A 72,089-nucleotide genomic window follows, 5' to 3' on the forward strand; every position below is an offset into this window, starting at 1 on the left:
ATATTGCATCCAATAAAACTATAAAACTGGTTTACTACATGGACAGAGAATACACATCAGGACTAAATAGTCAAAGGCGCGAAAACATACGCACGTCAAGCCAAGCAAAAAGCGACCTACCCAAATAAAGGCCCCAGATGCAGGTGTCCACACACGGAAACAGTAGGTATGGATGGAAGCAGACCCCAGACTCAGAAGAAAACAAAAGCATCCAAGAACAATAGCCAAGATTGAAGGTGTCTCGAAGGTAGATTCCCTAAAGTCAGAAAATAAACAAAAACTAGAATAGCTTGTTTCCTGGTGCTATAATTTATTTGACTGAAAATTGACACAACAATTTAATGAAGAGGACACCAACGTAAGGGTTGGAAGCACTGATGGTACAGTATGTGTCACTCAGATATAGGACATATTTTGAAAGTTACTCGACTCAGTGAGGGCACAATTGATTTATTCATTTAATACATCTCTAAATAGTTCCCCTTGTGTTAATTAACCACTGTTCATAAGAGATGTGTCTTTTAACAGTGGACACACACAAAAAATGTTTACTGGTTTATTAAAATACCAGGTTGTAAAATACCAGGTAATTTGGTTGTGCAACATAAATCACTGCCAGATGCTATTGGTTTGATTTGTAAATCGTTAACTATATTGTAGAGTCTCAATGGATATTATTTGAGTGACGTCTCCCTCGGTCTTTCAGAGCATGGGAACAGACAGTTTTGGGAATTGCAGATCCTTGGTGTGATAACAGGATTATTCAAATCCCAATCTGTCAACAGATTTACTATGATCTTCCTTTCAAAAGCCAAGGTGAAGGAGCGACTTTTTCTCAGAATATAATACTTTAGGGCACTCTCCTTTTATATGGCCAACTATAGTCCAACATGCTGGAAATATGGTCTACACCCTTACTGTGTTTCAATAAAGGAGCAAACCAATAACACAAAACATGGCATTTATTAGTAAAACCGTGGTATAAGCTCACCTATTTCACTATTAATTAAAAAGCGTAAGCCCTAGCAAGTTTCTTCTGAAAAAGCACAGAGCTGGCGTAATACAAAGTTCAATCAGTGCTTTTTTAAAACTATCATTGATTGAATGTCAAGTATTTCACACAGAAACTCACAACTGGACAAACAACTCTAGGTAAGCACTGGACACATATTTTATTAAACCACTTAACACCTTAAGCACCTTCCAGCTACAAACTATGAGAGCTTCAGAAAAATACCTATTAACATTATGCCAGAGTGCTGGTATTATGAGGCACCACTGGCTGCCCAAACTACTTGGGGCGCTCCTTGAGAAAACTGCTTCAATTTGTGTTGACCAAAATAGAACTGCTCCAAAATGGTTAATACAATTCAAGAGGAAGGACCACTGGTGGAATAAAAGGTAACCTAAAACATTGTAGCCAGAAACCCTCACTAGAGAAGAGAGTTCACACTAGGCCAGCAGCCACGACCCTTATCATCAGTGGTCAAGCCAGGGGAGACCTTTCTGCACCATTTTGGAGAACATAATTACCTGTTTATATGATTCATCAAATTCCATCTACTGTTTGAATTAATCCAGTGTCCCAGATGATTTAAGTAATCTAAATAATTTTCTCCAATCATTTCTTTTCATACACTTGTAGTACTTTTCATGTGGTTTTCAGGCCTCATTACAAATAAGATTCAACCTACTCTTGACTAGAAGAAACTTGTGTACTTTCAGAATCATCAAACTCAACTGTCAATCAAGCCTTGGTGCTCAAACACAAGGGAGATATGGTTGTGGTGAAAAATTCCACTAGGTCATTTGGCTGTCCTAACAAGTAATTTCCCAAATGAACCTACAGGGTAATTTGAAGGTGTCAGAAAGCAATTAGGGGCAATTTTAAGTAGAGAAGTATAAGAAACTGTCTGGAATAAATTGGTGAGAGTACAATTTGGTATGGGAGATAGTTGGCCGAAACTGGAGAAATGCATGTAAGTGGGAAAGACCTGGAAAAAAGGTTCTAGCATGTTTCTGTTCCTTCTCGCTATTATTTCACTAATAGAATGGTGTTTAGTAAGTAAGCACATGTGGTAAACAGTGTAAGATCTGTTTTATATGGGACAAAGTCTGTGCATTATTAGGTCATGTGTTGTGTCATCAACAAAGAGCAAGGAAAATCTAAACACAGAATTCTATGTAAAACTGAAAATCAGCACACTAGAATGCTGTTTGGAATTAGACAGCTGAAAATATATTTGCATGATCTTAAAAAATAAAAGCCTACTGTGAAGAAATAAAACAAAGGTAGTATTCCTGTAAAGAGATTAATAAATCAAGTTGAATAATTGAAAGCCTACAGAGGAGAGCAACATTATACTTGGGCCTTGGTCTCATGGTGTGAGAATGACAGAGCAGTTCTTTTATATCAAATAAGCAACTCTGATCGGATGGCTTGCGCGCAGCTGATGGCTAACAGAATACAATTCACTTTGTCACAACAGACAAGGGGAAGCTGGGAAACTCAAGCTTGAATTTAGGTTAGCTGTTATGTGCCAATCAGACATGGAAAATAAAAACCTCCCAAAACAAGATGTCGGCTGCCTGTGAGACTACGGATCTAAGACAACCCAATTTACTACAGTGTGACTCTACCATACTAAAGCCCTGCATGCAATCAGAAGTTTTAATTTCCTGCTTAGCAACATGACAGCACTCTGGATTGCCATGAGAAAGGGATTTATATTTGTATGTGAAAGATTCATCTCTTGTGGCTAAAAAAAAGGCCGCTCCTTTCTTTTAAACACATCACACCTCATAAGATCATAACTAATCTGTGTTTTATTAATACTTTTTAACAACTTTTCAAAGTTTTCTGTACTGTTTGCTCTTCTGTTTTTTACTGCCATCAATGCAGTGGAATGGCTATTTCACGTGTTATATAGAAACAAAAATAGGAATTGATTATAAAAAATAATTCGTTGTTTTAATATTTCAGATTGACACATTGGTTGTTATTGCATATCTTACACAATTCTAACAAACCACTTCCCGAGACATTACAATTAAAATAATAAAGAATTTTATTCCAATATTACATTAGCTGTTACTTAGAGACCACATGCAGACTCCATAAAACAAATATGGTGCCTAAATAGATAAAGCATTTAAAAATACACTGGTCCCAAAAGACGAAAAAAAAAAATATAATAAAAAATTACAAGGCATCACAAGGCTCATATTGATGACATCATTCTATGGCAGACAGTGTCTGACACTTGCATTGCAGTTAAACAGTGTTGGTGCGTGGACCTGATAATAACATTCATGTGACAACATGATGTAATTTACCAAACCATATGTTGCCTAGGCAACAAGATTCCTAGCAATTTAGCAACAGCAGAAATTAGGAAGATTCAAAGCATATAAATTAAGGGCAGACATTATTATGTAGACTGATTTACCTGATTGTTATGTGTCATAACGAGAAATGTACATAAGTGTGCTCTTTCCCTAGGTGACACAAAATATAATTTCATATTTCCATTCATAGTAAATCTAAAAACTAAACAAACTTGATTTTATTTCGTCTTCTGTAATAAAGGTCTATTTGTATTCAATTCCCAAGCTGTAACAATATACAGATACAAAATTTGCAAAATACACATTATGAAGACATTCACGATAGGTACCGTATTTGCTCGATTATAAGACAAGGTTTTTTTCAGAGCAAATGCTCTGAAAAATACCCCTCGTCTTCTAATCGGGGTCGTCTTCTAATCAGACCTGAAATAGAGGTCTGATTATGAGACTAAGATCCAGATCCCCCGCACCGCTGCAGGGGACCTGGATCCTCCTGTCTGCCCCCACACACTTACCGGTGCTTCCTGCTGTATTGCCGGGGCAGCGGGTTGACGTCTACGTGATCCGCGTAGACAACGTCCGCTGCAGTCGGAAGGAGGTGTGGCTAGCAGCGGGGGTTGTCTGCCTCCGTCGCGGATACCTTCCCCGACTGTCAGAGATCAGAGTTCCCCGCACCGGTGGAAGGTATGCGCGACGGACGCAGACAAACCCCCGCTGCCAACTCCACCTCCTTCCGGCTGCAGCGGAAGGAGACGTCAACCCGCTGCCCCGGCAATACAGCAGGAAATTGGAAGCACCAGTAAGTGTGTGTGTGTGTGTGCGTGCGCACGTGTGTGCGTTAAATGGGGGCATAGGGCATTTCTGGAATGCCTTATACCCCTATATGCCACTCTGGCACGTAGGGGGTTAAAAGGCATATTATGGGGCAGAGTGGCATATAGGGAGGTATAAGGCATTTCAGGAGGCAGAGTGGCGTTAAGGGGGCATTTAATAGAGCACTCTGCCTCCTGAAATGCCTTATACCTCCCTATATGCCACTCTGCCCCATAATATGCATTTTAACCCCCTAAATGCCAGAATGGGATATAGGGGTATAAGGCATTTCTGGAGGCACATAGGGGGTTAAAAGGCATATCATGGGCAACAGTGCCATATTGGTGTGGCAAGCCTGGGGGCAGATGTGCGTAACTGGGGGACAGGTTGGAAAATACAAGGAAATAAAAACAAAAAAAATATTTTGCTCAATCATAGCTTTTATTTAAAAAAATAGTTTACATGAATTAACATTTACTGGTAAAACTTTTTTCCTTTAGGGTCGTCTTATATTCAGGCTTTTTCTTTTTTTCCTAAGTTAATATTCAGATTTTGGGGGGTCGTCTTATAATCAGGGTCGTCTTATAATCGAGCAAATACGGTATTTAATCTTATATTCTGCATGGTGGATGAAAAAGATATAAATCCCATTGTTATAATTTTTTTATGTGCCCGTTTTAAATGTTGCCTTAAATATTTTGATGACTGTTTTCTTTGTACATATAAATATCTGTACATTGATACCATAGCATTCATTGGTACTTATATATCCCATTGTACAGACCGGTAGAATTTGATGGTGCTATACAAATCAATAAATAATAATATAAAACTGCAAAAACATAGGTGTTCATGTAAATACAAACTTAAATAACGTTATAATTATAAAGTAGTGTTTTCTTTTCGTTTATGGTTGAGTGGGCATTTTTCAAAGTATATACATAAATATATAGAGCTGTAATAATTGTAATATTATGTAACGTTTGAATAGAGTTATCTTTGTCTTGGCTTCTAATCCTGAATCAAAAAATAAATAAAACAGTAATTGTGTAGGAGTGGAACAAAAGGGGACATTAAATATGTGATTATATATATATACAATTGCATTACATATTTCTTAATAAAAACATGCCACTTAAGGATCTACCCAGAATTAGTTTTATAATCAATTTTTACAGATGCCAATGCAATGGTCACATCTGCATTAGAGCATTTAAAAGAGATGTTCCTCTTAAAATATCCCCAGATTACTTATCTCTACATGATGCAGAACTTAAAGACAGCAGTCTGACATTTTGTTTTCCTCTTTAATAATCATTGTATCTGAAAAATTGTGTTTAAAAGTTTATTGATATATTACAGTTGCCTAGCAACAGAGTCCTGTCATTCCTCCAAAGCCCTCCCCTATGTATTACATCACCGTAGTCTGACCCCCAGCAGCTACTCCCACCTACCATGTCATGTTACAGATCCACATTTACACAGTGATGGCCAATGAGTGTGATTGATTAAGGTGTTCTGTGTGATAGGTGTGATGAGAGTTATCACAAGAACTTAAAGGTAACGCCCCTTCTGTGATGTAAGAGATGGGCAGACAGATAGGATTCAGAGGCCTCGCTGTAATGATTTTAACAGGAAAATACAGCAAAATGGTATGTTATGTTAAAAAAAGGAATATGCTTATTTAAGATGCGTTACATATCAGTACATAATATAAAAAATGACTATAATTCTGATATTATATAAAATCTATATATTTTATGTGTGTACTTGGGTTTTTTATATCATGTATTTGAAATGTCCTCCATTGACCTTTTCTCAACTCGCCTCTTGTATAGCATACTGCTAAAGAGTCAATTGGGTTGTCTAAAAACATTATACAAACAGCCCAATCAACAAAAACTAGTTACAATATATAATAACCTGTCTAGTTTATACAAAACGAACATTTCAAAATCACTTTAGAATGAATGTATGTACTGTCTTCTACTGCATGTTTTCTAAAATTCACCAATAACAAAAAAGTCCTTTCCTAAGCAAAATATTGTTGCTTAGATTGTCGCACAAATATTATATGCACAAATGTATTTGCGTTCCTAACAGATACTGCCATCTTTAGTTCATAATGAGAACAACAAGGATAGTGAATTTACCTGAGTGAGGTCATGAATAAATGTGGAAAATATTTTTAGTATGTGTATAATACACATATACAAAAAAAATAATGTTATTTCTTTTTGGAATCTAATTGGCACATTTGGTTTTTATACTTGAGTATTTAAAAATGCCTTATAATGGACAGTTTCTCCATAGGTCATGCATTGCTTATGTTTATTGAGGTTGCCTTTCTTTTACGGTAATCCTGTATTATTTATTTAGGTGGACTTTCTAAAAACTCTAGGCCAGAACACCTGTGAATTATAATAACTTCTCCTGCAATATATGTTTAGTGAGTTATATAGGTTTGATGTAGATTTCTGCATCATCTCTAGTTTTATTCTAACCTTTGCATTATTAAGGTATTTTGCTGAAATTGTTTGCTGTTTAGGGGAATGATAAAAAAGATTACACACAGAAGCAATACTGTATGTTTTATGCACCAGCATATTATTATTATTTATTGTTTTATATAGCGCCATCAAATTCTGTAGCGTTGTACAATGCGTGGAAAGGACATAACAATGTGCTAGGTCCAGTGACACATTTAACTACAACTTACGCATAAATATATTGCTGGTTATGAAATACCAGATAAAATGCAGTATTAAAGTACCCAAAATAGTCACTTCCATTATTATGACTAAATTATATAGTTTAAATGTTAGGGGAATTGGATGATAACAAAGCCTCACTATAGCTGACAAAAATAGGGACAAATTAAGTGTAAAGATCTTTATTGCCACCTGGTGGCCAAAATAGTTATCAAAGTTCACCAAGTTGACTTGTTTGATGCTTGTATGATGTTGTAAGCCACAGTTTAATACTAAATTTATATTTTCAACGAAAACGTAAGTGAACCCTTTGGAATTACCTGGTTTTCTATATTAATTGTTCATAAAATGTGATCTAAGTCACAAGTACAGACCAACAAAATGTGCTTAAACTAATAACTATACTTGGAAACCTTCTGCCTCTGGCTTCTCAGAGCTACTCCTTGCAGGAGGCGGGTAGGAAGTGCCACTAACAGGACCACCTAGTTTTAATAGGGAAGTGGTCGGGAGTGGGGCGTGCCCAGAGTTTCCTCTTAGTGACCCAGAGGAGCTACACCCAGGGTCTCAAAGTGAAACCTGGAGATGCTAATAACGCACAAACAATAGAAATAGAAAAAGTTCCTTGGCAGCATTAGCCTCAAACACTTTCGGCGGTTGCAGATCAGGACTTTGCACCATTCTTCATTACAGAACTTCTTAAGCCCAGCCATATTTCATGGATGTCTGGTGTCAACGTCTCTCTTGAGGTTATTCCACAGCATCTCTAACGAGGAAATGTCTGGGCTTTAACTGGGTCACTCCAAAAGGAAACCATTCTGTACATAGATTTATTATGTTTTGGTTCATTGTCCAACTGCATTTCACAACTTCTACTGAGCTTTGTCTGGCAGACAGCCACCCTGACATTACCCTGCATAATACCTTGATAAACTTGGGAATTGATTGCCCCCTCGATAAAAGCATGCAGTCCAGACCCTGAGGCAGCAAAGCAATCTAAATCATGATGCTCCCTCCACCGTAAGTCACCATGGGATGAGGTTTTCATTCTGGAACCACAAAAGGACTATCAGCAACTTAACTAGCTGGGTAATTATAGTCACAGCCTGAAGGAAGGGGAGGGGTTAGATTGGATACAGAAGTTATAAGAGGAAGAGGGTGTGGCCTAACAAACAGAAAGCATTGAGGAGGAGGAAACTAGTACAGGTAGTACAGTGCATAAGCAGTGCTGCGTGTTCTTCCCGAACAATTTAACCTTAGTTTCATCAGTCCACAAAACATTTTCCCGCATTGTGGAATGTCATGGTGCTCTTTGGCAAACTTTAGGCGAACAGCAATGTTAAATTGGAGAGCAGCAGCTTCCTCTGTAGTGTTCTGCCTGTTCAATGTTTTGCATATGGTGGACTCAAGGACAGTTCCAATGATTCCTTTAAGTTTTATGTTTTTTTTTAAATCTCATTGAATATTCTGCCTTCTGCCCTTGGAGTCACCTTGGCTCATTACATTACTTCATGATGTCACACCCTGTTCATATTAAGCATTGGCACCACATTATTCCCCACCTAATCTAAGTCCCAGCCACCCCAATGAAGTGCCAATCTGTTGTGACATTGGACAGGACTGTTGGCAAGTGGCACCTAACTCCAAGCTGGGCTGTCTCTTTTATACCAAGACAATTGGCAAACAATATAATATAGGACACGACATAATATTACATATACCACACAAGACTGAAGCCCACGGGGGCCAAAATGGACTAGAGTGGGCCCTGACAGAGTGCTGAGCAGGGCTAGGCTAAGGCAGGAATTGAGGATTTTAGGGGAGGAGTTTTGGTAGGAGGATATTTAAGTTTGGTGATCACAGGGGTAAGGATCCATTTTGTTTAACCTTACCTGGTGTTGTTTGTCCCACACTCCCTCCCCTTATGTGGTTAAGTTTGTGGAGTGGTGTTGCTGCATTAGTCACGTTCGTGGGCGGTAGCTTGCCAGGTATCCAAGGGGTTAATGTGGTGGTATGATCATTGGTGGTCATACCCGGTGGGAGGTTCCTTGCAAGGAGTGGTGCTCGGAACCTCAGGTCCGGGTTGGGGCATCCTGGTATGTCCCCTCCCAAAATTGGTGTATTGTATGTATAACTTGGCAAGCTAGGTTGGTTTTGGTTACGTCATTGTCTATGTTTATTATTTCAGGTTTTACAGGACAATGACTGTTAAATAAAACGGCTGTGGCCTTTTCAAACCCACCTTGTGTGTTGGTTTTTTATTTAATTTTATTTAATTGAGCAACTGAACTGAGCTGAGTCGAAGCTACATCTGTCAAGGGGTGGAGAAAACTAGGCACTTGAGCTCCTTTAAACCACCCTAGTATATCAACAATTGCACTTCAAGACATTTCCTTGTTGGGGCCTACGGTCCTCTCACCAACAGAGTAGAAACTCTGAAAAGGGAGGGCAGTGATAGAAGGGAAAAAGAAGGAGACTGGACAGTTAATCAGAGCCCACTCTGTGCCCACCCTTAATGCTTTGGTGCAGATGGACAGTGGGAGAGAGTAGCCGGCTACTACTTGCTAGTGTCTGCCAGTAACTCACATTAATCCAGTGCTCACAGGCAGCACTGCTTATGACAACAGAGCAACACATGCTATTTCAAATCAAGTAAGTCTACTACAGGATAGGGACTCAAGGTCCCCTAAAACTCGGTTGACCTGGCCCCAACTAAGTTAAATAGTAAATTTGTATATCTTCTGATTAGCGCGCATACACAGTGACTTGTGAGATAATCAAGAGAAAATATTGCGAATACTAATATTTCTTTGCATCTCAGCAGATTTCTTCATCACTTGGAAGACCTGCAAAATAAAAGATGAAATTAACATATCCAAATGTAGGTGCCTAAAGTAAAAACAATCTTAAGTAAAAATAAAAAACTAAAACCGTACAAATAGCCTTACTCCCATATAAGAGGTGTATGCAACATCTTCATAATATTTACCAGTAACTAGCTTATTTACCGGTAACTAGCTCCTTGGTGGCATACTCACAGCCAGTCTAGGAGGGCTTGAAACTTTCCCCGGGGGAGCAAGTAAAGCCAAGTAGATCCTGCTCCTACTTACATACACTGTGCAAGCTACTACTGTAGGGTCAGGATCACGTAACATTGGGTTACCTCTGATCTCCTGCCTACCAGTGTGTGTTGACTCAATTCAGACCTACCCTGTTTTAAGAATTCAGACTGTCCTAGGGCTCAATTTCCTCTCATATTTTTCATTTGTCACAGTCAATTGGTAAAATAATAAACAGCAAATTCATGGAGGAGGAGAAAGTAAGCAGAGGCTGAAAATAGAAAAGGAGACACAGCTACTCCATGAGGACAGAAGAAGGACATGATTACATTCTTTGAGAAAGCCTTCTTCATAGGTGAAATGATTTAAGCACGTCTGTCACATGGACGAGGATTCAAGTAGACTACTGGAACTGGTTTTGCACTCCAAGTACTGCTGGCCATTCAGCCTCATATCCTTCAATATATGTGGCTTTGCCAGTCAAATAGGTTTAGTACTCTCATGGCTTTACATGCAGATTTGTATTCGTCTCTTATATTCAACGTGAAGGAAGCAAGATTAGCCTGGCTGTGTACAGTATGTGCCACACTTTTGCTATGTTACACTATTATATTAACCCTTACAGTTTTGCAGTGTGTAGACTCGTGCATCATGCAGAAGGCGTGAGGCGCTGTCAGGGTTCTTTTTTGTGACCTAGTTGTAACACATTTTTGTGAGATTAGTATTTTTAATTTGTGATTTTTTTTTTTAAGAATATGTTTGTACTTAGGCTCAGTGCTGCATCTGCTAGGACCGCAATTCCCATCAAACACAGCAGCTGGAATAGAGACCCCAGTGTCTTTTTCCAGATTTCCATTCATGCACGGTTAAGGTGTTTGCCAGGATGGGCTATTTAGAATGCAGTTAATCAAGGAATAGTCTGTTGTGTTTATTTACTCAACGATTATTGTCCTGATCAAGGTTCCCTCTTTGAGTTCATTATTCCTCTTGTGTTAATGAGAGGGGGTGAGGGGAAATCACCCACTCCTATAATTGAGTCTTCTGAAGCTGGGAATTGCCTTTCTTTCTCTGTCAGTCACTCCAGAAAACATAAGCTCTTGTCTTAATCATTGGTGGCACTTACCTCTTTAATCCCGCAGTCTTTTTGTCCTTCTTAAATAAAGGGCTGTCTACCACATTTTCTCATCCCTCTTGTCCCTAACCCTGTCCCCACCCCATTTTTACCTTCTGTGACCCAACTAGTCAGTTTTAAATCTCAGGGATCTCAAAGCAGACTCCCAGCTAATATGCTTCTATCTACCTAAGCATAAAAGAGCATTCTCTTACCCATGACTGGTTTGCGACTATGTGAATATATTTTGTAATATCAGTAAAAATGAGAATACAGTATGAGTACTTAGGGAATGCAATTTCCTCAGTATTCAGATTCCACTAGATGACATGTTCCGCAATAAATTGCAGGTCACATGGATAGGTACGAAGCATACCTGGGAACTTCTGGTCTCCAGCTACCTTCCCTTGCAGGACGCTGCCAGAACTGCCCACTGACGTAAGTGGGCAGTCCCATGACCAATTTTGGTGTGTTACATACCTTTAATAAAAGTGTGTGATTTTTTTGTTTAACCCCTTCGTGACAAAGGCTGATTTTACTTTTTGTACCCTTCGTGACAATGGCCGTTTTAACATTTCTGCGCTGCTCGTGTTTAGCTGTAATTTTCTTCTTTCCCGTTTACTGAACCCACACACATTAGATATTGTTTTTTTCAGGACAAGAAGGGCTTTCTTTAGATGACATTGTTTTGATTGTATCATATTATTTACTATTAAAAAAAGTATAAAATATGGTGAAAAATTTAGAAAAAAATGACTGTTTCTAACTTTTAGTTGAAAAATCTTTTACTCATCTATAAAAGGTAATAAAAAAACCTGCTAAATAGATTCTACTATTTGTCCTGAGTTTAGAAATACCCAATGTTTTTATATTTTTTTGCTTTTTTCTGCACGTTATGGAGCAATAAGTACAGGTAGCGTTTTGCTATTTCAAAGCCATTTTTTCCAAATCTGGTAATTCTTCCCCCCATGTGCCATTTCGGGTATCTTTGAAGCCGGCCAATGCAATTTACCCCATCAAGTCATATATTTTTGAAAACTAGACAGCCCAGGGTATTCCAAATGCTGGTATTTTAACCCTTTCCAAGCACTTATTCTACCATCAGCCTTTGTCAAACTTTATGGTAGTAATTTTTTTGCATTTGTTTTTTCACACACATTTTACTTTAGGTATAAATAAACAGGTTCTGGTATATGTCACTATCAAAAAACACCCCAATATGTGTTTAGCAACATCTCCTGAGTACAGAGATACCTCACATGAATGATTTTGCCTGGCTGTTTGGGGGCAAAAGGGCCACATTTGGGGCATGCACATTTTTCAATGTTGAACTTTGGCATTTGGGGATCCACTGCCCATGCCCTATTTGGTACATCTTTGAGCCGGGCCATTTCAGTGTGCCCAATAAAGCTATATATTTTTGAAAACTAGACACCCCAGGGTATTTCAAATGCTAGTATTTTAACTCTTTCCATGCACCATATCTACCACCAGTCTTTGTCAAACTTTGTGATAGTCATTTTTTTCCATTTGTTTTGTCACACACATTTTACTTCAGGTATGAATTAAAAAGTTCTCGTATATGTCACTATCACAAAACACCCCAATATGTGTTTAGCAACATCTCCTGAGTACAGCGATACCTCACATGAATGATTTTGCCTGGCTGTTTTGGGGCAAAAGGGCCACATTTGGGGCATGCACATTTTTCAATGTTGAACTTTGGCATTTGGGGATCCACTGCCCATGCCCTATTTGGTACATCTTTGAGCCGGGCCATTTCAGTGTGCCCAATAAAGCTATATATTTTTGAAAACTAGACACCCCAGGGTATTTCAAATGCTAGTATTTTAACTCTTTCCATGCACCATATCTACCACCAGTCTTTGTCAAACTTTGTGATAGTCATTTTTTTCCATTTGTTTTGTCACACACATTTTACTTCAGGTATGAATTAAAAAGTTCTCGTATATGTCACTATCACAAAACACCCCAATATGTGTTCAGCAACATCTCCTGAGCGCAGTGATACCCCACATGAATGATTTTGCCTGGCTGTTCGGGGGCAAAAGAGCCACATTTGGGGCATGCACATTTTTCAATGTTGAACTTTGGCATTTGGGGATCCACTGCCCGTGCCCTATTTGGTACATCTTTGAGCCGGGCCATTTCAGTGTGCCCAACAAAACCATATATTTTTGAAAACTAGACACCCCAGGGTATTTTAAATGCTGGTATTTTAACTCTTTGCATGCACACATTTTACCACCAGCATTTTTTCAAAGTTTGCAGTAGTATTTTTGTGTGTGTATTTTTCCCACACACACCTACTTTATGTATGAATTTACAGCTCCTGGTATATGCCGCTGTCACACGACACCCCAATATGTGTTCAGCAACATCTCCTGAGTACAGTGATACCCCACATGCATGGGTTTGTCATTTTTGGGGGGAACTAAAAGGCCACATTTGGTACGTGTGCATTTTTCTAATTGGAAATTAGATGTGTGGCCATCCTTCCCCCCCGTGTTAATTGGGACCTTGTTGAACCCAGCCAATTCAATTTACCCATTCAAATCATACCTTTTTTAAAAGTAGACACCCCACGGGCATTTAATATGCCAGTATTTTAACTCTTTCCATGCGAGAATTGTTTTAAGCTAATATGCTAATTTTAGGACTTGATCACAAAAATATATTTTTTATATATATATATATTTTTTTTGCCTTTTTTTTTATTTTTTTTACATTTTTTTTTCAACTTGAAGGTTCCCCTGATAGTGACGTCAGTGGGAAATTATTTTTACATTTTACTGGTTTTTTACTATTTTTTTTCTAATTATTATTCATTTTATTTTATTTTTAATTTATTTTTTCTAATCACACTGTGATTAGAAAGCTGAACTCCATTGACTTGCATGGTTGAATGCAGTACCTATATTCAACCTGCAAGTGGAGCCAGAGTTCTCTAGAGGGTCTGGAGACCGTCTAGCGAACTTTTTAGACTTTATTGTTTTTCTTTATTGAATTTTCCCGGACCGCCGCCATCTTGCAGATGGCGAAGATCACCGGCAGCTGCGGCTGTGACCGCTCTCCGGAGCGGTCACAGTCCATCCCCAGGTAAGTGTTTGGTGTCGCTGGATGCCTCCTGATCGAGGCATTCCAGCGACACCATTTAAGTTTAGGAGGCGATCGTTGATCGCCTCCTAAACGCTTTTAAAACGGGCGTCCGCCGCCATACAAAGTATGGCGTATGTTGACGCCCCGGGGAGGGGCCAGAGATGGCCCCTTTGTGCCGATAATGGCGTTGCTGAATGCCTCGAGGTCGAGGCATTACAGCAACGCCGTTTCGGTGCAGAAAGCGAAAATAGATCGCTTTCTGCACCCGTTTAATGACGTGCCGGTCCTGGCACATCATTTGTCGTTATCGACATGAATTTCCGTGATGTGCCCGGACCGGCAATTGTCATCAAGGGGTTAAAGATGGGGGGGTCATTTTTGGTTTCGGCCAAGTGAATGCTGAATTTTTTGTTTCGGGTTTCAGTGCAGAATTTTTATTTCGGTGCATCCCTACTATATACTAAGCCAGACACTGAAGTGGTAGGCCTTTACCACATCAATGTTTGGCTTAGTATATAGTGATAGGGGTTATGCTACATTTTTGTCAATGTCTGGCTTAATGTATAGTGAGAGGTATTGCACTGTACCACCGTCAATGTTTGCCTCAGTATATAATGATAACAGTTATGCTGTACCCTCCGTCAATGTCTGCCTCAATATATAGTTATAGGTGTTATGCTGTACCACCGCCAATGTCTGCCTAAGTATATAATGATAACAGTTATGCTGTACCACCGTCAATGTTTGCCTCAGTATATAATGATAGCGGTTATGCTGTACCCCCTTCAATGTCTGCCTCAGTATATAATGATAGCAGCTATCCTGTACCACCGCAATGTCTACGCCAGTATATAACGGTAGATGCTATGCAGTTTTTAAAGTGTGTGTGTGAGGGGGTGCCACATACAGGATCCATCCCAGGTGCCAAATACTCTAGGTACGCCCCTGATTATGATACAGATTATATCACCTAATTCCCATCAATACATCCTTGCCCAATAACCCAGATTTCACACGTAGAACTTGCCCAGCACCCAGACTGCATCCACAGGACTTGCCCAGCACATAGATTGCATAAACATGATTTGCCAAACACATGATTGCCAAGCACATGATTGCTTCAGCAGGACTTGACCAGTACCTAAATTGCACACATAGGACTTGCATCAGCAGCCAGGATTGCACACATAATAACTTGCCCCTATGGCAGCACCCAGATTCCCTATATCTCTTTTTTATCTTTATCTTTCCTCTAACTTTATTTTATCTAGCCTTTTTCCATATACCTGTCCTTTCTGGTTATCCCATTTCTATCTCTTTTATGTTTGCCCCTTTCTTTGATCCCCCTTTCTGATTATCTTTCCTATTTTTTTCTTATCCCCATGTCTCCCTTTTCTCTCCTCCTTCTTGTTATCTCTTCCCTTTCTCGCATCTCTCATTTATCCTCATTATCTCTTTCCTTTCCCTTTATCTCATTGCTTTATTTTCTGTTTATCTCTCTTCTTTCTCCATCTCTCTTCCTATTTGTCTCTCTCTTCTTTCTCTATATCCCCATCTCTTTCTGAAGTCCTGTGGTGTGAGCACGAGGACAGACCTCTGTATAAACTATCTTTTAAAATCTAAAGAAGAATCAGTTATATATTTGTAGCCCCTGTATAGGCATTACCTCCACAGGTGTGAGCGGTATGATTAGGTCACAAGAACACAGAAACACACTTTTACTGTATTTGTGAGAACCCTTAGGTGCAGAGGATATCCTGTAGCTGCAGAGTGTCAGTGATCCAGAAATCCTGCAATTAGTTGTGGAGTGTGTTCCGGGTCCCACAGCTCTGAGGTCAGTGCCTGATGACAACTGCTAAGGGAGAGGTCCTGTCAACCAGTCATTGTTAAGCTGTCTGTAAAGGGGTATCTGGGACACAGTAAAAGATGGAGGACTGGTACATAATATATATATATATATATATATATATATATATAAGGCCCCAGAAACAAGGCTTTCTCTCACCTACATTCTTGTTTACTTTCTCTATCATGCTCTCGAAATGTTTCCCTACCTTCTCTGCTGACCACTTCGGCTTCTGCCTACCACTTCTGCTTCCGCATCTTCTACCTTTTCTATTTTATCTTAAATCTGCAATCCTTATCCTGCTATCTTCTTTCGTCAGCCGCATCTTGGGTGGGAACTTCTGCCAAAATGGCAGCTCTGCGGTGATATCCTCCCGATCCTCGATTGTCCTGTACAAAATGACAACGCTTTTGGTGTCGTCCTCTTTGCCAACTGGAGGTTTGGAGAGGACATCACCTTCTGGACTCACCTTTCATAATATAAATAAAAAAAAATGATATACTAGAAAGATAATAAAAAAACTTTACATATCCACAAATTATAACTTTGGCTAGTAGCATAATGGGCAACTATCTTAATTTGCTAAACTGAGATGTCAAAGAAGTTATATTTGAATGTTTAGTGGCTAAATGTTTTAATTTAAAGAACTGCTCTTATTACTTTATTGTTTTATCAGTTAATAAACCTGGGCACTATTTTGCCTTTTTGCCCCCCAGAATCCTATTGTTGTTATTGAGTTATTGAGTTATTGAGTTACAACTTTTTGTATACATTTTTAATGTACTAATAAAACAACAGTTACACTACTGTGTAAAGTGTGTTTAGAATCTTTAATCGACATTTCCTTTTTTCCTTTGTGGATTTGTTCAGTACAAGTCACCATCATATATAATTAGTTGTTTATCCATGCCTTTGTCACATCTTTAGGGCTATCTATATGTAAAATAGACTGCAAGATACAATATACTTAGATATCTTTCCATGTATTAACTTCGGTTATACCCAGGGCCAGCCCGACAATGGAGCCAAGTGGGGCAACCGCTCCAGGCGGCACTTTTGAAGGGGCACTTTGCCGCCCCAAGCCCTTTTTTTTTTTTTTTAAAGCGAAAGAGAGAGAGGGGCGCCGAGTGGTTTTCGCTTACCAAGCTGTCAGTACCCGCTCGGCGCCCCTCTCTCTCTCCTCTGCGGCGAGTCTCCCTGTTCGGTCTCGGTGCCGGCTTGTAATGCTGAGTGCCGGAAGATTTCCGGCGCTCAGCATTACAAGCCGGCACCGAGACCGAACAGGGAGACTCGCCGCAGGACTGCTGAAAGGTAAGTACAAGGGGGTGGGGGGGACGGAGGGAGAGGAAGGGTAGATAATGGGGGGGGGGCAGGGACAGAGGGAGAGGAAGGGTAGATAGGGGGGGGGCGGCATTTTAAAATTCGCCCCAGGCGGCATTTTGCCTTGGGCCGGCCCTGGTGCTACATTTTATTGATCTATATTGAAATCTGCAGCATCCAATTTTACAGTCGGTACTATTACTAAACAAATCAGAGAAGTATCAAAACAAACAAAAAGCCCCCCCCCCCAAAAAGGTACTGCTGCCAAATAAAACTAAAAGAGGCATTAATTAATTTGCCTTCCCTTCTTTATCCAATATCCCTTTGAAGGTTCTGAGGAGTATGCCTGCATGCACTGAGTGAGTCCTCTCTCTGTTAATTTACTTTTTGTTCAACATTTCGATGTCTGTTTGATTCTATAGTGCAATCACTGCAGACTGGGCAAACTCCAAAAATACAAGCAATTAAAACACAATATGTCAACACAATAAAAGAGGGCATCATGTCCCGGAGAGAACCTTGTAAGCTTGTGAAGGTATTATGACTTAGGAAAACCTTTCAAGCTTACAGTATACAGGAGTTGTGTACTGAAAAGCTTCATGTAAAGAGTGATTGTAAGCTCCTATGATCAAGGACAGCATATTCTCTTATTTTATATATATGGTAAGGCTAAAATATTAACATTATATAGTCAGCTACTGACAGTGATCATTATATAAAAAAGTATACCAGGAATTAATCAAGGATAAATACTGTAAATAGCTGTATAAAATAAATAGTAAAATAATAAATAAAATTTGCAACACACTCAAATGGCATCTGTGTATCTGTCACAATGTTCTTGTGTGAGGAACCCAGTATGCAGCAAGGCACAGAAGTATCAAGAATCGTCAAACAAGCCAGGTCAGGAGTGGAGAAGGCAGAGAAGTCAAGAACAGGCACAGGTCAGCAACGGAGATGGTTATCATACAAGCCGGGTAGGAGTAGAGAAGGCAGCGAAGTCAAGAACAGGCACAGGTCAGCAACGGAGAAGCAATCAGGTAAGTATAATTTCAGAACGAACTACTCAGCAGGAACAATAACCGAGCACTGAATGGAAGTCAGTGCTCGGCTTTTGAATCTGCCGCTCAGACCAGGCTCCGCCCCCAGCGGACGACGCAACGTTAGTTACGTTGCGTCGTCTCCAGGGAGGCAAGCTACAAGAGAGGGGGCGTGGTTCGCCCCCGTACGTACCGCCCATCTCTAGCGATGGGGATACCCTGAAGGACCTGCCCCGGGTGCTTGTTGGCTGCTGGCACCTCGAAGCAAGGTCCCGGAGCTGCGGGAGAGGTAAGTTTCGAGTACCCGCTAGCCGCGGGTACTCGGGGGAATCGCTACGTTGCGGTCCGTGACGCGGACCGTGACAGTATCTAAAGCAAAATGCTAATGCTGAAATAAATGCTGTAACCTGTGAAAATTCATAAAAATTAAGATTAATACATAAATAGAACATATAATTAATAAAGCAGGTCAAAACAGATTTAACATACATTACCCAATCCTCTGCATAGAAAGAACATGCATAGAAAACCTTAAACGTGGTTTAAACCGTCATCATCATCTGGTCATCATCTAAAAGCTGCCTGAAGCCCATCACTTAAATCACCCTGAGGCTAGGTTTCCACTTGGGTTTTTGTCCTGCGTTTTTTTTCTTGATGAAAAACGCCAAGAAAACTGCCACTGCATTTTCCGGCGTTTTGGCGTTTTTTTCTGGAGTTTTTTCTGGCATTTTAGCCTTTCTGTGGAAATTGCTTTTTTTGACCTTAGGCAGTTTTTCCAGCCTTTACAAGTTAGAAGTTTCACCCAGCTAAAAGGGATTAGGATAAGTGGCAAGTATCTGCCCCCTGATGTCATTTACTTGGTAGAGTTCTACTTAAACGCCCCGGCGGACCCTTTTGTCTCTTTTCTGTGGTTTGTAAGGCATGCTTTATTCCGAATGTCTGCTCCTCTAGGAAGATTGGCCCCAAATGATGGTGCAAATTGTTTGCTGTTGCTTTTGGCAGGCAGGATCCAGTTGGTTTGTTTGTAATGGCATGTTTGTTCCAAATGGTGTAGAATTCAATATGAACTTTGTTTTGTGTGAAACTGTTTGTTTCCAGCCTATTTCTCGTAGGACACACAGATACTGGGTCCATCCTCTGCATTGTAACTGTGGAAAAAACGCCATAAAAAACGCCAAGGCAATAAACCCACATGGCTTTTTCATGGCGTTTTTTCTCTCCCATAGACTTCTATTGGAGAAAAACGCCAAGATTTCCTTGCAAAAAACGCCAGAGTGTCAACATGCTGCGATTTTGAAAAACTGCCACAGAGCCCAAAAAAGCAGAAAAACGCCAAAGAGGACTGAAAAAACGCCAAACAAAAAAACGCCAAGTGGATATGGCATTCTGCGATTTCCTATTGAAGAACAGCTAACATCTGGCTGCAGCGTTTTTTCACAAAAAAAACGCCAGGTGGCGCTATTGGCGTTTTTATGGGCGTTTTTAGCTAAAAAAAACCAAGTGGAAACCTAGCCTGATGGTTGCATGTAGAATTGCAAAAAAACCACAAAATTTAATTGGCACAACATTTTCAAATCATGCCAGCCCAAAAGGTGATTGCAACCTGGCCCCATGCCAGTATTAGCCTTCCGGCTATAGTGCAGATCCACCTCTATTGAAAAAGATGATGACTTTGCAACAAAGCTACTTGGACTAAACAACACCATGAGCATACTTTATTAAATATATTTATCAATATTTAATTCTAGGTTACTATATGCCAACTCTAAAATTCTTAATGTCGTTATTCCCATAAGCATGGTAAGCATGCAAGGATTATGACACAATAAAAGGGACCTGATCTCTATAAAACTAGTTTATAGAGTACAAAACATTCCAAGGCAGTCTGACGGTATATTTATTTTACATCACAAACCTCACTGAGATTCGCTTTGAGATAGATATTACCTACAAGTAACATTTAAAAGGCTGTTTTATGTGACATCAGATTATTGGAGCTGTCGTGGAGGATGGGACTGGGTGTTTAAAATACGTACCCTTAAAGTGCCCTTTAAGGTTTTAAATATCATATGTACTCATTGTCATTTCACAGGCAAACAGGAAAAATGATGAAAAAAGTTTTTTTTGTTTGTTGCCAATCCTTCTCTCGTAATAGCAATTGTACTGGGAGGCCACTGTTTCCAAATAATTGCCCCTTAACTATTGCTCATCCTTCTCCAACCCTTTGGCATGTCCCACTTTTCGAATAAGGGAGCGCATCATGGAGCAGATAAACATGGAGGGGATCTTTCAATGGCACAGATCTCTTTTTGGTGTTCCCTGTCTGTCATCATAAAGACTCCATAACCTGCAAAGTGCAAACATTCCCTGAGATCTTATTTTTTCATATAATGCACATTGGTTTAGTAACCGCATTTTAAAATTTATTGATGGCATGTTAAAAAAATATACAAACCCACAGGTGCCCTTCCTTCTATTTCTCGCTTTTATCCACATATCTCATATAAACAACAAAAAGTGTTTTTTTTTAATGTAGTAGTAAAGGATTTGTTTGTCACATATGAATAAAAGTTTTTTTTTATGTTGTTGTTTGGAAAGGAATACCATTGATAGATTTACTAAGTACATTCTTGTAAATTAATTTGAAAACTGGGTGAATCATGTTGAGGCTAGCACATTTCTAGTGGTCATGGCTAGCAACCACCTATAAAATACTTATAAGGGACATGTTTGTTGGGGTGCAGGCTAAAGGTGTGGTCAGAGGTGGTACCATGCCACCTGCCTACCTTACCCATGGCGAGGTGGACATCGGGGAGCTGGCTCAGGCGAGATTGTCTGAGAAAACTGACTCATCCATGATCCTCTTGCCAGAATGGACAGTGGGACAACGCCATGGGTAAAAATGGTTGGAAGATATGTGATACAAACAAACATTATTTAGGGGAATGAAGCCCACAAAATGGCAACATTTTGTAATTAAATTAGAGGGACCAGTTGTGAATACAAACAACATCTGCACAGTATTTAAGTGCTGAGAGAGAAAGGGCATGTCATATCTATATGTAACAGTTGGCTTTCCTCTGTCCAGTCTCGAATTAAAGGGTAGTTAAGCTATTCTCTGCTTGCAACTCAACCTATGTAGCGAACAATTCTAATTGATAAAGGGGTTAATTAAATCCATGATTTTTTTATTGTTTCCTATCGATATTCTGCGACTTCAAGTCATGGAAACATGCTCCTTTCCATATTACCACATGAATAGGGACATAATTAGTGTGAGCTGGCCCTAATGTCCACTCATGCATACAATTCGGCCAGCAAAATGACATAATTACATAGAACAGAGAAATTGGGGACAATGTTCTCCCTCCTGCCTATCAAGGCTTCTTCCAACCCCTGCCGAGTTATTTAGCCTGTGTGTGAACTTCAATGCCAGGTACTGATTGGGGACCTTGTGCCCTCTTTAAGGGCTGTAAGTGATTGGCTTTCTTAATCTGATTAGAATATACAGAGCTTGTATGTAAAGAGCTTTGACACACACACTCACAGACGCACAGACACGCACAAGTCCTTTCCTCTTAGACAGCAAAGTTCTTGTTTTAACCAAGAAGCCAGTGATCTGAGTAGTTCTCCTTGCTTTAAGTATCTCTGTGGTAGGCCTTTCAATCGATAGAACATGATCTAAGCCCACCTGCCTGCTTATTAACCACAGGATTAAAACCCCCTCCCTCCCTCTTCCTCTCATCCTTTTACAGCTCGGTATGGAGGCCTGGGGGGAGTATGCCATCTTTTTACATGAGAATTTGTCAACCTCTTTTTGCTTCTTGTCCGTAGATCACAAGGGATTATAAGTAAGGCCAAGCCCAGCGACTACTTAAACACAGGCAGCTTTAGCCTTCCTCTCATGGGAACCTGCTGTCTAGTGGATGTGGTCAATTGCTTTGTGCCGCCTATCCAATTTGTACTCTTTAATCCCTTAGAGCTTCCACCCCATAGGCTTAACGTCTCTTTTTCCCACACTTCCTCCTGACCTCCAAATGACCAAAAACCCCGATATTGTACACAATTGCCCTCTCATATGTTCTAGCGTCTCCGTTTAATGAATTGTTACAATCAGTCCTCATGAATCTTGATGCTTAAGTATAATGTAGCCAACCAGAAAGCAGAGAGGTTTAATGTACCTGATGCCGAAGAGGGTTTTAATATAGTTAAGCTCTTCCTGCATTAAACCCACTTGTGTATTCTGGGGCACTTTACAACTGCATTAAAGTCTTCTAATTAAAGTTTTGCCTTTATTTATTATGGACAATATTCTTAACAGATTTTTATATCAGCACCTGATCTGCCGAGTCATTTTCACAGAGAAGTGACAGTGATTCTGAAAGTGTAGTAAGTAAGCTTCTACAAAAGGCGTAACAGATATCAGTGTTAATGGGGAATGCAGATTCTGCAGAATATAGGGCAAGGGCATGTGTTAAAGATGTTGTAGGATCAAAAAATACTATGCTGTTGATGACTAAAACAACAAGAATGTATATGGATAATGTTTTAAGTATTAGCTTCCCTGCCCCTAGACTGAGGTGCTGAAGAAATGACCTGGTGGCCGCTTCAGGACACAAACTCTTCTTTCAGAAATGGCAGCTAATGGGAACAGCATTTTGTAGCTAAAACTGCCCAATGGCTACAAAAACAGTTACTGTATGTTAATATTATCTTGACAGGACTGTTCCTTTATTACTTATCTAGCAAACCCACCAACCTCCAATCATGTACAGTGTTACTTTCTACATAAAAAACAAAACCTTTTGCCTGTTTGCGGAGACTGGCAAATGGCCTTGGAAACAAGGTCAGGCAAGCCAAGACCATGCACGATACCCAAATTTAAGAAAAAGAATAACCACAGTGCAAGCCAAAGGTCTAAATCTGGATAATCACAATCAAACTTGACGCAAGGAGCAAAAATAGGAACACAGAGCTCAAGGCCAGGACCAGGGGTCTAAACAAGTAATACACAGATCTAGCAACAAAATCTTAGTAATGCAGAGCCAGGAAATAAAATGCTCTAAAAAGGAAGCCTGGATTGTCCTCAGGTTTGTGAGCAATCAGTGACACTCTTGGCAGGGGCACAGGGAGACAGGAAGCCCAGCAAAAACCACAGAGCCTCCTTGGGGTGAGACCGGTAGATGCATGGTCTGCCATGCTCGGGGGCGCTGGTTCAAGTCCATAACAATAAGAAAGAATACATTTTCAGTCACACATGCATACTGCAGGGGGCGGCACTTGCCATGTTCTGGTAAGAAACAGGTGAAATGTACACGTGTCCTGGAAAACTGGCTACTGCAATACCTATTTTTTTTTACTAATATTAAATTGCCATTTAGTATTTGTCCCTACCCTTCAGGAAATCTATTAGCCTTTACCTCGTATAGGAGGAATTCATGTAGAGGATGTGATGCATTATTATTATTTATTGTTTATATAGCGCCATCAAATTGTCTACAAACTAGACAGTTATTGAACCATCAAGCTTTGTCCAAATGGAACGCCTACCTGTGTGTTGTGATATCTTTAAAATATTTACAGTGACTATGTGCTACAGGGGCACAGGTACATACATACTGACTAGCTCCATTGTGCATTGTAGGGCTATAGACCATTCTAATCCTAGAAGACTTGAATCTGATGTCTAAAGAATAAAAAGAAGGAATAGACTTTAAACATTTTATTACATGTTCACATGACAAACGTCTTGATTGGACAAGTGCAGAAATTTTAGCTTTGTTTTGTAGCATAAATACATTTTTGATTTTCACAGATGCAGGTGTAAGCAGCAAGTATATCATATAAAGATTATGTGGTTATTATTCACATTGCTGGGAATCCCGATGAATTACACTGCATTAATGCTCAAAAGTTGTATTTGAAACAATATCCATACATTTATCTTCTTTATAAAAAAGGTTTCATGGTTGAAAAACTAACAAACATAAAACTAACAAAACTTAAACAATATGGCGCAGAGCAGCAAAACTGCATTATGCAGTTTCACCAATGAAGAAGTTCTAATCATCGTTCTGAAAGATTCATAGATGTTTTTAGGGTTCATGAGACATGTATTGTTTGCCAGGTTCTGGTTCCTCCTCTTCTTCAGGAAGCTGTGGAAACAAGACAAATAAATTACTACAAAGGAAACTCAGACACTAACTATGTTATTCCGTGGTAGATCATCCCAGAATTACCACCAAATCAAATAGAATGGAATTCTCTCAAGTGTTTATGGCTTATATCCTACAGATGGCATGTTTTATCCAATATGTCCATTATTAAGCATCCAAGCAGTAAATGGAAATTAAAGTTTTCCCCCCCATCTTGTGAATGAACTACTAGTGGAAGGAGCACAGCCTACACAGAAGGAGCTAGGACATCTGTTGGAGGTAAAACAGCTTGGTTTTTTTCAAATGAGCTCATTAAGTTGTATTTATATTTTTGAACAATAAAAGATCATGCTGCCTTATACATGGTTGTGGTGAAGGTACAAAACTCAATCACCAAGGGCAGTGCTCTCAAACTGTTTTGCAAACAAGTACCTTTGGTTACCAATTATTCCAAACAATACTCCAACTTCCATCAAGTTTTTATCCTTGGTATGCATGACAGCATGCAGTCACAGATTAAAAAGTATTCAAGAACCTGGTCAAAACTAGTCCACAGGTTATATGTGCTACAGAAAGGGCCTACATGACTACACGCAAATGACATGTGAGAAATCATTACATTTGTATTAATGCAATGGAATATATTAGTGGTCGAGTAATTATTGAAATAATGTAGGTACTTTAAACTAATATGAAATATATTCTACCAACAAGCAATCCCATTTCTTTTTAATAATTGAATCGTAATTTTTTTCGTTAATATCTAAACGAGTGGTATAACTAATAGGTAGGTAAAAGTAAGAATGCAGATGCTTTGCATAGGAAGGCTATTACTATGAAAAAAGTGCAGCCAGTTCGCATTATGTATTTCAGTCTGTGTATTGTAAATTATTAAGGCAATTAAGAAAAAGGTAGCTCATATTTTTGTTATGCTTTACTGCCACCTTGTGGCAAGAGTGTATATATATATATATATATATATATATATATATTTATATTTATATATTATATATACCGTATATATATATAATATATATATATATTGTCAGTATCTTCATTGTGCCCTTACCTCCCAATAAACGCCATCTTCAAAGCAGTTTTCATCAGCAGGATCTCCCCAAAAGGGCAGTTTTAGAATGAATCCTAAAGTAGTATTATATAATTAAATTAAGAAATAGCTCCAGAGAAAGCAAACAGACAAATTTTCATTTTAGAACTTCCTTCTGGAGATGCCTTAAAGCAGTCCATAGTACACAGGCCCCTAACTGGCTGGTGTGTCGCTAGCCGACAATAATTCTAACTAACCTGATGCCTGGCCACACACAATAATGTAATGTGCAGCCACGCATATCTAGCTGCCATTATGTCATTTGTAGGCCACTGGCCTTAAAGTGCCAGGATCTCCTTGTCATCCCCAGTCCAGCCCTGATAGCAAAGGCCTCAAGAACAAGACAGATGTACTGTGCTTTATTTTGGGGCTACTGGTTCTTTTTGATAACACCCCTGTCATTAGTCCCAAAATGTTTCAGGTGACTCCAAAATTGTAGAGATACTTGTCAATAGCGTTGTTGCGATCTAATCTAATAATAAAATTGATAATGTATAACCTTTTTTTGCACATCGTTTTCTACAAGATTTAAGAAATCGTGAGAATTGAGATTTAATTTTTCATTACAATATTTCTTTCTTAATTGGTACCAATTCAGAAATAATACATGATTTTCCTTACCTACAATTGTACCACCTACAAATGCAAATGCAAGTGATACAAAAATGCCGGCTGCTTGATACCCGCCTTGCATGCTGGTAGTTCTGTCTTTAAATTCACCTTTAAATTTAAATAAGGTAGCCAATCTACAGAATGAAAAATAATATTATTACAGTTTAGATCCATAATCTGCCCCCAAAGTAATACGAAACAAATTCTGCTGCTTTCAACACTTCATTTTTCACAGTTTTGGCCTTTACTGGCAAATCACGTAGGGGTAGAATTATCAATGGATAATATACATGAGATATAAAAATTTTGCAGTTTAAATTAAGTAATTTCTTTTGCATTCTTGTTACCATTTAATTAACCAGCCCCCTCAAATGGTGACTAGTATGCATGCTACTGCAAGACTTATAAAAAAAAAACAACAATCTCAATCCTTGACCAATGAAGATGTTAAAAGTAAATTCCAGATTGCGTCAATTGTATTCCAAGAGAGGCTTCTTCTAGTAGTCTGGAAAGATTCTGTTAAAAATTGAATGTACGAACCCCATCATGACCAGGTTTTTAAACACCCTAGGTGCCTTTTTGCCATTTCTACCATGTTTGTTCAACCATTATTCCCCTTTTTAATGCTTAGGGTGACAACACCCCTCATGTCATTATAACACCACTGGAGTCTGCATATTTAACTGTTGTTTTTCTTCTTACTTTGATTCCCCACTAGCTGATGACGGAGTTCCAAAGCCCTGCATTACTGATCACAGTACCTACGATCAGTCATTTTTCCAGTGGCGTTGGGCATTCGCTATTATTCAAATTTAACCAGTGCTCGTCCATCTGTACAGAGCTAGGGATGTTGGATCTGAGTGACAGGGACTCCAAGCTGGCATAGACAGCCTGCTCTGGTATAGTATCAACAAAAGAATATATATAAGAATTATATTGCAAATGGCATGTAATGGCATGTACAAAAAACCAATATCTTACCCTTCTGCACTATAAACTCCCTCTGTGGCAGCAGCTGCAGTGACTGCTCCCACAATTCCTCCAATCACGCCTGGCATGCCGTGAAGGTTATGTATTCCACATGTATCATGCAGGCGCAGTTTGGATGCCAAAATGGGCTAGAAAAAAGATTTTTTAAAAAGTAGAGTTTAAGAAAACCAGCAAAATAAAGTGCCTTCATATCTATATGGGCATCTCAAGCAATTGGGCTCTGAATTGAAAAGTCCAACGTTTCCCAATGCACTTTGAGGGTCCTAAGCAGAGACATGCAGACGGTATTCTATTTTCGCTCCCTACCTGACGTTTCATGGGCTCCTTTGTTTGTAAAAGCCTGCTTCTTTATACATAGCTTTGAGCAAAGAAACAATTGAGGATACATGGAAACAATTTGTTAGTATTGACAGCTTTAATGACTGAGTGCTAACCGAAAATGACTGATGCCTCTGTATTCTGTATTCTTGTAGCTGAATATTGTCTGGCTACAATATGTGTTACTTGTGCAGGTTAGAGGAAAATGCAGTAGCTTCTCGTAAATTATGCGATGGAATCCAAGGCAAAGGCTGGTCGTTCATTTCCACATTTTTGAACACATTTTACAAATCACTCATTGCTGGAAGTATGCTTCGACTGCAAGGTAACATGTTTTTCTTCATTCTTTGTAACTTACCGAAAGGTATGTAAATCCCAAAGTAGATACAATGCCACATATAAAGCCTACAATGAGGGACCCATATGGTGTCAGCATCATTTCTGCAGCAGTACCAACTGCTACACCTCCCGCCAAGGTTGCATTCTGGATGTGAACCTGCAGAAAAGCCCCAGTCAATATTCTCTATATCAAATGACACGTGGCAATATATAAAAACAAATGATTTAGGGATGTTTCAGCATTTGTTACTTTTATCTTTATAGTAAACCCATATCCTGATTGCCACCTATTAAAAGGTGGAGTTTTGCCAAAGTCTCAAGCCTATCTCTTTCACTTTCTTCTTAGTCCATGTTTTTCCTGTTGCTTTAAGCAACTGCATAACGTAATTAAGTAATACTTAAACTTGGATAGCTACAATGTTATGGTAAAATTACATGTAGTCACTGATATCATATAAGACAATTACCATTTCTATTTTGCCCTTTTTATTGACGACGCTGGAGATAGCTACAGTTGTGAGAACGCAGGAGGCCAAAGAACAGTAAGTGTTAATTGCGGCTCTGTGTTGGGCATCACCATGATTAGAGATGGCAGAGTTAAAGCTAGGCCAGTACATCCACAGATACAATGTTCCTGTGAGCACAAACAGAAGATGAATAAGTCCAAACATTTAAAGCTTTGATTAATCCCCAGGTTTTAGTGCTGTGGAGTCAGGATTCCGACCTTAATCTAGCACTTGTGGTGTTCTATATACATTGACACAACCATATCTTCTAGAAAGAAAAGCTTGATGCTTCTGCTGTCTCTATGCCACCTAAAATGGCCAAAGGTGACCTTTGTTGCATTGGCTTCTTGTCAGTACTATTTTTTATTTTAAATGTGTGAAAGTAATAATTTCTTATCTTGTTCCCTGCTACTTTTGCAACATCGTAACTTTGTATATATTTAATAAATATCTGTAAATTGTACATATAAATCAGCATTTTTTAAATATACCCTCTGTTTTATTTCTTAAAACTTTCTATAAGCTAGTGTAAATGTAAGTTGGTAAAAATCACAATTATTTTTTTATAAAACATTACTAACTTTTTTTTCATAAAAGTTATACTATGCTATAGGTGGGAAGAAAAGAAATGACCTCTGGCAGTACTTTTATACTTCTGAAATTCCATTCCAGTTTGGAATCTGACTGAAGTTGCTTTATAGACCGGGTTTACTATTAAACAACCCCTTCCCTATTAAGACTTTATAGTTTTAGATGACAACTGATATCTGGAGACGAACTCACCAATCATAGAGAATAGATCCGAGACATATGTTGAACCTTCCTTATTGTTAGTTTCTTTTAATTTTGGACGGCTTAGTATCAGGGCAACAGTCAGACCAAAGTATGCACCAAATGTGTGAATTGTCATGGAGCCACCAGCATCTATCACCTGTAGGTCAAAGTGAAGATACAGTTTAACAACAACTTGTAATCAGCATGCAAGCTTTGCGACCCATGACCTCCAAGTACTGGCAATACTTGTGTCCCTCCTCCCTGCTTTTGTTCAAAATTCTATATATTTGTTTATAATTTCCTAAACTTATAGAAACATTTGTATTTAGTGTTAAACGCTCAATGGCTCGTTGTTTTTTGGAGAACGTCAGAATGTATTAGAATTTAAATCAAATTATCGAAGATCAAAAATATGCCAATAAAATACTCCATGGCTGTTATAACAATACTTTTAAAATACATAATTGGAATTCTTTAAGTTGTTTAAACAGAATCGAGCGTTAACACTGACCTGTCACCTTGAAATAACTCGCCATTTATTAGTAAAAGAATAAAACACAGACAATATATGTCAACTTGTACCACCTGCCTCTTCTCTTTATACAATCCATTCAATCATGCATCCAACCTCCCTTTGACACTCCTTTAATATAACACATTTTTGAAATTCACTAAAACCAAGTTAATTTAAGGCAAATATGGAGAATTAACAGTAAACAATGCATTGAAGTTTACTACAATAAGTTTACTCCCCATAGCGGCTGGGGATGGACCCTTAAATAATTAAATATATATTTCTCAACAACTAACATCTTTTGATTCAAGGCAACCTAGCATTTAATTATTAAACCTCCTTCTTGCTTCTAAAGGTGAAAGACACTAAGCTCTCATGTGTCTATGCTTTATCAATAAAATGCCTTTTATCAAAAGTTTTTTTTAGGGGTGTTTTTTCTTGTTCTCTGGTAGAACCAACTATACACCATTGCTTCAAACAAAAACAGCTATTTTCACAGGCTGAAAAATGTTCAAAATGTACATTCAGTTACAGTATAAAATACTGAGCTTGTGAATGCTAAAACTCTATAGGAATGTTCTCATAAATCTTCATGATGTATCTAGATGCATACTTGTTTTTGTGAAATTTTTATTGAATTTAAATTTAGACAGTATGTTAAGTCTAGAAGACCAAACTAAGACGTGGAGACTGACCATCCCTTTTTATTAGTATGGAGCCACACACTCATAGAAACATAGAAATATAGAATGAGACGGCAGATAAGAACCTTTCGGCCAATCTAGTCTGCCCATTTTTCCTGATTTAAAGAGTTTAAACCACCAACTTTTCAACATCTATGCGAGACTTTCCATATCTTAATAGAAAATTCTAAATATTTCACCGTTTGCATTTTGTTTAGTTTAAATCTTATTGTGTGTTGATTTTATTCCAGACCAATTTTCAGTTGCACAGTTTTATGATTATTAATTATTATAATTCTTTGCAGTTACAGGTTTAGCAGCATTAAACTGTCACCTCCATAATTGAGTGCAAACATCTGTCCTCCACCCATGCATTACTGACTTTGGCAATAACTGAATGGCCTCAATTATCTTGGATGTGTTACTAAAAACACACCAAAGCATGTAGGCCAGGGGCATTGTTAGGTTCCAATAAGATCTGGGGCCAAAGACCACTAGTTATTGTGACCTTGCCCTTAAAATAGATTACTCTTATTTCCATGATCCTACTCCACCCTGCAGGGTTGCTGTTTTTTGGGGTTTTTTATATATAAATAAAATGAATTATTAACATTTTTACAAAACATAGATGTATTTTCTATAAGAAATCCACCAATACTCACAAAATATTAATAAATATAGTATAAAAATGAATTAACAACCAGTTACTTTGTTCTGTTTAAGGTTGAGTTCATTTTAGAGACTCAGAGCTGAAATGTAATTGAGCCCATGAATTTTAATTCAGAACCGCAGCCCACATAATCCCCCCGCCACAGCAATACCTCTGATCTAGTTAATTTGTAGTGAAAAGTAGTAAGATGATGCGGACAGCCTACTCATTCTCAATTCTCAGCAATAAGAGTCAGCTGTATCTATGAGGTGGTGGCTCCATGCTTTTTGGCTACTTCCCATTGAACTTAATTTATGTTCCCATTGTTGGGTGGAACTTGAAATAAGTTTAAGCAATTTGGCTAATAATATATTTATGAATTTAGACTGGCCTATGTGTTTATGCAAATATAGTTTGGCATATTTGAGTATTAGATAGGCGATTTTAAGGCTGACTGCCAAAATATGTCTTCTGTATATTATGAGAGCAACTGTTTTATTGCCTTCCCACTTAATAGGATAAAATCTTATTACTGATGGTAGCAGATTCTTACATGGAGTTGCTCTAGGAGGACATATTCATTTACTGCAAACAGGGTAACTTGAAACAAGGTCATGATCAGCAGTTGTACTGGGCTCACTTTGCCCAGAACTCCACCATAGGCAATGCAGACTGATGCCACGCAGAAGTCAGCATTGATGAGGCTGTAAAACAAAGAACACAACATAATTAGGAACAAACAGAACTATGCGGCACCATTGTGCAGGCGAATGAAAAAAAGAAAATGCTTCATTGAAGAGATAGATATATATATATATAGACAGACAGACATATAGATATATAGATAGATTCTAAGGAGGCTCATGGAACAATGTCATTTGCTTCAAAGCAGTGTGTGATGACAGTTTCGTCATCACATATGTGTACCATACATGTGACCTTTCTTATTTAACATAGGTCTGTTCCCAACGTATTCAGCTTCTAACAAAAAACCCTCATATTTATTTTTGTTAATTTGTGTTACATCCTTTTACACCATACAGACGATAAAGTCCGTAATCAAACTTCTACTACCATTACTCCTGAATAGTTATTGTAGATACTGTGCATTCACACATTCACGTGTTGGACAACAACCTCCAACCCCACAGCTTTTAACTGTACCCTTTCACATACACGTGTGCATTCGGATTTATACAAATTATTTTCCTCATTTCTTTTATTCCTCCCTTAATTTCACATCTCCACATTTCTTAACCTTGCCATTCCCTCAGCTTGCTTCACCTTAACATCATTCACCATACTTAACATTAAAAGCCATGTTGCTTTGCCAGAGTGGGTAAAATTCCACAGAAGAACAAGTTCCCCACCCTTGGGCTTGCCTGACAAAGACCATGCAGCGTCAAAAACAGTCATTGACTTATATTAACATATTGTAAAAATGTAAGGCCTTTCTTGAGGACTCAAGTAGGGCATACATCAAACAGACTAGAAGCGTGTTGCTGGGGGCAATTCTCAAGCTTTATTTTGCTAAATGCCTTGCATTAATAATTGGTAATGGTTATTAGATAAATGCACATACAGGCATGTTGGCTGCACTGTTCTAAGTGGTGGTGCTTCCATACAAGAATAAGAACCACATTACAACAAACGCCACATACTGTCTCAATCTTCACGTTCTATCATTTAGTAGGATGAGCAGTGCTGGAGGCTAGAGGTTACCTTACATTTCCTGAGACTGTATTTCCTAAACTTGAAGTTATTAAAGCATCGAGACAGAAATCACTACGATCCCCTCCCTGATGAATCACTAAAGAGCAACCGAAAGAGATAAAAATCACTCAGTACTGGGAGAAAGGAGTTAGAAGGGAGAAAGAAGAAGAGGATATCAAAAATATAACTATTACATCTTAAAAAATACAAAATCTATTCAAATGTTATTCACCTTCTTCTTTCCAAAAATAGGACCATGGGTTGTATCCATAATCAATACATCTCCAGGGCATGTAAACCTTGATACAGTAACTCAACCTTGCCCCTGTGCAATAGGGAAAGGATGCACATCACATCAACTCTCCCCTAACCACAGATAACATTGTCCAGGGTCCTACAAAATGCAACAATCACCCCCTTTACTTGTTCATTGGCGACCTGTATACCCCTATAAGATGTAGGCTCACATGGCACCATCCTAGCATTTCCAGGACATAAAGGGGTAAATCTGGGAACCGTTTCTGGGACTGTCCTGGTTTCACCCTAAAGTTAAGCATGAAAAGTATTTACTTGTATACTTCTCTTTTCTTATTGTGCCCTAAATACAGGTTTCACCCTACATTGTCCTCTCATTGCAGATTAATGCTGTGGTTATCCTGTATGTATCCAAGGGATGGATGAATAGGATAGGGAGTTTCTGGGATATACCGGTAGTTATGAATTTCATCTTGCCAAATTAACCGCCCATTATATACAGTCATCCTAACCAGACCAGATCCTGGTGTCTTCTGCAGGAGGGACTGAGCTGGTCCTGCCCTGACTAATATATAGTGAACACATTGAGATTTCTTAATTATGCATTCTAACTGGCCAGCTTAGCCCTTCTTACTGGAGAATCCTGAAATCAATAAACAAAAACGAATGGAGCATTTTACTGTGGAATAGTTCTTCATAAATATGAATTTACTGTATATGTCACTCTATCATTCATCTAAAGTCCTTACATGTGATTAGTTCTAGAAGGCTTATTTTTGATCGGTGTGACAGAGAAAATAATTATGTCCATGCGTTTAAGATTAATACCAGAAATACCTCTTTAATGATGTAAAAGTAAATGGGTTACTGAATTTTGATTGCCTTAGCATATGTCCCACCTCTTTAAATGGCCAAGTCTAGTGCACATAGTATTCCCAACTAAATGACCTATACTCAAATATGGATAAACACCTAAAAGAATACTGGGGTGCACATTTTTCTCAATGCACCAGCTCTCAAATTGGGTTTGAGCAATAACTAAAAGGTTCTCAAAATTCTGACATGAGTTTTAGGCCCTGCATTGTATCCAGGAGTTCCGTGTGCACTACCTATGAAAATGATGCAGCATGATGAGAGGACATCTTGATGAAAGTAGTTGCAATGGTGGTATTGTCTTTCTTATTTGCAAATAGGAGTGTAGGTACTCCCTCTTCAGGTTTCTTTGATGGCACAAATCCCTACTCTACATGTCATAAGGTTTAGGTACTTCCCTAGATCTTTTTTCTGCAAACTGCTGAGAAGCTCAACAGCCATGGATGCTTCCTTGCTTAAAACACCATCAATTATCACACTGGGAAAAATGTATTATTTTTTGAAACCTGAAAACATTTCAGTACATAGGACCCCTATTGCCCTGTTCTACTACATCTTGCATCTACACAAAAATATTCATTAATCCTTCAACATTTAATGCACCTCTGTAAAATGCAACCGGTAACATGTAAACACCTATAGGACTCAACTAGCAAGCAGCTACCCTTTAAATTTTACATACATGTGTTTGTACAAAAACAAATAAACTTAATTTTCTTGTTACTACTGTAAATTATTAACTGTGTATAATGGAGACACATCTTGTGTAGGAGGGAGCAATGTCAAAATGTCATATATTATTGTGTGAAAATATTTATGCTTCTGTAAAACAAGCAAGGTGACACAAATAATCCTTGTTAAGGTTACCTATTAAACTAGAGTGGTTCAAATTGTTTGTATGGCTTACAAGCCAGGTATATTAACTTTCATTAATTGTTAAACAAAGTATTTAGGAAGTAAAAATATGTAATAAAAATTAATGGAACGACTATTCCCAGTAAGACATGTGCCAGCTATACACAATAGACAACTTCCAGAGACCTATGCATTTATTATTCAGGTGTGTAGTTTTTCTTGAATGTCTTTACTTATCTTTTTACTTGTGTTGTTTTATTTGACTCTGCTCTTTCCTTTACACCTCACATCAGCTCACCAAACCCTGTGGCCTTCACCTGAGAAATTTCCTTTAAATGTTTCCTTTCTTCATACAACACAAATATAACACTAATTAATTATTTTATGATATCCTATCTCAATTAACTCCCTACTAATTTTCTCATCCCATCACTTTCCATCTGGTGTCCCACTGTGCCCATCAGGGCTGGACTGGTGATGATTTGATGACCTGGACACTTTAATGCCGGTGGCCACCTAATGACGTAAGCGTGGCCGATGGCTGCATATGTGTGGCCATACGTAAAGTTTTTATGCTCAGTGTGCCAGATTGCCAGTCCAGCCCTTCCCCCGAACCCTCACCAAGCCAGCACTGGAGTTGACTTCTAGTGGGTTTACCACAAGGGTGCATATTTGTTAAGCCAAATATATTTCCTGCAAACAAAGTAGCTGGGGCAGAGTAAGAAACTGCAAATATGAGACTCAGCGATATCCCTCCCTGAATTAACAACATGAACCACATGAAAATTTAAAGGGAGTCTCTTTTTTAAGTAAAATGTAATCCAGATGTCTATTTTTGTAACTCAGATTCTATCCCTTGACATTCTACAGTACGATCCACGCCCTTTGGCATACCTGGTTATTTTTTGCAATTAAGACTGCAAAACCAGATAAAAAAAAGTGTTGCATTTCTGTTTCAATGTGTACCTTTACTTTACTCACCTTGTTACACCTATAACGATCTCGCCATTTTTAAATGTATGGAGCCATCCTTGCATTAGGATAGCCCACTGGACACCAAAGGCAGCAAGTAAGAAGTTAAACCCAACACCGCTGAAGCCATATCGTTGCAGAAATGTCATCAGGAAACCAAACCCAACAAATATCATTACGTGGACATCTTGAAAACCTAAAAACAGAATGAAATAAAAGTAATCTATTAAATGGCAATACAAAATGTTCTTAAACCTGGTAATATTGACCCTGACTAGTCAGACACAGAATAGTATCAAGGGAGCTGTACTGGAAGTGAGAGACTTTAAGTATACATAGAACAGATAAGTTTCCACTTGCAATCAAGGCTTGTACAAGTTATAGTGCATTCAGTGAAACGTCAAGCGCAAAGCTACTGCCTCAATTATGGATTATAGCAAAATACATTAGTTAAATAACATTAGATCACAACTAAAGAGTAATGTATAATACGACAAGATAAACTCCTTGCTAAAGAAAGTTCTGTGGTTACTCAGTTTGTAAAGTTAAGTGTTGGTATTAAGTCCAATAATAGGCACGTAGAGGTTAGAGTAATGGATACAAGGCTGGTACTAAACCTGTAGAAGGCTGATATCAGACATACACAAATAGAGTCACCCCTAAAGCTTCTCCCTCACTCAGCACAAATATTATGTGTGGGATAAAGAAGACTGTCTCTCCCTACCTCCTGTTATTGTTCCTCAGAGCAGTGAACAAACCAGATATATGGAAAAGTTATACTTAGCGCTTTTACTCCTCTCTTATTTCTAATTAATATATTACAAGGAGAGTCTAATGTCCCATAGAGCCCCATGAATGCACAAATGCATATTAAAGCACACCATCATAACTCAGTCTGAGGTTTGAACCAGGTTTGGCTTGACTGATGTACCCTCGATGTCCGGGCCAGGCCGACCCAACCAATTTAGCTACCCAACAATTAACACAACACCAAAAAGTGGGGTTGAAAAAGCCATAGCCGATTTTTTTTAACCAAGCCATTGTCACGCAACCTAAACCTAACCTAACAGGTCAATGACTACCAAACTGGACACAATAAACAACATAAATAATTAACAAAAATCGAAAACACCCCTAAGCTTACCAGCCTATGCAGGTACTACCAACACAGGGAAGGACATACCCGGATGCCCAACCCCAGACCCGAGGCTCCGAGCACCACAAGCAAGGAACCTTCCACCAAAATGCTCTCTCCCAGAGTATTCACCCCCTAGATGCCTGGTAAGCTTCCAACCCCGACTGTGACAAATTAACTGCCCAACCAACACTACAAACAATCGGGAGGGAGGGTGGTACAAACTACACAATGTAGGGTGATACACAAAATGGCTCCTAACCTAGTGACACCTTCCCTTAAATAACCTCCCAAAAACTCCACTCCCAAAACTTAAAAAAAGGCTGTCAGGCCTAGCCCTACTTGGCTTCCCAGTCAAGGCCCACTCCAGCCCATTCTGGCCCCCATGGGCATCAGGCTATCCACCTGCCAAATTTACCTCAATGTATAGTCAAATAATTTGACTTTGGAAACCTGTTGTCTGGTAATTATGCACACAGGTCAGTTCGGATAAATGTATGCCATACACCTGTTTCAAATATCCCTTAGAGTGTACTCATGCAAGGCATGACCTCTAAATGCTTATTGAAGGTCATCTTGGATCTTAATGCTATTTTGCTCCTGCGTCAGATAATAATCAGGAATATTTGGGTTAAGTTAGTAAATTATTAATCCATTAAACCAAATCACTTAAGTTGTGACCCTGCTTAAAGGCCAACAATAACATCCATCAAGGTACAACACTCTTTGTTTAGAAGGAACAGGATATTTAATAAAAGATCATTTCCATATGCTGGGTGTGTGTTCAACATTTGGTTAGATTTCTATGCATGACAATTCATAATGGACATTATTTTTTTGGAGTATTGAAAGTGACAATATCTCTACTTACCCAACTTTTACGTTTTTTAACTGAAAGAGGTTATCCCTCTCTGATTTCTGTAGGTAAGTGGTGCTTAGTGGTCACTCACCAGCTTCAGGAACTATGTGTACGGAAGGACTGGGATTAAAATTGTCTCTGAATAAGCCATATAAGTGTGGCCGCCTGTAACCTGCATTTTTGCAGCATTCGGTCTGGGGTATCCAGCAGGCAACCACACACTAAGTGATGGGATCTGCAGCAAAATGTACTCGGTTTGCCTGATGGCCAGTATAGGCACAGGCAAGTATTATGGTAGCTGAAGATCAAAAACCAAAGATATTTTTTTTTGAGCTAGCCTCTTGATTATCTGTGTCATCATTAGTTCAGATGTGGTTACTTTGCACATATAAACTCATTAGCATTTAATTAAGGCTATGCTGACTCACAATGAAGATGTGGCACTGTAAAGTAGAGGTGTGAGCTAAGGGCAGGAGAAAACATAATTATACAGTTAGTAAGTAAAAAGGTAGGGCTCCCTAGAACCGTAATAATTAGTAATAATAGTTTTTATGTTAGTATTAAGGTACATTTGATTAGACAAAAATCCAAAAAGTATCATATTTCCCTAAAAAGCAAGTTTCCCTGGATCCCTTAGGAGTGCTGTGTGTACCTAGTTCAGGCTTAATTTTTTTATGAAAGTGACAAATGTCTGTCAGCTTTGTCTCTGGGTTTAAGGGCCATTTGCATAAAATTGCTACTACATCTCAAATTGGTAGGCTGTGTGTGCAGGTTTTTTCCAGGAGGGAAAAACTTCCCACTTTTCCGCTCTCCCACCCCAATACCATTGCCTACCTTTATTGGTGCAGGAACATGGTTTTCTGGTGGGAGACAAATGTTAGTTACCCATTAATAGGAAAAATGATATGACCACAGCAGTATACAGACCAGCATGTACCTGCACTACACGAGAACTTTAGTTTACAAACATTGACTGACAGCCCCCGAGACATGACTAAGCAGATTTTCTGCAAAACAGGAAAAAGGGAGGGGGAGAGGGGTGCCTGCCGTCCCCTCAGTCATGCGCCCCTCTTGCTCCATGCTCTCGCCTGGGGCTTTCTTGTAATGTAATGCTGTTCAGTAATGGTTGACTGTAAATCATGGGAGCTCCAGTTAGTGTGTAGTGTCGGCCACCACAACCCCAGTCTATAACTACAATTCCCATGAAATTCTGTCAGCAATGTGGCTGCTGAATATTATTATAGATGCAGTCAACAAAAGTTTGTGTTGGTACTGAAGGCTTATTTCAGCCCCCTCCCCAAAGAAAGTGCAATCTACAGTTACCAACTACTATTCGTACTATTGCTGGCTAAACATAATGGAAGTTGCAGTCAAGAAAAGCTCATGTTGTGTAGTATAGTGTAGTTGTTTGAGGTATTAATAGAAGGTACTCAGAGGGGAGTAAAAAGGGACATAAAGACTTGGAACCAAAATTGGGCGCTTGGTAGTTTTCCAGCAGTTGTGCTGCTGTTATTGCATTTGTCATGATGTTCAGCCAACTAAATGGATGGCTGAGAATCATAAGATGTACATTCCACAGCATCTGCAGTGGCAGTCCATAATTATATAAAAACTAAGCTTTGATATTCCAGTTTTACTCCCTTTCCCATAATTAACATACCAGACTGGCAGAGAGTCATGGGAGCTGTAGTATTAACTAATCCTAGCTGCAATACATAGATTTATAGTGTGCCTTTTAGTATTTCTGAATGAAAAGTTATATTTTATTATATCATTTATATTTGGTTTTTGGTCTTTGAACCCTTTGCTTTTGGTATCTAGTTGAATGCGTTATCTCTGTATTTATTATTCTATTTATAATCTAGCACCTCTTTCTATTTTTGTAGCTGCAAAACATGTTTGAAATAAAAACTACCTTCTGTCTGCAGCCTGCAAACTGTGTCTTTCTCCAGGTGGAGACTCTGTGTCTATGAAAAGCAGCTACCAGTCTGAAGCTAGACCAACTAGAGGGAGAAAAACATAGCAGAGCAAAGCTTTTTTTGCCAAGTAAGAGGTGTTATTTCTGCCTCTATGTCTGGTTAACCTACTCTAAACAACTTACTCTTTCTCCCTTCCCTGCTGCTGCTCCAGTGGGCCCCTCTTGCCCCCCAGGACGCCCATTTGCATGTGGCCTTCTCAACATTTTTTGGTTGACTAAGCCATTCCAAGTGCTGCCTTTTCTATTTCTTGAATATAATAGAGGAAACACCTGCTTAGAACCTGTAGACTTTCAAGAAATATCTCATTAATCAGGGGCAATGCATTCTTTTAGGAGAACCTCAATGTAGTGAATAGTGAAATTTTCTGTTCTCTTGCAAACTGCACATTTAGTGTACATTTGAATACCATGTCATCCTTGGGATGGCAAAGGGAAGCATTTTATTTCAAAACATCAAATAACATATAGCAAAAGAAATATACTTGCAAAAAAATAAAGTTCAAAGTCAAATCGAAATAGAAGCAAAAACAACAACAAAAGGCCAAAAAATACAAAGTGACAAGAGAGCTGGTCTGTGGAGACACACCTAACGTTTTGGCAGGTTGCCTCTTTGGCCTTTTTTGTGTTGTTTGTGCTTCTATTTCGATCTTGCATTTTATTTGGTCTTTTTTTTTATGTTTTTGGCCTTGTGTTTGCTTCTATTTCCATTTGACTTTGGACTGTATGCTATATTTTGTTTGCAAGTATATTTCTTTTGTTATGTTATTAGATTTTTTGATTGAAATGATTTTTTCTTTACTTTTATAGTTTTGTGCACCTCCATTTGCATTCAGTGTTTGTTCATGTAGCTGTCTTAATGTAGTCAGCTTGAGAGTAAGTTTTGCCTTAGGTGAGTGCCTCTCTATACTTTTGTTGTAGTTTTCCCTTGAGTCACAAATTGCAATCCTACAATTTATTTCACATTGGTCCGATATGTGAGAGAAAACACCGCTCAGTCCTTCTTTTCTCTCAGCAGCCATGAAATAAACACAACCAAGCTGTCTTATATGGCACTTTCATTCATTACTATGTGAGACAAGCGGACATACATATAGACAACCACAAATTGAAACTCCTTCTTCTCTTACACAGTAATGGTAGGCAATGGGAGACTAGGCTTTAAAAAATACACATTGTCACAGAACTATGGCCCCAGCTTTGCTTAAGATAAAGTTCAGTGTAAGCAACTACTATTTCACAGCTCTGTAACTCAAAACTATGTACAGTATTAACACAATCTCTTTAAAAAACACGAAAAATGAATAAAAAAATTTACAATGCCAGTATAAATAGATTTGAAATGGTCAGTGCCAGTGGTGATTTGAGTTTACTTACTTGAGTACCTGAAGTAATATTCATTTTCATTGTCACTCGAGATGTTGTGAATTTTCTTGTACTCAATCCAGTGTGGGTCAGATTCAATGTCATTGCGTACAAAGACTCCAAACAAGACAATCATGACAATTTGCCAGACAAAGCAAGTAAAGGGCAGCTTCCATCGCATGTTTGTATTTTTTGGCATTTTTGTTAAGCTTTTCATCTACCTATAGACTAATCTATCACTTGGTAGAGGCATCAAAATATTGTCTTGCAATCAGAATCTAGAGTTTCTTACAACATTGGCAAGGTTTCATTACATCTATATAGTCACCTGTTAAGGGTGTGACAATTTTTTTCTACATATAAAAAAATCTACAAAGAAGGGAGGAGATATAAGATGTGTAATAGACTTGATATAATTTTTGTATTTGACTGGTTCTGCAAGCTAATTAAGATATAAAGTTGGATTATATCCAGTGAACATCCTTTGCATAGTTTAACAGAGTTATCCAAGGTCTAGCGTGTTCATGGTTTTGAAATAAAATTAACATTTGTTTACTTCACCCTTGTGGGTCTCTCTCTCTGTCAATCATTTTTATAGCAAGGATAGGTGACATGTACTTAATTGTATGCCCTATAGGCACCAACATCTTTAATACCACTTGTATTACCAATTGGTGTCCTCACATGGGGTGACAGAAACAGGATGTTATGAAAGTCACAAGGAATGACATCAAAATTAGAGGGATGAAGGTAAAAGGCTAGGTGCCATTAGGGAAAAGTCAAATTAAGTGTCTAAAATTAATGTGAAATGGTTTAAAGACGAAGGAGGGAACCAAGAAGAGCATTTATTTCTTTGAGAGATTGGATAAAATGCCAAGGGAAGAATGGTGATGTTATGGTGAATGGAATAAAAATTATGTAGTATATGTGAGATAATATATATATATATATATAGAGAGATCAGTGCCAACAGCTACAAATACCCAAGTTCCTTTCACACCACCAAATACCCTTCTTACTCAAGATAAACAAGTCTGCAGACCAGAATGTCCCCTCTCTTGTTAGTTTATATCAGGGGTGTCCAAGTTTTTTCTGCAGTGGGCCACTTCTTCAGAAATGTATGTGTGCGTGGGCCGCACTCATTTTTCACTGAGAGAAAATATGGCCTTTTAGCTTTATAATGCATATTAATACAGGGTTAATTTGGCGATAATGAAAAAAACGCTGGGGACAAAAAGTTTTTTGATCAACTTGTATATGTCATTCTATCAATACTAAATTACTTAAACTGTAAAACAAAGTCAGTCCACAAACTAGACTTGGGCACCAGGGGGCTCTTCGTGTTCGTCTTCGTGCTCGTCTTCGGCAAAAAAAAAACAACTTCGTATTCCGCGAATATTCGCCTGGTCCTGTCTTCTCTTCGGGCGAATATTCGCGGACATTCTTCGTGTTCGGGTTTTCTTCATTTTCCCCGGTTAAGGGGTTAAAAAGGGGTTAAAGCCGCTCTGGGGCCAGGAGTTTAAATGTCCGTATGAGCATCTCTATTGGTCGTCAGCAGGGGGCTCGTCTGCCATTGGTTGAGCCCCCTGCTGGCGACCAATAGGGTCGCTCGTACAGACTGTTAAACTCCTGGTGCCGTAATTGTCCGGCAGATCCCGCTGGTCTCCCTGTTCTATCATTTATTAACTGATAGAACAGGGAGACCAGTGGGATCTGCCGGGTAAGTTGCAGCATTGGGATTTTAAAAGTCTGCACGACCGACTCTGTTGGTCGCTCGTACAGACTTTTAGGCTCCTGGTGCCGTAACTTACCCGGCACATCCCACTGGTCTCCCTGTTCTATCAGTTAAATGTCCGTACGAGCAACCAATAAAGTTGTTCGTACGGACATTTAACTGATAGAACAGGGAGACCAGTGGGATGTGCCGGGTAAGTTGCAGCATTGGGGTTTTAAAAGTCTGCACGAGCGACTCTGTTGGTCGCTCGTGCAGACTTTTAAAACCCCAATGCTGCAACTTACCCGGCACATCCCACTGGTCTCCCTCCCTGTTCAATTAATTAAATGTCCGTACGAGCGAACAATAAAGTCGCTCGTATGGACATGTAACTAATTGAACAGGGAGGGTATCACGGCTGACCCGTGAGCCGAAAAGGTAGATGGTTCCTAATAGCAGATGGCAACCACAAAGTCCGAGGCGAGGTACAAAAACGATAATCCAAAAACAAGGTCAGGTCACACGCAATGGTCGAGACAGGCAGCAAGGAACGTAGGTCAAAAATCAGAAGGAAGGATCTGGTACACTAGTAGAATCAATCAGGAACGCTTAGGTACAGAGGCAGTAATAGCTTGATACTTGAGCAATGATCTCTCAGTGGAAGGGGCTTTTATAATTTGAATTTGGCGCCAAAATTACGTCATACTGAGAGACACAACTCCTACGTTGCCGGCGTCTATCAGCAGTAGCAGGGAGTGGACGCGTCTCCATAGCAACCTGGGGCCGCGTCCTCCTCCCTGCTGCTCTCTGCCGGCAGTGGAGGGGGCGTGCCTGCACGCAGCCTCTGCTCGTGTCTGTGTCGGCGAGCAGAGGCTGAGAGGAAACCCGACACCGAGACCTGCCGACGCTGGAACCGGGGAGAGGGTGAGTTGATTTATGACAGAGGGAGACCAGTGGCATCGGCAGGGTAAGTTGCAGCATTGAGGTTTTAAAACCCCAATGCTGCAACTTGCCCTGCAGATGCCACTGGTCTTTAACTAATTGAACAGGGAGGGAGACCAGTGGCATCAGCAGGGTAAGTTGCAGCATTGGGGTTTTAAAGGGTTAAGGGGCCGTGCAAGTGAGCCTATTGGTCGCTTTTACGGCCCTTTAACCTATGGATTTCCGCTCCCATCAACCCCTTCGATGCTGTGTTAGATAACGCAGCATCGAAGGGGTTAACAGGAGCGGAAATCCATAGGTTCGCTGTCAGGGGTTACAAAGACCGTGCGAGTGAGCCTATTGGTCACCTGCAGGGTCTTCCTCTGGCATCAAGCAATTGGTTGATGCCAGAGGAGGTCCCTGTAGGCGACCAATAGGCTCATTCGCACTGCCCTGTAACCCGTGACAGCGAACCTGCGGATTTCCACTTCCGGGAACTGCCGCGATGCCGCGAAGCCAAGGTAAGTTAGAAGAGGGGGGGGAGAATGGTAGACGAAGATGATCATGAAGATCTTCGTGGTGTGTGTCTTCGTCTTCGCCTACGTTTTACCGCCGCCGTCTTCTTTTCGGCGTGTCTTCGGAACGAACACGAAAACGCACTCTTCGTGTTCGTTTCCATGTTCGCCCGAAGACAAATGCACAAGTCTACCACAAACCATTTCAAGTTTAGCCAAAAAAACTGCACAAAGCTGGAGCACACTGTGGGTACAAGCTGGGTTTACGATGGCTGACGCACACTGAGTCGATCAGGGTCGGATTAAGAGCATCACGGGCCTGGTGCTGAGGATTTTGGTGGCCATTTTATGGAAATAAATAAAATAGACAGAATCTTACCTCCTCGGCATCGATGTGTACTGGATAAAGATTACATCAGTGATTGGCAGATAATACAACATCAAATTTTATGTGATAGAATTGGGAGTAATCAGAACACTAAAAAAAGTAATCATACCCGGCATGCCTGAAGCCACAATTTAGTACCACTGATCCTTTTTAATAAAATATGCAGATTGAAATAAAGTAAATAACATAAAACCTTTACTTTGTAATCTTTATCCAGTACACATCGATGCCGAGGAGTTAAGATTCTGTCTATTTTATTTATTTCCATAAAGTGGCTACCAAAATCCTCAGCACCATCATGCCCCTAATCTGACCCTGCCTCCAGTGTGCGTCAGCCATCTTAAATCCATCTTGTACCCACAGTGTGCTCCAGCCTTGTGCAGTTTTATTTGGCTAAACTTGTTTTAAATGGTTTGTGGACTGACTTTGTTGTAATTTAGTATTGATAGAATGACATATAAAAGTTGATCAAAAAACTGTTTGTCCCCAGCTTTTTTCATTATAGCCAAATTAACCCTGTTTTACCGTATTTGCTCGATTATAAGATAAGGTTTTTTTCAGAGCATTTGCCCCTTGTCTTATAATCAAGGTAGTCTTCTAAGCAGACCTCAAATGAGGTCTGACTATGAGACTAAGATCCAGATCCCCCGCAGCGCTAGTAACCTCAGCTTCTGCCGGCACTTACACCGGGTCTATCACTGAGCGCTGGCGAAAGTCCCGAAAGCAGCGGAGGTTGTCTACGCGCATCACGCATATCTTCCCCGGCTGCCAGAGAGGTGAATTCCCCCCAGCGCTGCGGGGAATTCTCTTCTCTGCCAGCCGGCGAATGTCCGCTCAATGAATGCAGACAACCCCCGCTACTGCTTGTACTTCCGCTGTAGCTTCTATGACTTCACATGACCTTCCGGTGCTCATAGAAGTTCCGGCAGAACACCCGCTGCCCCCACCAGACACCAGGGAGTCAGAAGCACTGGTAAGTCGGGGGGGGGGGGGGGTATGGTGGCATACGGCTTTTCTGGAGGCAGAGTGCCCCATGATACGCCTTTCAACCCCCTGTATGCCACTCTGCCTCCAGAAATGCCCTTTAACCCTCTATATGCCACTCTGCCTCCAGAAATGCCTGAGTGGGGGTTGTCTTATAATCGAGCAAATACGGTAACATGCATTATAAAGCTAAAAGGCCATATTTTCTCTCAGTGAAAAATGAGTGCGACCCACGCACACATACATTTCTGATGAAGTAGCCCACTGGAGAAAAAACTTGGACACCCCTGTGTCAGGGTCTGTGTACCGGACCCCGGCGTAGTAACGCACCCGAGTACCCGCTATCCGCGAGTACCGGATCATGTCTCCAGCACCTTGCTCCACTTCCAGCCAGACTGCTTCTAAATGCGCGCGCACGCGCCCCCTACCAACTTTATCCGTCTCCAGACAGAGACGGCCGAGAACACGCTCGGTTGACATCACGCACGGGGGCGGAGCATCATCCGAGCGGCAAGTTTTAAACTATATACCACCTATCAAACCTCACACCCTGGTCTAGATTATACCATGCCCTCAACTGTCCCGATTTAGGCGGGACAGTCCCGATTTTGGGTCTCTGTCCCGCCGTTCCGCCTATCCCTTCCTCTGTCCTGCTTTGCAGGGGCAGAGGAAGGGTGAGGCCAGGGCCGGGCTGGCCCACCGGGATACCGGCGGCCGGAAGAAGCTTTCAATCCCGTTTGCAGACACTCAGCGGCTATTTTGAATGTTGGCCGGCAGACTAACATTCGAATCAGCCGCTGGGCGTCTGCGAACGGGATTGAAAGCCTCTTCCGGCCGCCAGTGTCTAATGAAATTAAAGGGGCTGGCGTGCATGCAGAGCGCCGCCCAGTGGCCGAGCCTCAGCTCTTTGTCCCACACCTTTTAAGACGTGGGACAAAGTGCTGAGGCACGGCCATTGGGCAGAGCGGTACGTGCACGCCAGCCCCTTTAATTTCATGAATGGCCTCCACCCGCTGCCCCCACCAGACAACAGGAAGCAGTGGTAAGTCGGGGGGGGGGGTGTTTAGTGTTATATGGGGCATATAGGGTATATAGGGTATAAGGCATTTCTGGAGGTAGAGTGCCATATAAGGGGTATAAGGCATATCTGGAGGCAGAGTGGCATATAGGGGGTATAAGGCATATAGGGGTTAAAAGGCATATCATGGAGCAGAGCGGCATATAGGGGGGTATAAGGCATTTCTGGGGGCAGAGTGGCAAGTCTGGGCGCAGATGTGCATAACTGTGGGGGAAGATTGGCAAAAAAAAAGAAATAAAAACAAAAATCTCAATCATAGCTTTTATTAAATATGAAAAAATAGTTTACATGAATTAATAACGAAATAAAAGTTTCTTATAAGAATATCGTGAAGAAGAATGTGATCACTGTTTTGTTCCACTGAATAAATTGGCACTTTTTCATCAAAAAATTTTTGCAGTAGCAAATGTTTTGATTCCAAAATCAAAGGAGGGAGGCTAACATTAGCCTTTTTTAATTAAATAAAATCTCTGCTGCTGTGAACTAGTCTTCCAATGATGGTCATCCAGCATTATGGTGGACACCTGGCTGGCTGAGAATCATAGGAATTTTAGTTGACACCTAGCATCTGCAGCTGCATTTCCCATGACACTCAGCCAGCATCATGGAAATAGTATGTCTGGCTGAGCCTTATGGGAATGCAATTCAATGTGTTGGTTATTTTTAATTAGCATGACTGTGCTGACAAAAAGAAAGCGTGTTTTAAGTGGCGATGAGAGCGCGACATTTTTGACATTTTGAAATGTTGGGAGGTATGTTGTACTGTACTATAAAGTATATAAGTGGGACAGTTACTCATTTTATTTTATCTTTAGTAGAGAAAATTGCAAAGAGATAAAAGAGGAGAAGATTGAGGGACAAAACTGGACAGCAAGGTTTGGCTGCAAAGGAGATAGGACATTGAGGGATGGAAGCACTCTGCCCCTGTTCACTGGGCTGGATATTAGAGAGATCTCTGATCTCCCCAGCTAGCCCATTTACATTATGGATTACTGTACTGAATCGGTACAACCTCCATAGTGTTTTACGGTGCATCCTAAAGAGACAAAGTGCTAGGATATGACATCATATCTAAATGCTTAACAGCAAGGACTGCAGCTCAGGCAATGTCCTGGGTGAGGAATATGTGAATAGGTCACTGGTGACAGAAGAAATAATACTAAGAACTACCTGCGTTCCCAAGTTTATATTTCAACATCGGAACTTTAAGCAAATATAATGCACATTTTATTTTATGTATAAGATGCATATGTTCTCTACACAAGTATGCATTGAGATCATGTTTTTCTAGTTATCAGGTGTGACATAACGCTGAAAGATTTATATATGTATGTATTTTTAGTATGAGGTGCGTAAAGGCAGCGAGCAGTAGACTGTTTCTTGTTAAGTCAAGTACTTGACCTCTGATTCAACTAATGACTTACCTTAAACTCTCAATCAAAGCAGAACGATTTTCACTTGCACCAGGCTGTGAATGAGTATGCGCAGCCACCTGATTATAATCTGTTTGTTACCATCACATAGAACTGCTGCTCAGTGAGTGGATTTTTCAGGGCGAAGAACATTCAGCTCTCTCAAGCAATATTATCTCATTTAGAACTAAAGAAGATCAACCATCAGCAATCTTGAAAGATATCTTCTGAACCCAAATAAGAACGCAAATAACATTTTTCTAAAGCATGCATTTTTTGATTGTTCAAAAATGCTGTGTAACAGGAAAAAAACCTTTATCAAAAACAAAACAGTGAAAAATAGGATTCTTTTTTTTTTTTTTTAGGACTGGCTACAAGCTGACTCCTAAATATCTAGTCTTTCTGAAGTCTTTGACCTGCTGAGTGCCAATGATTTGTGCATGTACTGTTCTCCCCTTAAGATGCTGAAGAGCTGAATTGTCTTAAGGTAAGATTTAGGAGTTTAGTCAGAAAACGGTGGAGTTTATTTACTAAAGGGAGAGTTGGTGGTTGAATTTGTAGTTCGCTTTGCTATTCATTTTAAAGGACCAACACTGCCAAGTTTCTTTAGCATGAAAGAGCTGAGTTGCACCTGCAATGCATGAACCAATGTGTAAGGAGACCGGGAAAGTTAACTGATTTAACAATACATAATACAGGGCTAGTACAACTCTCCTTGCAGTAGAAGCTCTCTAGGGTTGGTTCGTCATATTGTATGGAGACGTGAAGGAACTGAAACATAGGCGCTCTCGCTTGTCAATGTTCCTTTAGAGAATAACCCCCTAGGCTTTTTCATATGTGTCAAACATTTCAGTTTGGCATGCAAGGGTACCACCCTAGTTGTCTTCCAGGGTTGAAATATAGGGTGATTTCTGGAAACTGAATTCTCTGATATAATAAATATGCATTGCGCAGGACCACCTTAACCCTTCACTTCATCACTTCATGTCACCTGTAAGCTACTTGCTTGCTGAATTGAGACAATCATCCACAGCTATTATGCCATTCTAAGGAATTTATACACAATTTTTTTCCCAGCTTTGGTACTCTTCACCGAAGCTGGGGAGTTTTCAGGTAATTTAGTACCTGCTCTCCAAATTTTCATACCTCAGTACTACATTACTGAAGGTTTATGAGAAGGTTAAGGTTATCCAGTCAAGTTATCTATGTCATTAAATTTTATTTGTTTGGATTCTCTGTACGCATTATTTACACAGTCAGGGTTCACAAATTGTATTTCTGAATTGTTTTTAGAAAAAGCAGTTGTGGCTAAAATTATTCAGAAGAATTTCAACTACTACTATTGTTAGCTAGCTTCTTTTAAAATAAGGTTATTAGAGCTTGTTGTTCACTAACAGATGGTTACGCAACATTACCTAATCCTGGTGAATTTAATTATTTTTTACTAAATAATAACTCTACTTGGTGTAATATTGACATAACACAAATTCTTCTCAGGTTTTCCAATCAGGGTTACCACTGACAGATTATTATTTTAAATTAAATATCATTTAAGACTCTATTCTTAAGGCGAGGTTTGCACTTTTATTTTTCACATTTCTGTTGGCTGCACAACCCAAGTATTTATCACAATTGGACTGTAAATTAACACACATATTACAAGTTAAGATTATTTAATGGTTTCCTTTATATATTCATGGAATTGTGTACTAGTTTACACAATGGGTAGTAGATACCTGGAATAGCTCTCCAGTGAAAACACAGTCAATACTTTTTAGACGTAATCTTAATTGTATCAATTTAGGTCTTAAAGCAATTTAGGTCTTAAAGCCATTTGCTTTAAGACCTAAATTGATACAATTAAGATTACGTCTAAAAAGTATTGACTGTGTTTTCACTGGAGAATGTGCATTTAGACTCTTTCCAATTCTATGTTTAACAAGAATATGCACAAACGGTATTAAGTAATTGTTCCAAGAGTCCAATATGACTTGGATTATACGATTTATTAAATTTTAGGCATACTTACTTGGGTACCTGAAGTAAAAGTCATTTTCTATGTCGCTTGTTATGTTATTGTCCTTCTTATACTTCTCCCATTGCGGATTAGCCTCAGGATTATAACGGACGAAGACTCCAAAAAGGATTATCATCGCGATCTCCCATATAAAGCATATGAGTGGTAGTTTCCATCGCATGTATGTATTTTTCACCATCTTGATTACAAATTATTTCTTTTAAAAAAATTAAATGTTACATTCATACGCACGTCCTGCTTAAAGTGTCGGCCAAGCAGTTATCTAAAGGTCCCAATGACATTTGAAAAGGTTGCTTTATTCTTTATAGGAGTGTTTGGGGTGTGACTCAAGGCACCTATCCCACACTACACACCTCCTTATGAGGAGGAGATACATGAGAGATTCCTTTATGTTATTGTGTTTGTATGTATAAAACTTAACTTTTATGTTCAAATTATTTTAAATTACACAATAGGTCAGATGGAGCTCTCTTTAAAAACCTGCATGGAAAAAACAACAGAAAAAGGTTCAAACTTAGGGCACATACATTCTGAAAGAGCTAATCACCATTAATACAAAAGCAAGGTCCTCTGTCTAAAAAGAAGAGAAAGAATAAGGACACAGTATTCTCGATTATATTACAAATGGGTCTAGAAAATGTTGAATTGTAAGGACGCCATCGTTCTGTTTTGTAAATGAAATCAACACCAGACATCATGCTATGACTGGCCACTGGCACACACACTGGGAGCCCAACAGCACCACGTGCTCACCCAAATCTCCCTTTCCGGCCTTAAAGTTCCAGGGCTGCCTTGCCATGTCCAGCCCTGGTAGACATCAACATTATAGTAGAATTCTACTGATTTTTTTCAGAAGTAGCCAGGGAGCTACCAGTAGCTTGTGATCTATATCTTGGAGACTACTACAAGCCTTATCATCTCTTTTACCTTTTTTAAGTTTGCATACTTGGTTTGTGGATATTCTCTTCTTTCATATAGGTGGCCAACATGCCAATGACTATACTGCTTTTAGTATTGATCAAGTCGCGCTCGTCATAAGAACCTATCTTAAATCTGGACATTTTTTTAAAATATTTGCGCTCCTGTGTGTCCCTGATTGTGGTATTTTTTAATTTTTTTTTACAATTTTTACTGTCTACTATATGGATTGATGCACTATTTATTTATCATCTTGGCTGCAACTTTGAATGACTGCTTTGAATGACTCTCCTAATGGCATTCACATTCTCAACCTTTAACTTTGTAATCTCTGTCTCTGTAAAATAATGACTAATATATTAATTTAAAAGAATGCGGTTTTATATTTAGAATATTGGATTTATAAAATAGAAGCACAAAGAAATGTGGAAATAAAGGCAGCCCTGGAAACGACTAGGTGTAAGGGCAAAAAATGGGGGCTACGGAAAGGAGAGCAAGGTTAGGTAGAGATACTGTCATGATACAGCTTGCCAGGCTTGGGGGTTATCGATGGCTATTGACTGGCTTGGCTTAGCTTAGAGTGGTTGGGCTGGATCTCCAAAAATAAGGTTAAAAGTTTAACCATAACCGGGTTGGTTATGACCAGTTTTAATAAAAGGTTAAATTGTTTGTAGCTATCCACTTGTTACAGGTTTCAACTTCCTTCTATTTCCTGGAAAATAAATCGGTGGTCTTCTCTATCCAGATATGTGTCCCGTGTTTAATTTAAGGTTTAGCAAGAGAAGAATACTTGACTATGCCCTAGTCATGTAAAATATGCCATTCTCATATTTTCATGCCATTGGTGATAAACCAGTTTGACACAAAAATGACAAATATCAGGCAGCTATTGCCACGCATGGTCTCCTTCCTAGAAGGTTTGTTGAAAGATGATTTACATAGCAGAGACATAATAGAGCCTATGTGGTGTGGCTTTACGTGACATTGTCACAAACAATATTTACCGTTTTAACTGCCACCCCGTTCTATTTCTAGCATTAACATTACTACACTACCTGACACGGCTAGACTAGATGACTTCCGTGTTCAACAATGTAAAGATAATTAAAAAAAGGTCTATATCTTATATAGCGGAGACATCTAATAAGCGTTGAAAGTCCTTCTTTAGGATTCAACTCACTCTTATCCTGTTTCCTCCCTTGATGTCCTTCTTTTCAAAGAGAAAAAAATTCACTCTCACAACAATTTTATAATTAATTCACTTTATTAAATACAAAAAGCCAATTACAGAGGGGGTGTTCATCAGAGCAAAAAGGGACAAAAAATTGCAACAGGCAATGATTTTCATATTTGTTCCTTTATGCCCTAATCAAGAACTTCTCTGTAATGAGGTTGAAACATTTGTTTTTTTTGTATTTAATAAAAAATGAGTAAATATATATTTTTGTGAGAGCGCTGATCTTTTTTATTGCCTACTGTGTATATAATGGTAGCGTAAAGCAGCAGACCTCACTGATCTGAGCTGATGATTTTGCTGATTTATCTTTTGTATGTTTTGATGGTGTGCACACTTAAACCGTCCTGTCAGTGGCAAATCTGAAATGTTGGGAGATATGTGGACATAATCAATAAAAATTTTTATGTATAGATGTACAGAACTTGTAAAGTGAAGTTACATATTAAATGCATTAAAGTTATTGCCCCAAACTCTTACAAAAGTCTATAAAAATAAGGATGTATAAGGTGAGTGGGAAAAACCCATTGCCTGGAGGGACTGTTCTAAAACAAAGAAGGCTTTAAATAGCTTGAGAGTCTGAGTGGAATGCAGTCTTTCTGATTCAGCTCCTTGGTAAGCAATATCGCCACGTAAAATTAGATAGGACTCGGGGTACTTAGTGGCGGGCTAAGAAATATATACCGTATTTGCCCGAATACAGGGGCGTACCTAGAGTATTTGGCACCTGGGGCGGATCCTGTATGTGGCACCCCCCCACACTTTAAAACTGCATAGCTTCTACTGTTATATACCGGCGCAGACACTGAAGGTGGTACAGCATAACACTTACTGTTATCATTATATACTGAGGCAGACATTGACGGTGGTACAGCATAACACCTACCACTATATACTGAGGCAGACAATGACGGTGGTACAACATAACACCTATCACTATATACTGAGGCACACATTGACGGTAGTACAGCGTAATCCCTATCACTATACATTGAGCCAGACATTGACAATAGTGCAGCATAACTCCTATCACTATATACTAAGCCAAACATTGATGTGGTGTAGGCCTACCACTTCATTAGTAGTAGGGATGCACCGAAACGAATTCTGGACTGAAACCGAAAATGCAGCATTTACCCCCCACACCATAAAAAAAAATTCTAACACTTTTATTTCAAGTAAGTAACACACCAAAATAGGACAAAACAATTAAATAACAATATTAATATATATATATATATATATATATATATGATTGTTAACAGCAATCACATTTCTATCATGCCCAGGCATACCCAGATTCCAGGATGTACTCGCAGACTTAGCATGATAGGAGTATGATTGCCCTATCTACCCCTTCTCACTCCCTTCTCCCTATCTACCCCCTATCCCCCCGTCTCACTTCCTTCTCCCTATCTACCCCCTCCTAACTATCTACCCTCTCCCACTTTGAAGTTCACTTACCTTTCAGGAGTCCTGCGGTGGGGGTGCAAGGCCTCTGTCTCCCAGCTCTGCCACTGTATGGAACAGTATAGAGTGATGGGAGTTATGATGTACTAGAGCATAATTCTATAATGAAAAATACATTGGAAATGGTACAGCATAACACCCATCACTCTCACACACTTACCAATCCGCACATATACCAATCCACACACATACCAATCCACACACACACCAATCCACACACACACCAATCCACACACATACCAATCCACACATATACCAATCCACACGCATACCAACCCACACGCATACCAATCCACACACACCCATCCACACACACACCAATCCACACACACACCAATCCACACACACACCAATCCACACACACACCAATCCACACGCATACCAATCCACACATATACCAATCCACACATATACCAATCCACACACACACCAATCCACACACACACCAATCCACACATATACCAATCCACACACATACCAACCCACACGCATACCAATCCACACGCATACCAATCCACACACATACCAATCCACACACATACCAATCCACACATATACCAATCCACACATACCAATCCACACACATACCAATCAACTCTCACTCACTGAATGCTTTCCTACCTTTCCTCTTTTCTCCTTACAGCTTCTTTTCCTCCTCTTCGCTCCTCTTCTTCAGTTCTTCTGTCTTCTATCTTCTTCCGGGTCAGAGGGCACGGACGGCAGGGGGCGCGGCTTCAGTGTTGTGCGCCGGGATCTGACAACAAATCCCGGCGCACAGCAGCTGTTGCCGCGCGGATCGTAAGGGAGCGATATCGGAGGTCTTTAACAGACCTCCGGCTCCCTTGAGTGGTTTTAAGCCGGGTTCACCAAGATCCCCTGATTCCAATAAGACCTCACATGCATGGTTCATGCATTTTTTGAGGAAGCTATGAGGGCAAAACTGGAACATGTGCATTTACATTTTTTTTTAAATATTTTTTTTCATCAGATTACTTGTAAGTGACAGGTTTAGGCCGCTGACATCAATCAGGGAGACCGATCAATAATCAGCGACTTAAAATGTCACCGACAAGTGATCAGGTAATAATTATGATTATTTCATTTATTAATAATTTGTGTTTTTTCATAATTACCCTAGATGACCCCTCTCTCTTTGTAGAGCAGGGTCATCCGTGGGCTGCCATAATGATCCGATCACTCCTATTGGCCAGGAGCGATCTGATCAGCCCAGCCCAGCCCAGCATTTGACCTGGAAGCACCCTGGACTTTCAGGTCAGTGCTGTTATTTTTTTTTATTATTATTATTATTTTATTATTTTTTTAAAATTTATTTATTTATTTTTATTATTTTTTACAATTTTTTTTTAACTCTTTCAATGCTGATGCTCCATTGAAGCACAGCATTGACTGATATTTAGTCCCCACAAGCTTGTGGGGACTAATATTAACCCCTGCAATGCTGCGATGGGGGTCATACACAATCGCAGCATTGAAGGGGTTAATTGAGGTAGAGGGGGGGTAGGGGTTAATTGAGGAAGGGTGGGGGGGTCTGGTCTCCACACTCATGTGGAGACCAAAGAACCCTGTCTCCCTGTCCCTGAAGCTGCCTCTGGCAGCTGGGACACAATCTCCAATAGACTGGAGATTGTAGGGGAGGAGTCTCTCTGATCAGTCCTACAGGACTGATCAGAGGACTTCTGGGGGGTCGTTTTTGCTGTTGCTGGTCTGCTTCCAGGCAGACCACCAGCAGCAGAGCCCCCTACAAAACGGGAATTAACCCCTTCAATGCCGCAATCACGGCATTCAATGCCGCGATCGCGGCATTGAAGGGGTTAACGCTGCAATGACGCTCTCATGGAGGATTCATGTGGATTCAACACCCCCCCCTTCCATGAAGCTGCCTGTGGCAGCTGAAACCGCGATTGCAGATTTTTCTGCAATCGCTGTTTCTGCCTAGAGAATCACTCCGTGGGAGTGATCGTGGGCTTGGGGGCGGGCTTAGACAGGCTCTGCTGTCTGCCCAGGAGTCCTGGGCAGACAGCAGCAGCAGCGCCCCCACGATCACCGCGATTGTGGTGATGTGGGGGCGTTTTTTGGAGGAGACGTACCTGGTACATCCCGGTCTACCGGTGACTGTTAACCAGGAAGTACCAGGTACGTCCCGGTACTGAAGGGGTTAAGGGAAAGGCGGCCGCATAGCTGATAATCAGCTACGTTACCGCATTTCCCTTAAGAAACATCAGTCAAGACTAGATGCTCGAGGGTAAGATCATGAACTGAGTTTAATGGGAAAGACACGGTATTTAAAACAGTACAACGGGGTAATTTACATGCATTAGCAACAGCAGAACACACATAGTTCTCAGTCAGGCCCTCCTTTGCACATGGCCCAGTATTTGCACTCAGCCCACCAGTATGGAGTCCCCATTGTAGTCTGTGGGGAAGATAGTAAACAAGGGCAGTTCCCTGACTTCTGGCTGAAACCGGCTGGATATCAGATCTTGAAGCAAATACTGGTCATAGAGGTCTATGTCCTGTAAGTCTTGACCTGATGGAGAGTAGCACACGACACATAAAACCTAAAACCCCCTCCCCAAATCAGGTGACCCAACTTTGCAACATATATATATATATATATATATATATATATATATATATATATATATATATATATATATAAAACCAGAAGGCTTGTTTTTTCCTCAGAAATCTCATGGTGCTGCCACAACCACAAGGTATTCTGGGTAGGCGAATGCAAATAAGTTCAACAATTATAACCTTTTGCCTCTATATGCACTTTTTATATTGAACCCTTGAAAGTAATTGCCCGCTGTACAAGACAGCCTTTAGACAAAACTCGGGTAAGAGGTGCAGTAGCCAGACCACCACTCATGGACAGCTGTTTTATCCTTAATGGGACTCAGGAAAATAAAGTTGATGTAGTTGAAGAAAGTAAGCAATTTGAAGCTCCATGAACCCCAAAGTTGCATGCATGGTGACACCAAACAGATATCTTAGATGCCTTACATAGGTGTTTTTGAATGGTATTCCCTGAGTATGCAGTGAATTCCTGCTCTGTTTTGTGTACTTGTCAGTCATTATTATTTCAGCAGCAACCAAGGAATCTGAATGTGTATGGTCTTTATGCTATTTGGGCTATGCTTTCTTTTTTGTAGCTGTTGTTGCGCATATTTGCAGGTTCTGACCAAGCCTTGGGGTTGAGCTGCCTCTCCCACCACACAGGTGCCTCATTAACTGCGTCCTGAGAAGGCTTCAAATTAATTGAGAGCCTACTGTGCTAGTTGTAGCATAATATTAAGATTATGAATCATTATACATATAAATCCTATAGAATACCGAAAAAGACCCAGACAAAATGGGGTTGCACAGTTACCTATCATTATCAGATCAACCTAAGGCTGACCCACTGTTTTACATTCCAAGAAAATGTGTTATTTGTGTCACAATGAAAACAAGGTGGCTTGATGAAAGAAAATGGAAATTCATGACACCAGCGAGGATGAAAAGTTCAGAAATTGAGTACCTTCATAGGCCGTAAGGCCATTTTGACATTGATCTCAAAAGATTCTTTAGGTGTCTGTAACTAAAGCAAAATCTTTTATTTGTTTATTTTAGCTTCTTCCTGTCTCTGATCACACTTAAAAGTGTAATTGGCAGCAGGGAAATCTGATAGGAGACCTGCTGGTACAATTGGTACTGTTGTCCTTGTGCTTTACCCTAGCGCCAGCTCCTACCACCCCCCAACATACCACTAGGCTGGCACAGCGGCCCATGCTTTCTTAGACTCAACACGCGCCAGAATATGGCTTCGTTTCCTAGTGCTCAGAGGGAGCACGTTGAGGGAGCAGACGTTTTGGCGCCAGCCTACCCCCTCTTAAGCCAAGAAACATAGGTTATATGTTCATAAGTGTAAATAAATATGTTAGTACCATATTTGCTCGGAAAAATACCCCATGTCTTATATTTGAGGTTGTCTTATAATCAGAGCTCAAACAGAGGTCTGACTACAAGACTAAGATTCAAATGCACCGCAGCGCTGCAGGAGACCTGGATTCTCCTCTCTGGCAGCTGGTAGACGGCAATCTCCACTGCTGCCGGCACTTCTGACAGGGCTTTTATGACGGAGCGCCAGAGTGACATGACCTTCCGGTGCACCACCATAGAAGCCCTGGAAGTACCTACCAGGAGCAGTGGAGGTTGTCTATGCATTTTTCTCAATCATGGTTTTTATTAAATATGACAAAATTGTTAACATGTGAATATAGGGTAGTTTTATATTCAGGTTTTTAATTTTTTTTCTAAATTAATATTCAAATTTTGGAGGGTCGTCCTATCATCGAGCAAATACGGTAAGTTTGTGTATTTTAGTATATGGGTATCAGTATGTTAATGTGTGTAAGTATGATACTATGTGTGTAGGTATCTTACTGTATGTGTGTGTTCATGTGTAAGTATGTTACTGTGTATGTGTGTAAATATGTTAGTGTGTGTAAGTATATATGGTAATATATGTGTGGAAATTAGTGTGCGTATAAGTATGTTACTGTGTCTGTGTGTGTAGAGTGAGTAGAGAGGCAGAGGTGTGTGTATGTATGTATGTATGTGTACTATACTGTTGTGTTGCTGATGTCACAGAAAAAGGAATGCCAATTTAACTTTCCTGAACATAACAGCACTCACATTTGCTGTCATATTTGATTGCTCATCTTAAGGCCTTAAATTATGGCCCCAGCTATGGCCCATGACTTCTGGAATTTATGTCCGTTGTGGTTAAAGGGTTTAAAACCAGATAGTATTGAGATCTGCATAATCTTAGTTATTAATCAAAAGAAAACAGTAAATTCCTCCCAATGTCTGTCTGGCAGTTCGAATGCAAGATCTAACTGAAGCCCAGTGGAGCAGTGGAGGTAGTAAAACAAACAAGTACCTGTTATGCGGGACTGAGGACAACACGGGTGATGCACCCACTATGCAGAGACGGTAGCGTAGTCACAGAACGAAGGGCTAGGTAGTAAGTCCAAGGCTCAGTGGCAGAGAAACGTAATTGTCTCCTGGAGGAATGTGCCTAGAAGCACCCCCAGGTATTCTATGATCCCAATAGTGAGGAGGCCCTGGAGTAGGTAGATATGGTAAGGTAGATAGTCTCTGGGTATAGCTGGGGAGATCCACACGAAATAGGGATAACAGAGATAATCAGTCAGGGCACAGTGCAGGGAATGGCAGACGGCAAAATCAAATGCGGAGTCAGACGAGCCAGGGGTCAAACACAAGACGGGTAGTCAGCCAGATAACGGGTTGAATCCAAAGTGGGTAGCCAGACAGTCCAGGTCAGATTCACCATAAAACCCTTTAGAACAGGATAAACTTCAAAAGACCACACCAGGGTACAGGAAACAAGCCTTCCGGATTTTTACATTTGGCGCAGGTAGCCACCACACCCCCAACGCGACACGCACGTCCAGCAGGGGGAGCATGACCGCCACGCCAAGCACCCAGCCGACGCTTCCTCCTGACCCCATGACCCCAACACCAGGTAAGTGTAGCGGGGAACGGACGGACGCAGGACGACAGGGGACAGCGGAATTGCGGGAGCTGGTGACAGTTATCAGATAATTCCAAGGTCGGGGCAGGCAGCACAGGATCAAAGTCGGGAAACAAAGCCAAGGTCTGGTACACGTATGAAGTCAATCAGAAGCAGGGACGAAATAGTAATGAGAACCCTGAGCAACACGCAAGTGACTCTTTGAACGGGCGCAGAAGGATTGAGGAAGTAGGTTTAAATAAAGCAAAAGGCGGGAAAAAACGGACTGGCGGCCAATAGGAAGCGAGGTGACGTCATCACTACCGACACACCCGAATGGTGTCGGCGCGATATACAAAAAACGGCATCTGCGTGTGCTACACCCGCGAGTGCCGCAGGTGTGCACACTGGCAGATGCTGGGGTGGTCAAGTTGTGGCGGCTCCTTCATTGATGTTGATGTCTTCATATCGTCATGCGACCACCATGAGCATGCCAGGTCGGTGTGCACGTCACCGCGCGAGTGCCGCCCACCAGTGGCTGACAGACGAGGGACTGCGGCGGACACGGTAGGTATCACACAACCCAGCGCCCCGAGCGCAAAGGACAAGAACAGTACGAAAAGCGAGCATGGAAGCAAGAGATACAAAGGGGGGCATGGACGGAGCGAGCAGGAAGCCAGGGCCGCTCCTCCGGGACTTAACCCCTCCAATCGATCAGGTACTGAATGGAGCCACGGTGCAAACGAGAATCGAGGACACGACTGTCTAGCTTGTCGTGGGTTCATCTGTCGTGCTCCTTCTATATACTGCAGGTTTTTATGGTCAGTCATGACTACGATGGGTTGTTTGGTACCCTCGAGGAGGCATTTCGAAGTGGTTGGATTGCGTTGCGAAACAACAGCACCAGCCCCGTTCTCAGCTATCTTAAGTCGATGAAATGCCTTGATGGCCTCGACTGACCAGACCTTGGGATTAGCCCCCTTTTTCGCGAAGGCTGTGATAGGAGCTGTGATGCTGGCGTGATTCCGGATGAATCGCCGGTAGTAGTTCGTGAAACACAGGAACCGTTGTACGGCCTTTACGGTCTGAGGGATTGGCTAGGCTGCGATTGCCTTTAGTTTATCGGGGTCCATCTCCAATCCCTTGGCAGAGATGATATACCCCAGGAATGGAAGGCTGTGTTTTTTGAATTCGCATTTCTCATCTTTAGCATACAGGCCATGTTCGCGTAGTCTCTGCAGTACGGATCGTAGATGCTTTCGATGAGTTTCCATGTCGGGTGAAAACACAAGGATGTCATCGAGGTATATGATTATGTGAGTGAGTAACATATCCCGGAAGACGTAGTTAATAAATGCCTGAAAAACAGCAGGCGCATTGCAGAGTCCAAAGGGCTCCTGCCTGTACTCATAGTGGCTGAACCGCGTGTTGAAAACGGTTTTCCATTTTTCATTCTGTTTTACGCGTATGAGATTATAGGATTATTCTGCAGGAGATAGTATCTGGGCTGGAGACAAGCATGTGTTTCTCCTACAACAAAAGGATTGCAGGAGACCATATCAACATTCCAGAGACCCACCCTGAATTTGCCCTGAGTACCAATGTTCCATCTAATTTTTCTTAGTTGGCGTGCGCAGAAAATGTATCTTGTGCAAAAATTTTCACAGAGCAAAAATTTTGTGCGTACAATATCCGCGCCGCATAAAGTTTCAAAAAAAATATTATTTTTTTCTTTTTTTGGGAAAAACTGTTGTGCGCACAATTTTTGGACGTGTGCGCATTCTAAAAAAGCTATGTGTGCGCGCACAAGCGCACAGCTTAGAGGGAACACTGCTGAGGACCATCAACTTCACTGTAGGGGCAATCTAACTTCTTTCACAAGAGCGATCTCTACAGGCAGCTGGTGCAGGTACAAGATTGTGCCTTCCTAAGGATGATTGGACAAAAACTCAGAAGATGATTGGCTGGGACTGTTTGGGCATGGTGGCTATAAAGGTGTTGTGTGAGCAAAAAGAAGAAAGAAGAGAGAAAGAAAGAAGAAGAAAAGGGATAACATCAAGGTGTCAGGGACACCCCATCCTTACATGCACACATAGAGTCACTAGCATAGTGTAGTTAGAGTCATAGAGCCTTTTCAGACTCTTCTCTATCTATACTAACATACATGTATTTGTTATTTTAATAAACCAATTGTCCTAAGCCACTGGTGTAAGTGGAGTTCCATACGATGAGGAATCTGTAGTAGTTAAAGGAAAGCCAGACAGGTGAAGGTTATAAATCCCAGGATTTAAAGGTGCTTTTCTACAATCTCGAACAAGATGTGTTCTTTGTGGGTTGCCCATATGTACATAGTGAGAGGCGAGGTCTCTTGAGTGACGACCCCTGGACCCAACAGGTCGCCGTCAACAGTAGAAACAACTGAAGGATTCTTTTTGGTGCGCAGGGGCAAGTGGTGTTTTAGTACCCATTGTTCATAAAGGAACACACCAGCTGTACCAGAGTCTATGAAAGCTTGGGTGACCACTGAGTGGTCTTGCCACCTAAGCAAAACAGAGAGCAACATGCGGTTTGGAGGAGCAGTGATGGTAGTGATTAGGGGTTCTCCTCCATTGGTCCCTAAGCTCTTTCGTTTCCCGGAAGCACAGGACAGGTGCGCAGTAGGTGGCCGGCTTGTCCGCAATATAAAGAAAGCCAAAGGTTCCTCCTCCTTGTTTTTTCGGCTTCAGAGAGATGGCGTATGGTGCCTATCTCCATGGGTTTGTCGGTAGGAAGATTGGTGACAACCTGTGGAGGCTGGAGCGAGGAATGAGGAGTATAAGGTCGAGATCGTCTGGTCCTCTCTTTCTCCATGTTCCTTTCCTGGATGCGTCCTTTATTTTTTCGTTCAGTCCCTTATGCTACGCTGCACTCAAGGCTCCTGGATCCCATTTGAGCTCACAAGTCAACATACGGAACTCGATGGTGTACTGGGCCAGAGGCTTATGTCCTTGTTGGAGCTCCAGCAAGGAGGCCTCTGCTGTCTCCCTGCGGCCAGGCATGTCAAAGACCGACCGTAGAGCTTCCATGAAGGCAGGGCAGTTATCGAGTAGTTCCGATCCCTGCTCAATCGGAACCCACTATGCAAAGACGGTAGCATAGTCACAGAACGAAGGGCTAGGTAGTAAGTCCAAGGAAAACAGGCAGTACAGGGTCAGCGGCAGAGAAATGTAATCAGGTAATTCCAAGGTCGGCGCGCAGGTCCCTCCGTGTACGTGCTATGCGCACGTCACACTGAGAGGATGTGTGCGTGTCACCCACCAGTGGCAGCAAAATTATGTTTTGCCTAGGGTGGCAAAAATCCTTGCACCAGCCCTGCCCGGTAAATCCATAAAACCATTATAAAATGTCCTGAACACAGCTTCTGCTATGCTTTTGTCTAACCTGGAGTATTTTCCAGAGGCCCATGCAGTGAACTTTTTGATTATTGAGAGGAACTATTAATAGCATCCTCTCCTTTGCTTTGGACTGAAGTTTTTTGTGAGCTGTCTGACCAGGCCTCTCTTTAGTGGCCTAGCAGTTGCTTCCATGCCCACCCACAAGTGTTCAAAGTGAGAGGCTTTCCCGTGTGACAGGCAACATACTTAATTCCCAGAGAATACAACTCTCCCCATACCTGGTTGAGCAGATTACTTTCTTGAAAGTCAATCTTCCCAAATTAGGTTACCGAGCACTCAATATTTAAACTAGTGAATTCTAGTGCTGGTGCTCTGTCTCCTTCATAACTTTGAGTGATACGTTTTTGTTAATTTTGTTTAATTCAGTCATGCTCCAGGGGGCTGCATGGGCATATTATCTGCTAGTGTCTGCCCAGGCCCAAAGCTCTACCACTACTGCTGCACCTCTGTGACCGGCTTTACTCTGGAAGAACCTTTTTTAAGATTTCTATAATGAAAAATAAGTCCAAAATGTATAAGGGGCCTCCCCCTTTGGGAATGCCTCCTGAACATCGTTCCAACAAAAAGGGCCCTGAATTCTGCCCAAGCCGAATGGCTGGGAAATGAAATTTGTTGCTCAAAAACAAATGCACCAAAAACATTTGCCAAGGTGTTAGACATTAATGGCTGTGTGTTGAGTTATTTTGAGGGGACAGCAAATTTACACTGTTATACAGGCTGTACACTCATCACTTTACATTGTAGCAGAGTGTAATTTCTTCAGTGTTCTCACATGAAAAGATATACCGTATTTGCTCGATTATAAGACGAGGTTTTTTTCCGAGCAAATGCTCAGAAAAATACCCCTCGTCTTATAATCAGGGTCGTCTTATAATCAGACCTCAAATAGGTCTGACTATGAGACGACTAACATCCAGATCCCCCGCAGCTGCAGGGGACCTGGATCCTCCTGTCTCCCGCCCCCGCCCCACTTACCGGTACTTCTGAGTCCCCGGTGTGTAGCTGGAGCAGCGTGTAGATGTCTACGCGATTCGCGTAGACAACTTCTGCTGCAGCAGGAAGGAGGTGTGGCTAGCAGCGGGGGATGTCTGCGTCCATCGCGCAGACCTTCCCCGGCTGTCAGAGATCAGAGTTCCCCGCACCGGTGCGTGGGATCTACACACTGCCCTGGCTACATGACAGGGAAGTCAGAAGCACCGGTAAGTTGGGGGGGGTTATAAATGGGGGGCATAAGGCATTTCTGGAGGCAGAGTGCTCTGTGAAATGCCTTTTAACCCCCTTAATGCCACTCTGCCTCCAGAAATGCCTTTTTAACCCTCTATACGCCACTCTGCCTCCTGAATGCCTTAAACCTCCCTATATGCCACTCTTCCCCATAATATGCCTTTTAATCCTCTAAATGCCAGAGTGGCATATAGGGGTATAAGGCATTTCTGGAGGCAGAGTGGCACATAGGGGGTCAAAAGGCATATCATGGGGCACACTGGCATATAGGGTTAAAAGGCATATCATGGGGCACAGTGGCATTTAGAGGGTTAAAAGGCATATCATGGGGCACAGTGGCATATAGGGGGTATAAGGCATTTCTGGGGCAGATGTGCATAACTGGGGGGCAGGTTGGAAAATAGAAGGAAATAAAACCAAAATATTTTTCTCAATCATAGCTTTTATTTAAAAAAAAATAGTTTAGATGAATTAACATTTACTGGTAAAACTTTTTTCCTATAGGGTTGTCTTATATTCAGGCTTTTTCTTTTTTTCCTAAATTAATATTCAGATAATCAGGGTCGTCTTATAATCGAGCAAATACAGTAATAAAATATTTACAAAAATGTGAGGGGTGTACTCACTTTTGTGAGATACTGTATATTAATTATAAGGAAGTCTTGCAAATGTTGATTTCAGATTTAATAATATACATACAATCATTACAGACACAAGTAGATTGAGAGTGTTAGTGTTAACCCCTCTATTACTAGGCATGCAGAGATTGAGAGAATGATCTCCTCTATTACCAGACATTACACTCACACGCAGTTACACAAACAGACACAGTGACAAACAGATACACACATCTCAGGCAGTCAGGAGAGTTGAGAAATCTGTCCTGATTGGGTGAGACCTCCTTCATCCGAATTGACCCTGCCCAGGACCCGGGACTTAAAGTCCCATTGCGGGCAATCTGGGACATGTGGTCATCGTACCTGAGACACGTTAAATATTAACCCTTTAATGGTCCATTATGCAGATTATTTGTAGAGACTCATCAAATATATTAACCAAATGACTCTAATACCTGTCTACATGGCAACCTTGGTGTGTCACTATTTAAAGATTCTTCTAATTGAGTAACATGCATTCAAACAGAGATATCAACCATAACATAATCACTATTTATATGAATAAAAGAGCATAAGGAGGCAATAGTAAACGAGGCATTAAAGAAGCTTAGAGGCAAATGCTAAGAGTTATATAGGGAGGTCCATTCCTCCTAAAAATGTGAAAGAGGGACACTTTTTAAAAAAAATCTTGCGGAACTCATCAATACAAGCAATTGAACTTTAAAATGTCCCACTTGCATCGCCACTTAAAAGACGCTTCGTTTTTGTCAGCACAGTCATGCAAATTAAAAAAAAACAACACATTGAATTCGATTCCCATGAGGCTCAGCCAGACATACTACTTCCATGATGCTGGCTGAGCATCATGGGAAGCAACAGTAAAGCTGTGAACTAAAACTCCCATGATTCTCAGCCAGCCAGGTGTCCACCATAATGCTGACTGGGCATCATTGGAAGAGTAGTCTACAGCAGCGGAGATTTTTTTTTATTAAAAAAGGCTAATGTTAGCCTACCTCCCAGTACCCCTACACACTGCCTTTGCACACACCTGCCCATATACACACATACACTGCCTTTACACACAAATATACATATACACTGCCCTCACACACACACACACATATACACGTACACTGCCCTCATACAAACACATACATGTACACTGCCCTTACACACACACATACATGTACATTGCCCTTACACGCACATATACATGTACACTGCCCTTACACAAACACATACATGTACACTGCCCTTACACACACATACATGTACACTGCCCTTACACACACACATACATGTACACTGCCCTTACACACACACACATACATATACACTGCCCTTACACACACACACACATATACATATACACTGCCCTTACACACACACATACACGTACACTGCCCTTACACACACACACACACATACACACACACACGTACCCTGCCCTTACACACGCACATACAGTGCCCTTACACACATATACATGTATACTGCCCTTACACGCACATATATACACTGCCCTTACACACACACACACATATACACTGCCCTTACACACCAGCTAACAAATAACTATACTGCCTTTACACACACTGGCACATACACAAGCTTACAAACACATACATATACATACACTGCCCTTACACCCCTTTCTCCCCATCTCTTACCTCTTCCTTCATCTTTCATCCTTCTTCCTCCAGCCTCCATCATGTATCCTGCATCCTGTGGTGGGAGCGCGAGGTCAATTCAGAACTCGCTTTACTGCTCCCTCTTCACTACGCGGCATTATTTGCTTCCTAATGTTGAGCCGACTAGAGGGAGATCGTGATCTCCCGCCTAGTCTGCAGCTGCTGATCAGGCGGCTGTGCGCCCCCCCCCGCAGCTGAACCTGAGGTGAGTATCGCTTTTACCTCACCCTTCCTCTGCCCCTGCGAAGCGGGACAGAGAAAGGGATAGGAGGGACAGAGACCGAAAATAAGGACTGTCCCGATTTAGGGGGGGGGGCATGCAGGTCATTTGAGAGGACTATAGGTGCTAGTTCTTGTTAGTTTAACCTTCTACAGAGTGTAATTTGTGTTTTATTCAACCAGAACAACATCTTTACTAAATATATTGTAGTTGACATATGATGAACATGGTAAAACCTGTAAGAGGTACTCCCTGTACACTTTTTCAAGTTTCTGATTTCGTACATTTCTCATACTCATAGTTAATAAGAACAGAAACTTTTATCAGTGATCTCGTAGATCAGCATTTCATAATCACAAGATAATTCGTCCTACTCCCCCCAGTCTGTTTTCAGTCTAGAAAATACCTAACCCTGGTCAGGGCATGTGTGGTGACCAGCAGAGAGCATAGTCATAAGGTAGGAAAGATCTCAGAGGAGCCTGGTAATCTCAACCCACCGGGATGATCCCAGAGGCATAATCAACAGAGACATCTCCAACCAGAGTTAAAATGCCTAAAAACAAATTAAAGGTCATGTGGGTCATCCAGCTACATATGAATCTGTTTGAAATGTTTTTTTAGATGGGTTCACTTTAACAGTAGCTAATGCCATTCACTTGTTCCCTTTGTAATGTTTCTATAAACAATAATTGCTTAAATGTCAAGCATTTGTTTACTGTTCTTTCTCTGTGATTGATTGAGGCCATACTAACTGATTTTCAATCATTATCACTTACAATCTGCACTGTAAAATATTATATATTTTATCTTTTTTAGGTAGAGAAAAAGTGGCAGCGTACATTAGGCATTAGCTGAGCAAAACTCAAACACTACAATGCTCCAATAAAGATTGGTTTCTATTAGGAGTTCCAATTGGAAACAAGCCACTAACTAAAAAATGAGTGTATGTATTTGGAGGAGTCTTCGGTCTGATCTAGTTCCTACTGGATCCAGTTACCTAAAACAGATTGCCGCTTTGCTCTGTTCAGCAAAACATTAATTAGCAATAAAATGTACGACCAATGTTCCGTATGATTCCATTCTCGGTTGAATTTAAACCTTCTTGTATGTTACTTTGTATGACGATAAATAGTCTCAATTCATGAGCCAGGTCCTTAAGATAAAGAATGGCCTGAGCAAGATTTTGTGCAGTCTGTTATAGCACTATGTTATAAAAGACTGGATTTTTTTACACGCACAAATTCTTTCTCAAAATTCAAGTTAAGCCAGACTTTAAAGAGACTGCATAAAGCAAGTGCATTGGTAGATTCATACCAGTTTGGGGTGTGAACTAAAAATATGCTCCCACATTACATCCAATATTCTTGTACCCCTCGTTGTGGTCAATGTTCTGTGTAAACTATGTAGCATTTACAGATAAGGTCACATTCCACACCAAAATATACACAGCTGCATCTCATACTGTATCTACACCGCATTTGTATGCAGATTTTCTTTAAAGGTAATAATTTTTGGAAAGGCAACATTGTTCCATAAGAGCTGGCATTTATAAAGGCGGCTTAATATTATTTAGAAGCCAAACAGAGGTTCACCCATAAAGATCAGTCTGAAATAGCATAAAAAGTTAGGAGCCAGGCATGAAAATCTAGGAGCCATGACTACCTGACTTCTGGGGTGTGTTAAGATCTGACTTTTGGAGTCTGTAGCATTCACCTCATCTCTGTGGTAACTCAATATTAGCATGTTGGGAGCTAGATTCTTACCAAACTGTCCTAAACAACGCCTAATCCAGTTATGAAAATCCGTAAGCAATAGAGCCCAGTAAGCAAAACAACTGAAGCGCTGAAGCCAGGGTGCCAATAAAAATAGCCAAAATAAATGTATTTTTATTCGAACCAAACTAATTTTTCCAAGAAATTGCACAGCATTTGAAAAAACATCCTAGCAATATTTATGTTTGGGGTAACTGACAGATCTGTCCAATTATTGTGTATTTTTGGTTTGTTGAACTGGAAATACATATCTATGTAAGCTTAGAATCAGGTTATGGAGTTGTGGTCCACTACCACCATAGAAGTATACCTGGAATTCTAGTTTACAAAATAAGGCTTCGTGGAAATTTACCGTCATACTTTGTAGGTTGATAGGCATGAAGAATGAGCAGCTTTTACTAATGGAATTCAATCAGGAATGCAAAGGGTGTGATACATAAGGTTACCTCAAGTTCACAACAGTGGTAATAATGTATTTTGTACTTGCAGGATAATGATATCTAGAAGCATAATTAGCAACATTTATACTTCTGTTAAGACTGATATGTTGGTGGAGATTATTCCTCGTTAATGGCACAAGTGAAAAACCACGTCTGGTAGCCTCATGTATTGTCCTGGAATGAGGGCTCTCAGCAGAGCTGTATCTCGGGGTGGCACTTTAAGAAGCTGCCCCCATCCATTGGAAAAAAAGTTCACCTACCCCAGCCCTGATCAATAATTTTCATGAGTAGTGCCAGTGTGGCAGTGAGAAACCATCAAGGTGTGGGAATAAGAAACTGGGGACAAAGATGGCTATGGGAAACTATTTAATGACTGTTGGCAAACGTGGCACAGTTTAGCTATGTAGGTTTAAAGATGGCACAGTTTATCATTGTGGGTATAAAGAGGGCAACATTTAGCTGTTGGGGAGAAACATGGCGCTGTTAAACTGTTCGGGTGTAAGGATGGCGCTGTTTGGTTGTAAAGATGGCACTGTTTAGCTGTGTGGTTATAATGATGGCACTGCTTAGATGTTTGGGGAGCAGCAAGACAGCTGTTTTGGTCCTGTTTGGGGATCAAGATGGCACTGTTTAGCTGTGTGGATGTGGCACTGATAAGCTGTATGTAGTTAGCAGTGGTGCTGGGAAGTAGCAAGCTGTTTGGAGACAAATATGGTGCTGGAAAGCTATTTGGGGACAAAGATTGATCAAATTGTACTTTTAGTATACCTGCCAAATGACCTGTTTTTTGTGGGACAGTCACAATTTTGTAGAATCATAAGCCACCAGCTCCTAGAAAGCAACCCTCAACAGTAGGTAATTAAATGGACATTCAATAAATTAAATATTACATTAAAAAGTTGTACTTTTTTAATGCTAAGGTATACATTTAATACTTCTTTCTCAATTTAGACAAGCCATCTTCCCTTCTGTGTCTTTGGTCAACTGAAGTTCCTGCTCATTGAGAAAACATTAAAAAGGAGATCTCTAACATGTATAGAAGTATGACCTTTTCATGTAGCCAGTGAAAAATGCACTGGCAGAAAGGTTTTCACCAGTCTCAAGCATTACTTTGGTGCAATTAACTTGTCAAAGTAAGTGTCATTGAATGGCAGTTAGGAAATGTGGTCACCCTAGTCATAACAGGGTTAAACTGCACCAACATATCTCATAGTGCTAAGAAATAGAATAAGGGAAAATAAAGGAAATACTTGTTATGAGAAAAGAAATATGCTACATAGACTAAATTCACATTAATCTCTGTTTACCAAAGATCCATGAAAATCTGATTCAAAACACAACATATTCATAGATTGTTAAAGATTGACATTATTGTATGATATGCTTACAATGAATAAAGTACACTAGTAAATCGGACCCGCAATTCGCTTGCGTTTGTCCTTGAAATAACACCCGGCACACTGAAAAGTCCCTTATTTACCAGTAGCATTTTAGGCAACTTGGAACAGCTCACTGAACAAATGCAGTGACAAAAATAATAAACACTAAAGTCAGAACATGCATATGCTGAATGCTGAAAAAGCACAGATAAGATTATATTGAGGTGATCAGCAGCACTGCTTCGTAAAGCGTAAAGTGGCATCATTTTCATGATTTTCCCAGTCCACTCTACTAGCACCTAAAGGGTATTTGGATGGACCTCACGCCCCACCCTTACGGAGAATGGGGTAGGTTTAAAAAAGGTACCGGATTGGGTTGCCATAGAATGGCATCTAAACCCCCAATTTTATCATCTCCTCACCCCCCATGCAACTGAGCAGGGTTCTATAACCCATGAGGATATTTGTTTTCTCCCGTCACACATGATAGGGGAATGGGTGGGCAACCACTATTTTTTTTTTTTTATATTATTTCTTTTTTTTACTCGAAAGGATTAAAAGTTATGCAAGTGACAAAAACCTATTTAGCAGATTGCTAGGTTCCCTAATCACAATATAAATATGTAACATACAGAAAAGAAAGTAGTGGGAGTTCCACTTGAAATTATATTGCCAATTAGTGTGGTTATTTTAACACAGTATGAAAAAAACAGTGAGAAAAATAGAGGATGGGAAATCACTGGTGTAGTAAAACATGCTAATGAACCCTACTTGATGATGAACACCAAAAGCCACGTTTTGAGGCAGTTTCCCCATCAACTGTAGACGCAGTGACACTGGTTAGTCGTTAATATATCCACACAATCTCCTCTGTGCATTGTTACACACTGGCTTTGCCCTTTTCACTAGAAAGCATGTTTCTAAGCTAAAGGACATAGCTTACCTACCTTGCTATATCCATAATATTTATGTTAGAAAATAATTGCCTTAAAAACGGCTTGGCATATCTCAGACTCATAACAATAAGTAGCTCACCTCTGTAATTACATGACATTTAAAGGTAGAATCTATAATTATTAATCACAAATTAGTGGTTTTTCTGTAGTCAAAACATAATGAATGTAAATGATAACAAAACATGCTGAATTGAATCTTGTTTAACTGTGTTTTCAAGTTATTACCAAACATCATATACATAGTAAGCACATTTTTTGTTTCCTTAAGCAACTGTCAATATTGCATTCATGTTTTTGGTGGAAAAAAACAGATCTGAATGTAAGAATGTTCTCAAGTCCCCACCTAAAGAATTCTAGATTCTATTATTTTTCAGCTTTTCATCAATCAACTGGAGTTTGACTTGTCACAGCAAGGTCCTCCAAAACAAGTTTACATGTCCAAACCAATTTTGAGAAATAAATGCTATAAACCTTGCATATTCCACAATTAAATAAAATAGAAAAGCCAACAACAGATTTGTTGTAAGTTGTTTCCTTGTTACACATATGATTACATATGTATAGTTCCCTTAAGGGCTACATCCTCTGAAGAAACAGTGATAATAACACCTGTAGGGAGGTGGTTTCTCCTAACCTTCTGATGAAGCTCCTTCACCTGTGCTCTCCACTGCTCCTGTTGTATCATCTTTCTGTCATAAGGATGTCACAAATTCTGCAGCTTTAAATGGTTGGCCACTGAATTGGTAACCAAATGTGCAGCATACTCATACCTTTCTTGTTGTTCTAAGCTACAAAGCTTACCCCACAGTAGGTAGTTTAGATGTTTTCCAGTTTCTAGCTATCAGTGACTTTGCTGCAGTTAGTATAAGTAAGAACAATTGTCTGACAAAGTGTGGTGGGAAAAATCTTGTTAAAAAAGGGTAGGATCTGAACCCAAAACCCTTGAAAATGTCGGCATTTCTACAATATATGGTCACGATACCCATCTCTGTCACTCCATAGGATATGAATGGAATCAGTGGGCCAACCTTACAGGGACATAATACCACCTGTATATGATCTTCCTATCCACTTCCCAGTGTTGGGTGCATCTTGAAACTTATAACATATCACATAAAGCTTTTTGA

The 72,089-nt window shown here is 40.3% G+C and overlaps 1 protein-coding gene across 1 annotated transcript; it reads right to left on the reverse strand.

The window, feature by feature from the left end:
- Positions 1 to 24,460: 24,460 nt before the first annotated feature.
- Positions 24,461 to 50,243, reverse strand: LOC149300003 (ammonium transporter Rh type C-like). Its single transcript, XM_089485497.1, has 10 exons — positions 50,057 to 50,243; positions 35,691 to 35,877; positions 31,567 to 31,717; positions 29,177 to 29,324; positions 28,355 to 28,521; positions 27,907 to 28,044; positions 27,222 to 27,358; positions 26,250 to 26,374; positions 25,590 to 25,663; positions 24,461 to 24,520 (listed from the first exon to the last, which is right to left on the reverse strand). Exons 1-10 carry the CDS (start codon positions 50,241 to 50,243, stop codon positions 24,461 to 24,463), a joined length of 1,374 nt encoding a protein of 457 aa, XP_089341623.1.
- Positions 50,244 to 72,089: the final 21,846 nt, after the last annotated feature.

This window comes from Sceloporus occidentalis, unplaced genomic scaffold (assembly GCF_023333645.1).
Source record: "Sceloporus occidentalis isolate IW3139 unplaced genomic scaffold, rSceOcc1.0.p SCAF_26, whole genome shotgun sequence".
NCBI classification, from domain to species: domain Eukaryota; kingdom Metazoa; phylum Chordata; class Lepidosauria; order Squamata; family Phrynosomatidae; genus Sceloporus; species Sceloporus occidentalis.

What these genes read in the sequence shown, in the direction of transcription:
- LOC149300003 (XM_089485497.1), bottom strand. Translation starts at nt 50,243, where the DNA reads ATGGTGAAAAATACATACATGCGATGGAAACTACCACTCATATGCTTT. An exon ending in ATCGTTATAGGTGTAACAAG is followed by an intron (nt 31,718 to 35,690) that starts GTGAGTAAAGTA and finishes TTTGTTTTACAG; the next exon opens with CCTCATCAATGCTGACTTCT. An exon ending in TGTAGGTGGTACAATTGTAG is followed by an intron (nt 25,664 to 26,249) that starts GTAAGGAAAATC and finishes ATACTACTTTAG; the next exon opens with GATTCATTCTAAAACTGCCC.